At 45.8% G+C, this 64,390-nt stretch overlaps 3 protein-coding genes across 3 annotated transcripts; all 3 read right to left on the reverse strand.

The window, feature by feature from the left end:
• Positions 1 to 32,192: 32,192 nt before the first annotated feature.
• LOC109767570 (uncharacterized) lies at positions 32,193 to 33,978 on the reverse strand. The gene is made up of 4 exons (XM_073506893.1): positions 33,816 to 33,978; positions 33,658 to 33,721; positions 33,446 to 33,542; positions 32,193 to 33,357 (listed from the first exon to the last, which is right to left on the reverse strand). Exons 1-4 carry the CDS (start codon positions 33,976 to 33,978, stop codon positions 32,326 to 32,328), a joined length of 1,356 nt encoding a protein of 451 aa, XP_073362994.1. The 3' UTR covers positions 32,193 to 32,325.
• Positions 33,979 to 34,524: 546 nt separating this feature from the next.
• LOC109767564 (uncharacterized) lies at positions 34,525 to 39,120 on the reverse strand. Its single transcript, XM_020326313.4, has 7 exons — positions 38,805 to 39,120; positions 38,470 to 38,709; positions 38,317 to 38,386; positions 37,854 to 38,188; positions 36,307 to 36,448; positions 35,993 to 36,118; positions 34,525 to 35,209 (listed from the first exon to the last, which is right to left on the reverse strand). The coding sequence occupies exons 1-7, from the start codon at positions 38,881 to 38,883 to the stop codon at positions 34,828 to 34,830; spliced, it is 1,374 nt and encodes a 457-aa protein (XP_020181902.1). The 5' UTR covers positions 38,884 to 39,120; the 3' UTR covers positions 34,525 to 34,827.
• A 152-nt stretch (positions 39,121 to 39,272) lies between these two features.
• On the reverse strand, positions 39,273 to 44,282 carry LOC109767565 (uncharacterized). The gene is made up of 7 exons (XM_020326314.4): positions 43,536 to 44,282; positions 43,199 to 43,462; positions 43,034 to 43,109; positions 42,620 to 42,951; positions 41,037 to 41,178; positions 40,641 to 40,766; positions 39,273 to 39,919 (listed from the first exon to the last, which is right to left on the reverse strand). The coding sequence occupies exons 1-7, from the start codon at positions 43,612 to 43,614 to the stop codon at positions 39,538 to 39,540; spliced, it is 1,401 nt and encodes a 466-aa protein (XP_020181903.1). The 5' UTR covers positions 43,615 to 44,282; the 3' UTR covers positions 39,273 to 39,537.
• Between the last annotated feature and the right edge of the window lie 20,108 nt (positions 44,283 to 64,390).

Below are 64,390 nucleotides of genomic sequence, written 5' to 3' on the forward strand. Positions count from 1 at the left end.
ACTTATGATTATACTCTCCATGCAAGCCTCCGCAACTACAAGAGAAGTAACTAAGATAAATCTATCCATAGCATTAAGTAATTGGATCCAAAACAGACGCTTACGAAATAATTCATAAAATGGGATTTATGTTCTATCACTCCCTAACCCATCATCTACAAACTAATTCCATGATGCCTTCCCCCTAGGCCCAAACACTACTGCAGGATGCTGCTAACGCAACACTACGTTCAGAGACCCTTCGACGAAACTGTGTGCGATGCAATAATCATAAACGGTGATGTAAAAAACCATAAAAAAATATGCAAAACGTTTGTGATGAAGGATGCATCAAACACGGTTCAGAATTGAGTTGCGTGTGCGATGAGGGGCATACGTTCAGTTCAATGAGCTGTTTGCGATGAGGCAAGAGAACAGAAACGGGCAGCCAGATGAAGGTGTGTGCGATATACAACATACAGTTCACTTGGATGAACTGTTTGTGATTAGGCAACACAAAAGAAATGGTCAGCCAGATCAAGGTGTGTGCGATATACGGCATACATCCACTCGGATGAACTGTTTGCGTTGAGCCAAGAGAACAGAAACGGTTCAATTTAACAAGATGTGTGTGTTGTGCGTTGGGATTGCGTACAGAACAACAACATACATACATACATACATACATACATACATACATACATACATACATATAGACACACACACTTATAAGTACATGGTTGCATAACCAAATTAAACATCCAATTACATAGGTGGCTACTACAACCATGGCATTTGCACGCACCAAAGTAAACTATTACATGTATAATTACATAGGTGGCTACTACACACATGACATTTCCACACACCAAAGTAAACTATATATTACATGCATGATTAACTAGGATAAACGATCATCTGATCATCATCTACTTGTGACGCTTGCTCTGCTTGTGGCTCGATCCGGCCTCGTCGATTTGGGTAACGAGGCACTTCCTCATGTCAACGATCCGCCTGTGCATCTCGTAGCATGTGTACACGCTCTTGGCCGCGAACTTGTAGTCGGTGCTGTCGACAAACCTGACAAAACGGTCGGAAGGCTCTGTGGACATGCAGTAGTGGTAGACGAGGACATGATGGCGCACGCACAACTGGGCGACGGCAACCTTCTGATCTATGTCAGGACGACCGGCGGTGCACTGGAGGTCGATGCCGACCACCTTGTACTTGTCTCGAGCAAGCAACTGCTCAAAGGTGTTGATGTAGTCGTCCACCACTGTCGGGTCGATGGTGTACAGCACCGAGAGATCCTTCTCCCTCGCGTCGGTCTCCACTTTATGCTCGTCATACTCCATTGGAGCGCCTCTAGACATCCCCTCTCTATGTGTCGTCATGGGTGTGCTTGTTGTGTTGTGGAGAGCGGTCGAAAGATTGAAGAGACTAAGGTTAAATGGTCGCGGGAATTAAAGGGGAAGCCTGACGGCCTGGAATAACGGCACTCCCTGATGGCAGTTCTAATTTGCAGTGTGTAACTCCATCGTGCCGCACGTAATTGCATCGCGTGGCAACACGCCTGGCGCAACCGCATGCATATGGGGCCCCCGACGTGATCGTGCGCAGGCCCAACCGTTGGCAGAGCGCGCGCGAAGGGATGCGAGCAGAGCGCTCCGCGGTTGCCTCAATGACGAGCAACCATATATATGCATATAGCAGTTGAACACGCAAGGAAAAGCTGTCCATAAGTCGAGCATGCCGACGGACGCGAGCAGAGCGCGTCGCGGCGCCTAACGGCGAGCAGAGCTTGCCGAGGGACGTGGGCAGAGGCCGACACAGTGATACGTGGCAAATAAGACAAACTGTGGGCAAACGCTTGCTGGTATATAACCGTTTGCGATTGATGAATTCACCGCTGACGGGTTACCTAGTGCGGTCCTTGTGTGTTGTGATATGCTCTGTCTGCAGAACATCTATGCTCTGTGTATAGAAGAACAACATATATATACTTGTAACATGACATGATTGCAATACCAAATTAAACAACCAATTACGTTATATAACAAATACTATAAATATTGCAAGGTTCAAATTCAAAGATTACAATGCCCAAATTCAAACATTGCAAACCTCGTCATTTCTGCAAAGGGATCATCCGCTGACAAGTCATGTATGGGTTTGACACAATGACTTCAATTTGCTCTGTCATTTGCTCTTCCAATACGAAGTTTAGCTTTTTTGGAGCCTCTTCCATTCTGCAGTACCTGCCGTCTCTGATCAACATACCATCCATCTTTCCTAATTAAATGCGTGTTCAACCTCAGTACCCTCAGCACCCTTGCTCTGGCAAGAAAGAACCTGGCGAGTGTAATCTCCGGTAAGGTCCCTTGGTAGGAGTTCAAAAGTAATATTTGAGAGATGCAGATCCAGGCGATCGATGTGATTGTTGTTATAAACATTATCCACCTCCGGGCCTATTATTATCTGCAAAGGAAGAGAACGTGTTAGTGCCTACATGCAGTTTTGAACACTACTACACGCCTATTTGGTTTGCAGGATTTGTAAAATGCACCAACGTGCCATCTTCGATCTGACATGATTAACATGGGCATTTGATTATAATCTAGAAACATGTAGCCTTCTTCACAAGAGGTTGGATTGGATGAAAAATTCCCTAAGAAAACTAGTACAGATGAATCCAAAGGAGAAATTCTTATGGATTGTAACCATATGATCAAGCAACCAATATGGGTTGGGGGTGTGTGTCCTGAAATCCTCCAAAATTCCTTCAGAAATTGTAGTACATTGTCATTGTAAACATGGAAAAAGGTGCAAAAAATTGTACTCCCTTATGGTTTTTAACAGGAAAGGAACATCACCTCGATATACAGCTTCTTCAGGCACGGAAAGCATCTCAGACAACTGACAACTTGGTCCAGGTTGGGGCCGACAGATTCTAGCGCCAAGACCTTCACTGTGCTCAGAATCTGGGTGAAGCTTTGCTGGATAACAGACGAACATACATCTTCAAAACTAGTAATAATGTTGATATCAAGAAGGAGAGGTATAAGGCGACTGTTGTACCTGAAAGCAGTAGTATGTGACAGACGAGTAGCCCACCACTGTCAATTTCGGCGCAGAAATGACATTGATTCTTATTGGACCTTGTTGATCAACTACAAGTAATCTCTCAAGTGAAGGTATGTCCTCAGTGACCATATTGTGGTCCCGCTTTTGTGATCTCTTGTTGCAGCACCAGCAACACACATAAATAGTCCGGAGAGTCCTGGAGGTGATGTGGAAGGTATTCGACCAATTCATCGCCTGAAGACGAAGGAACTCGAGTGCGGTACATCCGCGGAGCAGGCGCTCCATGTCATCCTTTGGGATGCAGACGACGATGAGCTCGAGGTGCTTCAGTGATGGTAGAAGAAGAGAGGGCGCGTCATTAAGGGGGGGAATGGCAGTTCATGAACTTGGCGAGGCGCAGCGTGGGCATGAAGCGGAGCGTGGACGTTGGCAGCGAGCGCATATGCCCATCATTAAAACTGAGCTCCTCGAGCTGATCTATGGCGGGGGATCGAAACCACTCGTCAAGCTTGGCTCGGTCCTTGCCATTGGAACAGAACTTTCCCGTGATAATTAAGGCCTCTGATTGGGCCATGGTGACTGCCAAGGATCTGGGAGAACGCATCCAAGCTTTTGCGATAGCCATGGCAGAGCTCGGGGGCGTCGAGGAGGTCGACAGGGGTGAGGAGCCATAGGGGGCGCCACCGTCGGGAAAGGGCGGTTGTCCTCGCCCCATATTTGATTGAGAGGAGGGATATGATGACTCTCAACATATCATCTGGGACGTTGCTGATGAAGTCTAGGCCTGCTGGAGTCGCTTGCGGTTCTTTCTCGACCCACCTCCGCTTGTTGGTAGCCTCGTTCTCCACCTCGTTGGCGGCGACGGAAACCTCTATCTCCATATTCACGCCGTGCTCCGGTGCTTCAGCAGCCCCGGCGTTGCCACTCCCTCCGATGCGGTGCTTCGACGGCATCCTCATACACAGACGGCTTTGAGAACTGAGAGCGGCGTCGAGGATGCGGGCGGAGAGAGAAAATTGTGTGTGTGGCGAGGATGGGGGGTGCGGCCGCTTGGGCGCGCCATTAATACAGACCAGTGGGAGCGAGGCGGGCGGCGGTCGAAGGCTGTCTCGCTTCCCGGTGAGAATGACTGCTTAATCTATGAATGAAATCTATGCTTAATTATTGAATTTAGTTTGAAAAATTAGATAGTGCTAGTGATTTTTAGCTCCATATTTTAACAAATCGTAGTGTCTCTTGGATTAGCGCTGAAGTCTGGCTTTAATTTGCATACCGTACTCAATCTAAACTGTTTGCGTTGAAGAGATGCACAAATCCTGCGTTGAACAGCTCGCACGCTTCTCGATGAGCCTGCGCATTGAAGGATAGCTTGCACGTCTCTCGGTCAGCCTGCGCACCGGACTGCGCTCGCACGCCTCCCGTTCAGTCAAGTAGCTGTCTGCACGACACCCCCTATAGCCATTAAAACCAAGACACATGGCGTCACGTGAATGGTTAACAGAACGCACACGATTTGAATTATACAAACGTTTGAGATATTAAAGTGGCAGCTATTTTTTCAAAATGCCTTTGTTGGCTGTTATTCGAGTGCGCCTTCTATCAAAATGGACACGAAAAATACCACAGCATGTCGGGTGCCATTCCATGATAGCATGCCAAGTTTCATGAATTTCAGACGAGTTTTTGATTTACTAGAATTTAAAAACAAAGTATCTCAACGTTTTGCCGGCAATCAACAGTGCCCTGGTGTTTGAAATTCATTCTCATTTCTTGCATGAGACCTAAGCATGTGCCCAAGGACATAGATTTATATTTCAACCAATTTATATGCACTGGAGCATGTGCATGTAGTTCAAATTTGAATTATGCACATAAAATGCCTAGAAAACCCAGTTAATATATAAAAATGTCCAAACAAACCCTGAAAAATTCTAAAATTTAACACAACACTCCTGTTGTTCTATGTTGACACTAGAAATTTTTTGAAAGCAATAAGAGGCAACAGATATCATTTCGTCCCCAAAGGTGGCACGTTCCCCACCGAAACCATCAGGCTTGTTGTGAGAAGCTTATACCCAAACCTGCCCCAAATGGGACAAAAAATTTACCACGGCATGTTGATGGCGCTCCATGATAGCATGCCAAGTTTCATGAATTTCAGACGAGTTTTGGATTTACTAGAATTTAAAAACCAGGTATCTCAATGTTTGCGGCCAAGTGACGGTGGCAGGGTGTTTGACATTCATTCTCATTTCTTGCATGGGACCTAAGATGCAACCAAGGACACAGATTTGAATTTTCAACTAATTTATATGCATTAGAGCATGTGCATGTAGTTCAAATTTGAATTATGCACATAAATGCATAGAAACTCAGTTAATGTATAATAATGTCCAAACGAGCCCCATAAAATTCCTAAAATTAACACAACACTCATGTTGTTCTATGTTGACACTAGAAAGAAAATTGAAATCAAGAAGAGGCAACGGATATTGTTTCGTCCAGAAAGGTGAAACGTTCCCTACCGTAACCACGAGGATTGTTGTGAGAAGCTCTGGTTTGTGAGATGCTTATATACCCCAACCTGCCCCAAATGGGACAATATTTTTACCATTGCATGTTGATGCCGTTCCATGCTAGCATGTCAAGTTTCATAAATTTCATACGCGTTTTTGATTTACTAGAATTTAAAAACCATGTATCTCAATGTTAGCGGCCGAGCGACGGTAGTAAGGTGTTTGACATTCATTTTCATTTCTTGCATGGGACTTAAGCATGTAACCAAGGACACATATTCCAATTTTGAACCTATTTATATGCACTGGAGCATGTGCATGTAGTTCAAATTTGAATTATGCACATGAATGCATAGAAAACTCAGTTAATGTATAAAAATGTCCAAGCGAACCCCAAAAATCCCAAAAATTGACACAACATTCGTGTTGTTCTATGTTGACACGAGAAAAAATTTGAAAGTAAGAAAAGGCAACAGATATCATTTCGTCCCCCAAGGTGCACTGGTACGCGTCGGTGCTATACAAACGGATTTTAACCCCTTTCCGCGACGGCATTTGGAACCGTCGCCAAGTGAGTGTGGGCGATAGGGGGGTCATTTCCACACGACCCAGAAACCGTCGGGGACAGGCCCTCCTAGGACACAGGCTGGGGCAAAATGAGCTCGTGTGCGATCGGGCGAGGCATCGAAACCCAATCATTTCCGTTCGTATGTACATCCCACACGGCGAATCCCAGAAAAACATTTCCGTTCGTATGTATATCACACACAGTCAATCCAAGGATGACATCCCACACAGTCAATTCAGGGAAAATGTTTCCGTTCGTATGTACATCCACTCAGTCAATCCAGGGAAAACGTTTCCGTTCGAATTACATCCCACACAGTCAATCCAGGAAAACGTTTATGTTCGTATGTACATCCTACATAGTCAATCCAGGGAAAAAATTTCCGTTCGTATGTACATCCCACACAGGTTTATTTATAGGCTCGTGTGTGATAGGTGTAACTATCACACACGCTCTGCCTTGGTTAACCATTTGCTTTTATCAACTACATCACACACGATTTAATGAAGAAAATTGTGTGGCATTGCGCTATCCATCACAAGCGCTTTTACTGCTAGAACCGTTTGCAAAGTTTCATGACACATTTAGCAGGTTTATTAGTTTACAATTAATAATTCCAGTATTATGCAAATTCACATTTCATATCGAACAGCTGTTTGCCGATTTCACATCAGGCACATAAATATATTTTAACATCACAGTATGATAGCTACCTGAAAACAACACAGTACAACATATAGCTAGTTCAACTTCATAAGAACAATATTAGAATAATATATTCATTTCCCTAATCGAGATTATCGAGGCTCGTCTTATCAACCTCTGCTTTCAGTTTAGTAAGAACATGTTTTGTACTGGCCAACTGGGAAAGTGCCTCCTCTTTCGCCAACACCATCTTAGCAAAGTTTGATTTTAAAAAATCTGAGCTTATTCTCCACCTTCCTCTTTTTATCCCGTATCTTCAAATATTCTTCAGCGTTGACAACACTTTCTCTAAGCCTACCTCTGTTCTCTTCCTCATACATGCTCCAACGCTTTGCTAGGCACATCTTCAAAGACTGTGGCCACTCTTGATCAACCCCCTCCAAGTAAGAACACTTCCGTTCATTCTATAATATTTAAAACTAGATCAGTAACAATTGTAGGGGAAATGGGTTTATAGCAACATAGAAAATCACCAATGCTTATTTTTAAAAACTGAATAAACATGTTAATTATGACATATCTTCTCAAAAAGATCAATGTGCAAATAAACTAATTGCTACTGAGACAACAACCAAATTCTGAAATATCAGAAGCTATAATTTACTACAACAACGCTACAAGTTCTTACTCATGTGCAATAAATAACAAATTGAACATTTTATGAGGAAGGTAAATATAACTACAACAGCATAGCGACAGTGTTTGGATGACAGCAAATTGATACTAACAGGTGTGTACATGCACAAATTTAGTAACATAGAACTAATAGCACTAAGGCCGTCCACTATGTATGCCAAAACTGGTGAAAAGATAATTGTTGCTACATCTCGCACCGGTGCCCTGCACTGGCGAGCCGATGCAGCGGAAAAAAACAGGGACCCGGACTCCGGAGCACCTAGTTGCTCCGATGCCCAGTTCCTTCGTGCCATAAAGATTTAGTATTTTACTGCTTGGCTGCTCGGATGTGTGGACCAAAGTTGGCTGCACAAACTGCTGAAGCGGTGCCAAATAACTTTCTAATGGCACCGCTGATGAGATGGCAACAATTTTAGATACTAGGTACAAACTGTGACATTGTCTTAAGATGTGTTTGGCTGAAGGTGTGGTATGAATGGGTTGGGGCCGTGACAGTGTTTGAAACACATCTAACAAATGATTTGTAACAATGAAAGAGGGTCTAACCTTCTTTGCACATGCCAGAAACTTCCTACCACTGTCCATAGATTCAAACGCAACTACCTTCACGCATGGAGATTGATGGTGACAACAAGCAGATAAATCTTCAGCCACCCCGCTCCATTCGTTGCCACTGATGGTCCTAGGGAGCTACAAGAGGAAGAAATGACTCAAATCGACCCCCGGGTAAAAATCCTTGATAACCCACAAGTATAGGGGATCGCAATAGTTTTCGAGGGTAGAGTATTCAACCCAAATTTTAGATTCGACACAAGGGGAGCCAAAGAATATTTGAAGGTATTAGCGGCTGAGTTGTCAATTCTACCACACATGGAGATTAATTATATGCAACAAAGTATCTGTAGCAAAGTAGTTTGATAGTTTTGATAGTAGTGACAACAGCAACGGTAACAGTAACAGTAATAGCAGTAATTTGTAGCAAGTGTAACAGTGATGATACCAATAGTAACTTAGCAGAAACAATATAAGATAAATTCGTAGGCATTGGATCGGTGACTTGTTGGATGATATTCATCACGAGACAGTTATAACCTAGGGCAATACGGCACTAGCTCCAGTTCATCGATATAATGTAGGCATGTATTTCGTAAGTAGTCATACGTGCTTTATTAAAAGAACTTGCATGACATATTTTGTCCTACCCTCCCGTGGCAGCGGGGTCCATATTGGGAACCAAGGGATATTAAGTCCTCCTTTTAATAGAGAACTAGAACAAAGTATTAACACATAGTGAATACATGAACTCCTCAAACTACGGTCATCACAGAGAGTGGGCCCGGTTGTTGTCACTCTGGAGTTGTCGGATCATAACATGTAGTGGGTGACTATAACTTGCAAGATTGGATCTGAAACATGGATATAATGCTGAATTCATAAACGGTTCAGATCCGAGTTCATGGCACCCGGGCCCAAAGTGACAAGCATTAAGCATAGCAAAGTCATAGCAACATCAATCTAAGAACATAGTGGATACTAGGGATCAAGCCCTAACAAAACTAACTCGATTACATGACGAATCTCATCCAACTCCTCACCGACCAGCGAGCCTACGAAGGAATTACTCACTCCCGGTGGGGAGCATCATGGAATTGGCGATGGAGATGGGTTGGTGATGACGAAGAACAAATATCCCCCCTCCAGAGCCCCAAACGGACTCTAGATCTGCCTTCCCGAGGAAGAACGGGGCTTGGCGGAGGCTCCGTCTCGTGGAACGCGATAATTCTTTCTCCCTGGTTTTTGTTCTAGAAATATGTGATTTTATAGTATCAGGGAGGTCGTCTATGGGGCCACTAGGTGGGTACAACCCACCTGGGCGCCAGGAGAGGGGGGCGCGCCCGGGTGGGTTGTGCCCACCCAGGTGCCCCTCTCCGGCAGGTCCTGGCTCCAGAAATTCTTATTATTGATATAAAAATCCTCGCCAAGTTTCGTTCCATTCCGAGAACTTTTATTTCTGCACAAAAACAACACCATGGTAGTTCTGCATCAGTCCGGGGTTAGTTTCATTCAAATCATGCAAATTAGAGTCCAAAACAAGAGGGAAAGCGTGAGAAAAAGTAGATACATTGGAGACGTATCAACCCCCCCAAGCTTAAACCTTTGCTTGTCCTCAAGCAATTCAGTTGATAAGCTGAAAGTGAGAAAGAAGAACTTTTATGAACTCTTTTGCTCTTGTTTGCATAAATAGGCTTAAACGGCACCCAGGTTTTCAACCAGCATTATAACTAACCATGTCGACAATAACTCTTAAAGATTATAATGACTTATATCAATGACATAATCAACTAGCGAGCAATAATAAGATATCACAAACAGCAACACGTTGTCAAAACAACCATGATATAATATGACAATAGTGGTATCTCCCTAGCCCTTTCTGAGACCGCAAAACATAAATGCAGAGCACCTCCAAAGTTAAAGCAGCGACTAAACATTGTAATTCATGATAGAAAAGATCCAGTCATGATGCACCCAACATTAGCTACACACAATGCATAAATCATGACAGCTGTGCTCTCTCAGTTTTTGGCGCTTGTTTTAGAAGGTGATGACACAACATAAAAGTAAATAGAAAGTCCCTTCACGGAGGGAAGCAGTGATTTGCAGAGGTGCCAGAGCTCAATTTTTAAAACAGAGATAAATGATATTTTGAGACATGCACCCTTCTTATTCACTTCACGACCATCAGTTATCAACATCTTCCATGCTAAGCACGCTAGTGGTGGTTCCCAAGCGATAAAAGTAAAGGTTTTGACTCCATTGGGAGTTTTTGTTTTATTATTCAAGAGATGAGCTATTTTTCATGTTTGCAGTTTGGGACTGAGCATCCCTATTACCGCCCATTTTCTCGTGCGATGGCGAGTGCATAAACACTCGACCTGAGAATAACCCGCTTAGCATGGAAGATATCGACCACCTCCTGTCATTCCATGACCGATCCAGGCACACAAAATGGATAATTTTTAGAAGTTTTTAGAGGTGGCACATGCAAATTTACTTAGGACGGCAGGGTAATACCGCATATAGGTAGGTATGGCAAACTCATCTGGAGTAACTTTGGGTTCAAGGTTTTTGATGTACAAGCAGAGTTCCCACTTAGTACAGGCGAAGGCTAGCAATTTAGATTGAGAAGCGGCCAGCTAGAGAGCAACAACAATCATAACCATGCATTATGCGTAAGTAACATTGGACACTAGCATGAGTAGGATATGAAGACCATGAACATAAATATCATAGAGGCTATGTTGGTTTTGATTCAACTACATGCATGAACATGTGCCAACTCAAGCCACTTGAACATTCAGAGGAGGATACCATATCATCATACTACATCACAATCATTTTAACGCTATGTTGATATCCAAGATAAATCATTATCAACTCCCATCTACTTATGCATGGCATGAGAAACTATAATCTCTAATTGTCATTGCAAACATGTTTAATCATAACGGGCTGAAGCATGGATACTAGATTAAACATATTTACACAAACAGAACAAGTCGAGTTCATACCAGTTTCTCTTTGCCACGGCCAGTTCATCGAATGTCGTCATTATTGCCTTTCACTTGCACGACCGAATGATATGAAAATAATAAAAGTGCAAGAATGCCGTGGACTAAGCTGGAATCTGCAAACATTTTATTCAACAGGAGAAGACAAGGTAAAATGTGCTCTTATTAGTTCAACAGTTATTCATATAAGAGCCACTCAGCATTTTCATCGTGGTCTTCTCCTCGGTGCAACTCGAATAAAGAGAAAAGAAATTCAAAGAAACATACTGAAATATTTTTGGAGTTTTTAGTTTCCTTCAACAAGCAAATAAAAAGCAAAAACGAGAAAAATATTTACACGGGAAAGCTCCCAACAAGCAAAAGAAGAGCCAGGAAATCTTTTTGAATTTTCTTTTTAGTACTACTACTAAGCTTGCATAGAAAATAAACTACTATAGCTATTTTTTTTAGTTTTTCTAAAGTTTTTCAAACACACAAGAAGATAGCAAGAAAATAAATCTAAGCATGGATGATATAATGAAAAAGTGTGAGCACCGACAATTGGAATGATATAAGTGAACATGAATATAATGTCGGTGAGGAAAACATACTCCCCTAAGCTTAGGCTTTTAGCCTAGCTTGGTAATCGATCAGTAGCCTGGATGGTAATAGGGATCCTGAGGAGCAGGCATCCACTCATCCCACTGCTGAGGCTCCTCCTGTGCTGCCTCCACAGCAGCTTGAGCGTTTCGGTAGGCGATGATGTCTGCAGGCATAATCCGGTATCCGCCCCTGGCAGCAGAATCAAACAAAGCAGGTGCAGGCAATGGAATAACATCACGAGTTTTAACGCTAAAGACCAGGTTATAAGGAATGGCGATGTCAGGACGATCATGTGCAAGAAAGTGATGGTGTTCCATGGCTGCACGGTCTAGGTAAACCTTAATTAGAGGGTAATCATGAGGGTGTATCCTAACATTGAAGTGAGCCGCCAAACGAGTAGCAAAAATCCCACTGAGGGAGTCCTGGACTAAGGGGTCCTCGGGCGTCCGGCCTATTATCGATGGGCCGGACTGATGGGCTATGAAGACATGAAGGCCGAAGACTGTACCTGTGTCCGGATAGGACTCTCCTTGGCGTGGAAGGCAAGCTTGGCGATCAACTATGAAGATTCCTTCCTATGTAACCGACTCTATGTAACCCTAGATCCCCCCGGTGTCTATATAAACCGGAGGGTGTAGTCCGGAAAGGATAGACTCATTACCATAGTCATACAGGCTAGGCTTCTAGGGTTTAGCCATTACGATCTCGTGGTAGATCAACTCTTGTAGTACTCATATTCATCAAGATCAATCAAGCAGGAAGTAGGGTATTACCTCCATAGAGAGGGCCCGAACCTGGGTAAACATCATGTCCCCTGTCTCCTGCAACCATTGACCTTAGACGCACAGTTCGGGACCCCCTACCCGAGATCCGCCGATTTTGACACCGACATTGGTGCTTTCATTGAGAGTTCCACTGTGCCGTCGACGAAAGGTTCGATGGCCCCTTCGATCGTCTGTAGTGACGCTGTCCAAGGAGAAACCTTCCTCCCCGGACAGATTTTTGTATTCGGCGGCTTCGTACTGCGGGCCAACTCGCTTGGCCATCTGGAGCAGATCGATAGCTACGCCCCTGGCCACCAGGTCAGATTTGGAAGCTTGAACTACATTGCGGATATCCGTGGAGACTTGATCTTCAATGGATTTGAGACCGCAGCGATCGCTCCCCGTCGCTCCGATGAACATGACTTAAATCTGTCATCGGACCATGTTCAGGAGATGGTCCCTGTAACTGCTACGACCTTAGATCCGGAGCAGATTGCGCCATCCGAAGCCATAGAGTCCGTGGCGTTGGAGCCACACATAGACTCAACACCTGGGAATATCTGCGTCAACGGAATTCCGGACTCGTCTCCGGCTATAAGTTCCGAACCACGCACGCCTGCGGGCGCAGAGCTGGATCGGTTATCGATCTTCGATTTCAGCGCCGCAGATATCTTCCAACACTCGCCCTTGGGCGACGTTCTAAATTCATTACAAAACCTGTCCTTGGCGGGGGACTCACAGCCGAACTATGTCCTGTTCGAACTAGAAGCTGACGATGGGGAATTTCGCTTCCCACCCACCACCCACTTCATAGCCACTGTCAAGGACTTAACCGACGAGCTTGATTATGGCTCCGAAGACATCGACGGTATGGACGATGATGCCGACAAGGAGCAAGGACAAAACCTGCCATTCACTGGACGTTGGACGACCACCTCTTCGTACGATGTGTACATGGTTGACACACCTAAAAAATCTAGCGACGATGACAAAGAAGATCCAGTCGCGAATAAACCTTCTGAGACACAGTCCAAGCGTCGGCGCCCTAAACGCCGTTCTAAGCCACGTCGCTCAAAAGATGGCAACACTGGCACCGGAGAAAATAGTGCTCCAGACGACGCCGAAAACAATGAAGATCCTGCTGGAGTAGCATCCGAACAGGAGGAACAAGGCAACGGCAAGTTAACCCTGGTAAACAGGCCGTACCCAGTGACCCGGATGATGATAGTTATCGTCCACTCTCCGAGGACGAGGAGAGCCTCGGCAGCAAGGATTTCATCGTGCCTGAGGCACCCCTCGAGCAGGAGCGCTTCAAGCGCCAGCTGATAGCTACTGCAAGAAGCCTGAAGAAAAAGCAGCAGCAGCTTCAAGCCGATCAAGACCTACTCATTGACAGATGGACTGACGTCCTGGCAGCCGAAGAATACGGCCTCAAGCGCCCAGCCAAGAGTTACTCGAAGCGCAGACTACTACCTCAGTTTGATGAGGAAGCACCGGAGCCCATACCTCCCTCGCGCAATGCGGAACGACCACCACGTGGTCGGGATAGTGCGGCGGATCGACCACCACGCGGTCGGGATAAAACGGCAATTCAGGCCGAACAACAGCCCGCCCCACCGCCTCGTAAAAACAGAGACAGAACAGCTCGGGACCATACATACGATCTTCGGCAGGACCTGGACAGTAGAGCAGGACACACCAGATCAATCTACGGATCGCGAGGACGCTTCCCAACTCGGGATAACGGCTACCTATTCGGACGTGACAAACCTAGTCATGCCCGGGCCGATAACCGCAGACGGACTCCATCGGAGGTGCGCCGCGACGCGGCCCGATATAGAGGCGCCGCACACCCTCTCTGCTTTACAGATGAAGTACTGGATCACGAATTCCCCGAGGGATTCAAGCCCGTCAATATTGAATCATACGAGGGAACAATTGATCCTGCAGTGTGGATCGAAGATTTTATTCTCCACATCCATATGGCCCGAGGAGACGACCTCCACGCCATCAAATACCTCCCACTAAAATTAAAAGGGCCAGCTAGACACTGGCTAAATAGCCTGCCTGAAAATTCCATCGGCAGCTGGGAGGACTTGGAAGAAGCTTTTCTTGACAACTTCCAAGGTACTTATGTCTGGCCACCAGATGCCGATGACTTAAGTCATATAGTTCAACAAACTGAAGAATCAGCCAGAAATTTCTGGACTAGATTCCTAACCAAAAAGAACCAAATCGTTGACTGTCCGGATGCCGAAGCCCTAGCGGCCTTCAAACACAGCATCCATGACGAATGGCTCGCCCGCCACCTCGGCCAAGAAAAGCCGAAGTCTATGGCAGCCCTCACGGCACTCATGACCCGCTTTTGCGCGGGTGAAGATAGTTGGCTGACTCACAGTAAAAACACAGCCAACGAGGCAGGCCCCTCCGAGGCCAAAAATAGCACCGGCAAGACCCGGCGCAATAGACACAAACGCCGAAGTAATGGCGATAACACCGATGACACTGCAGTTCACGCCGGATTCAGTAGCTCCAAGCCTGGCCAGCGAAAGAAACCTTATAAAAGGAACAACGAGGGACCATCCAGCTTGGACCGTGATAACCCACAAGTATAGGGGATCGCAACAGTTTTCGAGGGTAGAGTATTCAACCCAAATTTATTGATTCGACACAAGGGTAGCCAAAGAATATTCTCAAGTATTAGCAGTTGAGTTGTCAATTCAACCACACCTGGATAATTTAGTATCTGCAGCAAAGTATTTAGTAGCAAAGTAATATGGAAGTAACGGTAGCGGTAGCAAAAGTAATATTTTTGGGTTTTGTAGTGATTGTAACAGTAGCAACGGAAAAGTAAATAAGCAAAGAACAATATGTGAAAAGCTCGTAGGCATTGGATCGGTGCTGGAGAATTATGCCGGATGCGGCTCATCATGTAACAGTCATAACATAGGGTGACACAGAACTAGCTCCAATTCATCAATGTAATGTAGGCATGTATTCCGAATATAGTCATGCGTGCTTATGGAAAAGAACTTGCATGACATCTTTTGTCCTACCCTCCCGTGGTAGCGGGGTCCTCATCGAAACTAAGGGATATTAAGGCCTCCTTTTAATAGAGTACCGGACCAAAGCATTAACACATAGTGAATACATGAACTCCTTAAACTATGGTCATCACCGGGAGTGGTCCCGATTATTGTCACTTCGGGGTTGCCGGGTCATAACACATAGTAGGTGACTATAGACTTGCAAGATAGGATCAAGAACTCACATATATTCATGAAAACATAATAGGTTCAGATCTGAAATCATGGCACTCGGGCCCTAGTGACAAGCATTAAGCATAGAAAAGTCATAGCAACATCAATCTCAGAACATAGTGGATACTAGGGATCAAACCCTAACAAAACTAACTCGATTACATGATAAATCTCATCTAACCCATCACCGTCCAGCAAGCCTACGATGGAATTACTCACGCACGGCGGTGAGCATCATGAAATTCGTGATGGAGGATGGTTGATGATGCCGATGGCGACGGATTCCCCTCTCCGGAGCCCCGAACGGACTTCAGATCAGCCCTCCCGAGAGGTTTTAGGGTTTGGCGGCGGCTTCGTATCGTAAAACGCGATGAATCCTTCTCTCTGATTTTTTCTCCCTGAACACGAATATATGGAGTTGGAGTTGAGGTCGGTGGAGCTCCAGGGGGCCCACGAGGCGGGGGGGGGGCGCCCCCACCCTCGTGGACAGGTGGTGGGGCCCCTGGCCTTGATTCTTTCGCCAATATTTTTAATATTTTCCAAAAATAAGTTCCGTGGAGTTTCAGGTCATTCCGAGAACTTTTGTTTTTGCACATAAATAACACCATGGCAATTCTGTTGAAAACAGCGTCAGTCCGGGTTAGTTCCATTCAAATCATGCAAGTTAGAGTCCAAAACAAGGGCAAAAGTGTCTGGAAAAGTAGATACGACGGAGACGTATCAACTCCCCCAAGGTTAAACCTTTGCTTGTCCTCAAGCAATTCAGTTGATAAACTGAAAGTGATAAAGAAAAACTTTTACAAACTCTGTTTGCTCTTGTTGTTGTAAATATGTAAAGCCAGCATTCAAGTTTTCAGCAAAGATTATAACTAACCATATTCACAATAACACTTAGGTCTCATGTTTACTCATATCAATGGCATAATCAACTAGCGAGCAATAATAATAAATCTCGGATGACAACACTTTCTCAAAACAATCATGATATGATATAACAAGATGGTATCTCGCTAGCCCTTTCTGAGACCGCAAAACATAAATGCAGAGCACCTCTAAAGGTCAAGGACTGACTAAACATTGTAATTCATGGTAAAAGAGATCCAGTCATAGTCATACCCAATATAAATTAATAGTAATGGATGCAAATGACAGCAGTGCTCTCCAGCTGGTGCTTTTTAATGAGAGGGTGATGACTCAACATGAAAGTAAATAGATAGGCCTTCGCAGAGGGAAGCAGGGATTTGTAGAGGTGCCAAAGCTCGATTTTAAAGTAGAGATAAATACTATTTTGAGCGGCATACTTTCATTGTCAACATAACAACCAAGAGATGGCGATATCTTCCATGCTACACACATTATAGGCAGTTCCCAAACAGAATGGTAAAGTTTATACTCCCCCTCCACCAACAAGCATCAATCCATGGCTTGCTCGAAACAACGAGTGCCTCCAAGTAACAACAGTCCGAGGGGAGTTTTGTTTGCAATTATTTTGATTTGATTTGCATAAAGCATGGGACTGGGCATCCCGGTGACCAGCCATTTTCTCATGAGTGAGGAGCGGAGTCCACCCCTCTTGAGAATAACCCGCCTAACATGGAAGATACGGACAACCCTAGTTGATACATGAGCTATTCGAGTATACAAAACAGAATTTCATTTGAAGGTTTAGAGTTTGGCACATACAAATTTACTTGGAACGGCAGGTAGATACCGCATATAGGAAGGTATTGGTGGACTCATACGGAATAACTTTGGGGTTTAAGGAATTGGATGCACAAGCAGTATTCCCGCTTAGTACAAGTGAAGGCTAGCAAAAGACTGGGAAGCGACCAACTAGAGAGCGACAACAGTCATGAACATGCATTAAAATTAATAAACATTGCGTACAAGCATGAGTAGGATATAATCCACCATGAACATAAATATCGTGAAGGCTATGTTGATTTGTTTCAACTACATGTGTGAACATGTGCCAAGTCAAGTCACTTGAATCATTCAAAGGAGGATACCACCCTATCATACCACATCACAACCATTTTAATAGCATGTTGGCACGCAAGGTAAACCATTATAAACTCCTAGCTAACTAAGCATGGCACGAGCAACTATAATCTCTAATTGTCATTGCAAACATGTTTATTCATAATAGGCTGAATCAAGAACGATGAACTAATCATATTTACAAAAACAAGAGAGGTCGAGTTCATACCAGCTTCTCTCATCTCAGTCAGTCCATCATATATCGTCATAATTGCCTTTCACTTGCACGACCGAACGATGTGAATAATAATAATAGTGCACATGCATTGGACTAAGCTGGAATCTGCAGGCATTCAATTCAAAGGAGAAGACAAGGTAATATGGGCTCTTGGTTAAATCAACAATAATGCATATAATAGCCACTTCAACAATTTAATCATGGTCTTCTCCTAGCGACCCCCAAAGAAAAGAAAAGATATACAACTATTTACACGGGAAAGCTCCCAACAAGCAAAAGAAGAACATGAAATCTTTTTGGGTTTTCTTTTTAATTATTACTACTACAGCAAGAAAGGTAAACTAGCTAAAAGCTACTACTAATTTTTTTTGGTTTTTCTTAAGGTTTTTCAAACACACAAGAAGAAAGCAGGAAAAAGAAAATAAACTAGCATGGATATTACAGTGAAAAAGTATGAGCACCGACATCTAGCAATGAGTGTGTAAACATGAATGTAATGTCGGTGAGAGATACGTACTCCCCCAAGCTTAGGCTTTTGGCCTATGTTGGTTTATTGCCACGGATGGCCTGGCGGATATCCATAGTTGTAGTTGGGGTTGTACTGCGATGAACAAGCACCTGATTGCCACTGGCTGGCAATCATCTCTGGATCCCACTGGTAATTAGACTGTCGTGGAGGATCAAATTGTGGTTCCGGCTCTGGCTCTATAGCTGATGTAGGGTTCCGGTAGGCGTGGATGGCCGCCAACGGAACGAGATACTAGGTTGTAGATAAATCAAACAAGGAAGGAGCAGGCAAGGTAATAGTCTCAGGGTGATGTTTATCAAAGAACAATTTGTATTTAAGCGCCCCTTCCCTATTCTTAACAATAAAATCATGCGCTACCATACTCTTATAATCTAAATAAACTGTGGGCAGCAATTTTTCTTCTTTTTCATAGTGCCTAATAGGTATGTTATAATATGCAGCAAGGCGTGAAGCATAGACACCTCCAAAGATGGGGCCCTTTGTACGGTTCAGACTTAACCGTTTGGCAATAATACCGCCCATACTAACAGAGTCATCATAGAATAAACCATGGAACAAAATAATAATATCAGGAACACTAAAGTTTTCACAGTTCCCGCGACCAATTAAGCAACGACTAGCAAATATTGCAAAGTAGCGTAAAACAGGAAAATGTATGCTAGTGATTCTTGCATCGGAAACCTTCCTAGTTTCCCCTACAGTAATAGTGTCAATAAACCCGTCCACATCTTTACGATGTGGTTCCTCTAAGCTACCCTCCAAAGGTATTTTGCAAAGCCTGCAAAATTCATATAGTGACATCTTCTTAACCACATCATATAAATGAAACTCTACTGAAGGAGGTGATTCCTTAGGATAATAGTAGAAGTTTTGCACAAAAGTATTGGTGAGTAAGAGATACTGTTCGCGTTGGTCACGGAGGAAGTCGGTGAGGCCTGCATTCTCAGCCAATTCATAAAAATCATCATAAATCCCGGCTGCTCTCAAGAAATCATTGGAAGGCCATTCACACAGCTGAACCTCCGCGGTGCGAGGCAGATTATATTTGGGCCTCTCTGCTTCTTCACCTTGCTTTTCCTTCGAGCTTCGGCTCGATGAGCCCTAAAAGTAGATACGTTGGAGACGTATCAATCCCCCCCCAAGCTGAAACATTTGCTTGTCCTCAAGCAATTCAGTTGATAAACTGAAAGTGAGAAAGAAGAACTTTTATGAACTCTTTTGCTCTTGTTTGCATAAATAGGCTTAAACAGCACCCAGGTTTTCAACCAGCATTATAACTAACCATGTCGACAATAACTCTTAAAGATTATAATGACTCATATCAATGACATAATCAGCTAGCGAGCAATAATAAGATATCACAAACAGCAACACGTTGTCAAAACAACCATGATATAATATGACCATAGTGGTATCTCGCTAGCCCTTCCTGAGACCGCAAAACATAAATGCAGAGCACCTCCAAAGTTAAAGCAGCGACTAAACATTGTAATTCATGATAGAAAAGATCCAGTCATGATGCACCCAACATTAGCTACACACAATGCATAAATCATGACAGTTGTGCTCTCTCAGTTTCTGGCGCTTGTTTTAGAAGGTGATGACACAACATAAAAGTAAATAGAAAGTCCCTTCACGGAGGGAAGCAGTGATTTGCAGAGGTGCTAGAGCTCAATTTTTTAAAACAGAGATAAATGATATTTTGAGACATGCACCCTTCTTATTCACTTCACGACCATCAGTTATCAACATCTTCCATGCTAAGCACGCTAGTGGTGGTTCCCAAGCGATAAAAGTAAAGGTTTTGACTCCATTGGGAGTTTTTGTTTGATTATTCAAGAGATGAACTCTTTTTCATGTTTGCAGTTTGGGACTGGGCATCCCTATTACCGCCCATTTTCTCGTGCGATGGCGAGTGAATAAACACTCGACCTGAGAATAACCCGCTTAGCATGGAAGATATCGACCACCTCCTGTCATTCCATGACCGATCCAGGCACACAAAATGGATAATTTTTAGAAGTTTTTAGAGGTGGCACATGCAAATTTACTTAGGACGGCAGGGTAATACCGCATATAGGTAGGTATGGCAAACTCATCTGGAATAACTTTGGGTTCAAGGTTTTTGATGTACAAGCAGAGTTCCCACTTAGTACAGGCGAAGGCTAGCAATTTAGATTGAGAAGCGGCCAGCTAGAGAGCAACAACAATCATAACCATGCATTATGCGTAAGTAACATTGGACACTAGCATGAGTAGGATATGAAGACCATGAACATAAATATCATAGAGGCTATGTTGGTTTTGATTCAACTACATGCATGAACATGTGCCAACTCAAGCCACTTGAACATTCAGAGGAGGATACCATATCATCATACTACATCACAATCATTTTAACGCTATGTTGATATCCAAGATAAATCATTATCAACTCCCAGCTACTTATGCATGGCATGAGAAACTATAATCTCTAATTGTCATTGCAAACATGTTTAATCATAACGGGCTGAAGCATGGATACTAGATTAAACATATTTACACAAACAGAACAAGTCGAGTTCATACCAGTTTCTCTTTGCCACGGCCAGTTCATCGAATGTCGTCATTATTGCCTTTCACTTGCACGACTGAATGATATGAAAATAATAAAAGTGCAAGAATGCTATGGACTAAGCTGGAATCTGCAAACATTTTATTCAACAGGAGAAGACAAGGTAAAATGTGCTCTTATTAGTTCACCAGTTATTCATATAAGAGCCACTCAGCATTTTATCATGGTCTTCTCCTCGGTGCAACTCGAATAAAGAGAAAAGAAATTCAAAGAAACATACTGAAATATTTTTGGAGTTTTTACTTTTCTTCAACAAGCAAATAAAAAGCAAAAACGAGAAAAATATTTACACGGGAAAGCTCCCAACAAGCAAAAGAAGAGCCAGGAAATCTTTTTGAATTTTCTTTTTAGTACTACTACTAAGCTTGCATAGAAAATATTCTAAAGTTTTTCAAACACACAAGAAGATAGCAAGAAAATAAATCTAAGCATGGATGATACAATGAAAAAGTGTGAGCACCGACAATTGGAATGATATAAGTGAACATGAATATAATGTCGGTGAGGAAAACGTACTCCCCTAAGCTTAGGCTTTTGGCATAGCTTGGTAATCGATCAGTAGCCTGGATGGTAATAGGGATCCTGAGGAGTAGGCATCCACTCATCCCACTGCTGAGGCTCCTCCTGTGCTGCCTCCGCAGCAGCTTGAGCGTTCTGGTAGGCGATGATGTCTGCAGGCATAATCCGGTATCCGCCCCTGGCAGCAGAATCAAACAAAGCAGGTGCAGGCAATGGAATAACATCACGAGTTTTAACGCTAAAGACCAGGTTATAAGGAATGGCGATGTCAGGACGATCATGTGCAAGAAAGTGATGGTGTTCCATGGCTGCACGGTCTAGGTAAACCTTAATTAGAGGGTAATCATGAGGGTGTATCCCAACATTGAAGTGAGCCGCCAAACGAGTGGCAAAAATCCCACTGATGGAGTCCTGGACTAAGGGGTCCTCGGGCGTCCGGCCTATTATCGATGGGCTGGACTGATGGGTTGTGAAGACATGAAGGCCGAAGACTGTACCCGTGTCTGGATAGGACTCTCCTTGGCGTGGAAGGCAAGCTTGGCGATCAACTATGAAGATTCCTTCCTATGTAACCGACTCTATGTAACCCTAGATCCCCCCGATGTCTATATAAACCGGAGGGTGTAGTCCGGAAAGGATAGACTCATTACCATAGTCATACAGGCTAGGCTTCTAGGGTTTAGCCATTACGATCTCGTGGTAGATCAACTCTTGTAATACTCATATTCATCAAGATCAATCAAGCAGGAAGTAGGGTATTACCTCCATAGAGAGGGCCCAAACCTGGGTAAACATCGTGTCCCCTGTCTCCTGCAACCATCGACCTTAGACGCACAGTTCGGGACCCCCTACCCGAGATCCGCCGGTTTTGACACCGACACCCACCATGTATTTCCCCTGGGATTTATTAAGATGCAGGCGACGAGCCACAATAGCTCCCAAGCTATAAGTGTTGTCACCCTCCAGTGCCCTGCGTAAAACAGTAAACTCTAATGCGCTGAGCGCACTAGTTTCTTTCTAGCAGCAGACACTTAGCAACAAATAAAGCAAAATAATGTATAGCAGGGAAGTGTATGCTAACAGCCGTGGTGGCTGACACCCCTCTCTCATCCCCCACAGTCAAAGTGCGATAAAAGTCCTCAAACCCAGTCGGCCTTGGCTCAGCTAAGCTCCCATCAGAAGGGATCATGCATATGTCACAAAATTTAGTAAGTGGTATCTGATGGTTTTCAGCATATAAGTCAAAGCTCACTTCAGGAGGATTATTTCTAGGCAAGAAATAAAGCTTTGAACAAAGATGTTTGTGAGGATTTGGTGCTGGTCACACTCATCTGCGATGAAGTCGATGAGGCCGGCATTAGCAATATATTGCATGAACTCCGGAAGAATTCCAGCATCTTGCAGGAACGGGGTGTGCGGCCATTCGCACGGCCGTACCTCCGCCAACCTCCGAGGGTGAAGATCACTGTCAGAAGACTCCCTAATAACACCCTTGGATTTCTTCTTAGAGCCAAACTTCCTAAAGATATTCATGTCCCCGTACAGTTTTCCTATGAACAAAAATCTGAATTTTTAGTCCACAAAATTTTCTCAACAAAACTTCACAAAATTGATAGCAACTACTCATAGGGACACATAGAGGCCATAGCAAGCATTCAAACTACTTAGAACACTAAGAATTCAACATCCAAGCCCATCTACAGCAGCACCAAGAGTAACTAATTATTCAAAGTATAAACCACTAAAACAAAAACTAATTGGACAAACGGTGGAGTCACATACCATGCAACAATCCCCCGAAACAGTTTCGGAAACGGAGCTTCGAGCAAAGAGATCGAAATCCGTGGGTTTGAGCTCAAGAACACGGGAGAGAGAGCAATGGAGATTTTTTTCTGGAGGTAAGTGATGATGTGGGCTAAAGAGATAAGTGAGGGGGCCCACGTGGGGACCACAATCCACCAGGGCGCGCCTGGGGGTCATGGCGCGCCCAGGTGGGTTGTGCCCACCTGGTGCACCTCCCTCTGGTATTATTTGCACCAAAAATTCAGAAATATTCAGAAAAAATCGTATAAAATTTTCAGGGCATTCCGAGCACTTTTATTTTTGGGTCATTTTTATTGCATGGGAAATTCAGAAAATAGACAAAACATGGCATTTTATTTTATTTGACTAGTAAAACAAAAAACAAAAAGTAAGGAGAGAAGGTAGTGCTTACTAAATTCATGAACTTCATACCGCTCAAAAATTATTTATTAATAAGGTTGATCAGGTCTTATTAACAACCACTTTCGATTAGCATGAAACGGAAGAACTTTCGTAAATCACTAAGTTACCTCAATGGGGATATGAATGTCCCCAACAATAAGCATTTCATATTTCTTTTTGACAGTAGGTAGAGGTATTTGAAAACTTCCAATAGTGATTGTCGGAGATTTTTCAATAACATTAATACCATTCACTTGGAATTGTTTCTTCGGAAAGTGCACTGTATGCTCATTACCATTAATATGAAAAGTGACCTTGCTTTTATTGCAATCAATAACAGCCCCTGCAGTATTCAAGAAGGGTCTAAAAAGGATAATCGACATGTTGTCGTCCTCGGGCATCTCAAGTACAACAAAGTCAGTCAAAATAGTAACATTAGCAACAACAACGGGCACATCCTCACAGATACCGATAGGTATGGCAGTTGACTTGTCAGCCATTTGCAAAGATATTTCAGTAGGTGTGAGTTTATTTAAGTCAAGTCTTTTATATAAAGAGAAAGGCATAACACTAACACCAGCTCCTAAATCACACAAAGCAGTTTTCACATAATTCTTTTTGATAGAGCAAGGTATAGTTGGTATTCCCGGATCTCCAAGTTTTTTAGGTACTCCATCTTTGAAAGTATAATTAACAAGCATAGTGGAGATTTCAGCTTTCGGTATTTTTCTCTTATTACTGATGATGTCTTTCATATACTTGGCATAAGGAGGCATTTTCAGTCAAGCGAGTACGTAAAAAGACTGGCCTCAGCATTTCAGCAAAGCGTTCAAATTCTTCATCATCATTCTTTTTAGTTGGCTTGAGTGGAAAAGGCATAGATTTTTGAACCCATGGTTCTCTTTCTTTACCGTGTTTTCTAGCAATGAAGTCTCTTGTATCATACCTTTTATTCTTAGGTTGTGGGTTATCAAGATCACCAGGTGGTTCTATTTCAACATCATTTTCTAGTTCCTTTTCATTGTTTGGTTGAGTATATTCATGAACATCGGCATTATCTTTTTCATTATCACTAAGTGGATGTTCATTACCAGATTGAGTTTCAGCATCAGAGATAGAAGTTTCATTTTCATTATCAGGAGGTTTTTCTACTTCAGGTTCACTAGAAGTGTGCAAAGTCCTATCATTTTTCTTATTTTCTTTTCTAGAAGGACTAGGTGCACTAGTGTTATTTCTTTGTGAGTCTTGTTCAATTCTTTTTGGGTGTCCCTCAGGATAAAGTGGTTCCTGATTCATTTTACCTCCTCTAGGTGCAACTCTAACAGCAAAGTCATGCATATTATTATTCATTTCATCAAGTAATTCTCTTTGTGATTTAGCAACTTGTTCTAACTGGGTTTGTACCATAGAAGCATGTTTTCCAACACCTCTAACATCATTTGAAATTCCAAATAACAAGTCACTCAAGCGAGCAATCATATCAAAATTATATTTCAACTGTTTCATAACATTTGCATTGAAGTGATCTTGTTTTCTAATATAGTTTTCAAACTCATAAAGGCATTGACTAGGATGCATATTGTGAGGATTATCATTATCATTAAACTTAATTAGAGAATTTACCTCGACCACCTTAGGTAGTGGTGGTGTATTAAGCCCATGTATTTCTTCAATAGGAGGTAAATTTTTAACATCCTCGGCTATAATACCTTTTTGTTTCATAGATTTCTTTGCCACTTGCATATCTTCAGGACTGAGATATAATATACCCCTCTTCTTCGGAGTGGGTTTAGCCGGTGGTTCGGGAAGAGTCCAATCATCATAATTTTTCAATATGTTATTCAATAATTCTTCAGTTTGAGCAATAGTTCGTTCCCTGAAAACACAACCAGCACAACTATCTAGGAAGTCCCTAGAAGCACCGGTTAGTCCATTATAGAAGATATCAAGTATTTCATTTTTCTTAAGAGGATGATCAGGCAAAGCATTAACTAGCTGGCAAAGCCTCCCCCAAGCTTGTGGGAGACTCTCTTCTTTAGTTTGCACAAAGTTAAATATTTCCTGTAAGGCAACTTGTTTCTTATGAGCAGGAAAATATTTTTCAGAGAAATAATAAATCATATCCTGGGGACTACGCACACAACCAGGAGCAAGAGTATTGTACCAAGCTTTAGCATCACCCTTTAATGAGAAAGTAAATAATTTGAGAATAAAGTAATAGCGAGTTTTCTCATCATGAGTAAAAAGGGTAGCTATATCATTCAACTTAGTAAGATGTGCCACAATAGTTTTAGTTTCATAACCATGGAAAGGATCATATTCAACCAAAGTAATCAACTTTGGGTCGACAGAGAATTCATAATCCTTATCATCAATAAAGATAGGTGAAGTAGCAAACTTAGGATCACATTTCATTCTAGAATTCAGAGATTTTTCTTTAGACTTGCATAGTAATTTCTCTAGATCATCTCTATCCTTACAAGCAAGAATATCTCTAGTTGTCTCCTCATTCATAACATAACCTTCCGGTACCTTAGGCAATTCATATCTAGGAAGGCTAGTTCTAGCAGGTGTTTCAGGAGTTTCAGTTTCAAGCTCATCATCAGATTCAACAACATCATGTTGTATTACTCTAGCAATTTGTTCATCAAGAAATTCACCAAGTGGCACATCATCATTATCAAGCAAGGTACTAGCATCATCATAAGAATCATTCATAGTATAAGTAGCATCATCAATAACTTGCAACATATTAGAATTGATAGCATGTGGTGGTGTTGCAAGTTTACTCAAAATAGAAGGTGAATCTAAAGCAGAACTGGATGGCAGTTCCTTACCTCCCCTCGTCTTTGAGGGAAATATCTTAGTCTTTGGATCCTTCAGATTCTTCATAGTGATAATATGATAATAATCCCAAGTGACTCAATAAATATAGCTATGCTCCCCGGCAACGGCGCCAGAAAAAGGTCTGGATAAACCACAAGTATAGGGGATCGCAATAGTTTTCGAGGGTAGAGTATTCAACCCAAATTTATAGATTCGACACAAGGGGAGCCAAAGAATATTTGAAGGTATTATTGGCTGAGTTGTCAATTCAACCACACCTGAAGATTAATTATTTGCAGCAAAGTGATCAGTAGCAAAGTAGTTTGATAGTTTTGATAGTAGTGACAGCAGCAACGATAACAGTAATAGTGATAGAAGTAATTTGTAGCAAGTGTAACAGTGATGATACCAGTAGTAACTTAGCAGAAACAATATAAGATAAATTCGTAGGAATTGGATCGGTGACTTGTTGGATCATATTCATCATGAGACAGTTATAACCTAGGGCGATACGGCACTAGCTCCAGTTCATCGATATAATGTAGGCATGTATTCCGTAAGTAGTCAAACGTGCTTTATTAAAAGAACTTGCATGACATCTTTTGTCCTACCCTCCTGTGGCAGCGGGGTCCATATTGGAAACTAAGGGATATTATGGCCTCCTTTTAATAGAGAACTGGAACAAAGCATTAACACATAGTGAATACATGAACTCCTCAAACTACGGTCATCACCGAGAGTGGGCCCGGTTGTTGTCACTCCGGGGTTGTCGGATCATAACACGTAGTAGGTTACTATATCTTGCAAGATCGGATCTAAAAGATGGATATAATGATGAATTCATAAATGGTTAAGATCTGAGTTCATGGCACCCGGGCCCAAAGTGACAAACATTAAGCATAGCAAAGTCATAGCAACATCAATCTAAGAACATAGTGGATACTAGGGATCAAGCCCTAACAAAACTAACTCGATTACATGATGAATCTCATCCAACTCCTCACCGACCAGCGAGCCTACGAAGGAATTACTCACCGGTGGGGAGCATCATGGAATTGGCGATGGAGATGGGTTGGTGATGACGAAGAACGAAGATCCCCTCTCCGGAGCCCCAAACGGACTCCAGATGGGTTGGAGCGACTGTGTGGGATGTATATACGAACGGAAAAGTTTAGCGGGGACTGAGTGTGGGATGTACTTACGACTGTTAACGATTTCGCCTGTATAATTGTATTTTTAGCACTACTGTACGTATATTTGATCCCTCACCGGTCGCACACGACTTCATTTTGCCGAGCATGTGTGCCAGGAGGGCATATCCCCGACGGTTTCTGGGTCGTGTGGGAAGGACCCTCCTATCATAGTCACTCACTAGGTGACGGTTCAGAACGCCGTCGCAGAAAGGGGTTAAAAACCGTTTGTATAGCACCCCGATGTACCAGTGAAACATGGTGAAGTGTCAGGTAGTCGACGTTCACATAACACCAACGGGCATCAACTTCACCTGATTACTAGCAACAAGGCTTCTCTCATGTCCACAAGAACAAATAGAACTAATTGCAACTCATCATATTGATCATGATCAATGGGTATAAATAAATTATTAACAAACTGAACATAATTATCTTCCATCAATTGAACCAACAAGCATCAACTACAAGATGTAATCAACACTACTAGCACCCCCAAGTATCAATCTGAGGTTTGATACAAAAGATTGAACACAACGGATGAACTAGGGTTTGAAGATGAGATGGTGCTGATGAAGATGATGATCCCCACGATGAAAGGAGTGTTGGTGATGATGTAGGCTTCGATTTTCCCCACCCGGAGGGAGGTTTCCCAGATAGAAGCGCACCGCCAGAGAGCAAAAAATGCTCCTCCTCTATTCCACCTCGCAGACGGCGGCAGAAAGTCCCAAAACTTTTTTTGTGATTTTTTCTAGGGAAAATGGGATTTTATTGCCAAAGGGCATCGAGCGAGTCACCAGGGCCCCACATGGACACATGGCGCGGCTAGGGGGTAGGTGGCGCTACGTGTCTATGTGGCTAGCTGGTGTGTCCCCCCTCGCATATCTTTCCTCCATAATTCTTCATATATTCCCAAATAATTCTCTAAAAATCCTCACTTCGTTTTGAGCTCCGGAGAATTTGCTTTCTCTTCTATTGATCTTTTAGGTTCAGAATTCTAGCTGCGGCAATCCCCCTCTCTTGGTATAACTTGCATTTTGAGAGAGAGAAAGCATTAGAATTGCACCATAATGTGAAATATATCATTGAAATAAGATAATTTACAGTAGGAAATAATGATGCAACATGGATGTATCAGCGTGATGTCTTGTGCGGGGGTGGCGGCGGTGCTCAGGTCTCACAGGGAGCGGATCATGGCGGCTGGCGGTGCGATGGCTCGCTGCCCTGGTCATGCTGTGGTGACCACTCTCTTCCTTCGCCTTCAATGTTCATTCCAAGGTGGTTGTCGGGCGGCGGTGAGGTTGGCGTGGCGGTATGACATCGGGCGACTGCAGCCTCACCGTCGTCCATATAGTTGACCCGACGTTGTTGACCTTATTAAGATCTGAATGGTTTGGTGGTGGTGATCCATATCCGGTCAGCCCGGGTGGTGGTGGCTATAGATTGTGCTGCAGCGACCTCCTGCGGCTCCACGATGGCGATGGTCATCGACAGGTCTTTAGAAGGATTCATCTCGATCAGATCCCATGGTGGGCTCCAATGGTGAGATGTAAACTATGGACGAAGGCTTGATGTGGAGGGGTGGTTTTGCAGCGGCCGCATGTAGTTGCTGAGATCATGGGAAAGTGGTGGCAACAATACATGAGTGACTACAATGGTACGACGTGCACCCTGTCTCGAGCTTCAGGGTGAAAGCCTTGGTCTAGCCCGAGTTGGTTATGCCTGGCAATGGCGACATTTTTTGCGTCATTGCCTTGTTAAAGGCATTGCTCGGTATGCTCGAGCTGATTCTTTAGGGTGGAAAACCTTGGTGGTTGGATCCAGTGACGATGGCGTTTGAGAGTTTGTTTCGTCCTTAAAGCCGTTGCTATTGAAGAATTTCGTCGTCTGTGTGGCGTCATAAAATGGTTGTTGCAGATATGATCATTGTCATAGTTTGCCGATATTAGATATGATCGCTTTGAGACCTTTTTCTTTTTCTCTCGCCTACACAACTTTGGTCTTGTATGACTTGCTAGTTGCTGACATAGTTGTATGTGTGTGTTGGTGTTGGTTGTGTGCATTCTATTTATGCAGAGGTCGGGTGTATGTTGATGGTGTTTGTATTCTCTTGATGCTACATTTTGAGAGAATAAAATCCAGGCTTTATGGGAAAAAAATCTAATATTGTATATCTTAACACATTTTTCTATAAAGATGATCAAACTTAAGAAAGTTTAACTTAGGACAAGTATAAAATTTTAATTATTTTGAAACCGAGGGGGTAGTACTAGTAGGGGTGTGATGCAAATACAGAGGACTAATTTCATCCAAACAGCTGCAAAAAAAAGAGGTCTGCCATAGAAAAGCAAATATAGTGAACAAGTTATCTGCCACACACATTGTCAAGGGGATGGCCCCCGGGTGGGCAACGGAACCCGGATCCTTTTTGAAAACATCGGGCCCAGCAACGCCCCTCAATCTGGCTTGCCCCTCAATCCGACTCGCCCCTGACCGGCTCCCCACCGCGACCCGGTCGGTCGGTTGGCGCATGGCGGCCGGTCCCAAGAAGTCAAACCCCAGCGACAAGTAAGCATGGCTATAGTGCTCCCTCCTTTGCACCGGCCCTGGGCGGCGCGGCAGTCGTGCCGACCAAGTCACCGCCTGGGGCGGGCGCGTCTCGGAGGCGCAACTGCAGCAAGACAGCGCTACTGTCCCATGACGTCCGGCAAGGCATGCCCACAGTACCCAGCAGCCGGCCGTACCCGCGCCCGGCGGCCCCGGTACATATGTGGATACATAAATCATGATAAAGGTTTATTATTCATGCTAGAATTGTATTGACCGAAAACTTAAATACATGTGTGGATACATAAACAAATACCGTGTCCCTAGTAAGCCTCTACTAGACTAGCTCGTTGATCAAAGAACGTTAAGGTTTCCTAACCAGACATGTGTTGTCACTTGATAACGGGATCACATCATTAGGAGAATGATGGACAAGACCCGTCTGTTAGCTTAGCATATGATCGTTCAGTTTATTGATATTGCTTTCTTAATGTCAAATACATATTCCTTAGACTATGAGATCATGCAACTCCCGGATACCGGAGGAATACCTTGTGTGCTATCAAACGTCACAACGTAACTGGGTAATCATAAAGATGCTCTACAGGTATCTCCGAAGGTGTCTATTGAGTTGGCATGGATCGAGATTAGGATTTGTCACTCCGTGTATCGGAGAGATATCTCTGGGCCCTCTCGGTAATACACATCACAAGAAGCTTGCAAGCAAAGTGACTAAGGAGTTAGTTACGAGATGATGTATTACGGAACGAGTAAAGAGACTTGTCGGTAACGAGATTGAACTAGGTATGAAGATACCGATGATTGAATCTCGGGAAAGTAACATACCGACAGACAAAGAGAATTACGTATGTTGTCATAAAGGTTCGACCGATAAAGATCTTCGTAGAATATGTAGGAACCAATATGAGCATCCAAGTTCCGCTATTGGTTATTGACCGGAGAGGTGTCTCGGTCATGTCTACATAGTTCTCGAACCCATAGGGTCCGCACGCTTAACGTTCGTCGACGATATAGTGTTATATGAGTTATGTGATTTGATGACCAGATATTGTTCGGAGTACCGGATGAGATCACGGTCATGACGAGGAGCTCCGGAATGGTCTGGAGGTAAAGATTGATATATAGAACCATGATGTTTGGACACCGGAAGAGTTTCGAGAGGTACCGGGTAGAGTCATCGGATCACTAGAAGGGGTTCCGGGAAGCCCCGGGAGATATATGAGCCATATGGGCCAAGTAAGAGGAGCACACCAGCCCACAAGGGATTGGCGCGCCCCTCCTATGGCAGCCGTCCAAGGGGAGAAAAGGAAGGAGGGGGATTCGGCCTCTCCCTGCCTTCCTCTCCTCCCCCTTCCTTTCCTTCCTCAGGCAAATATGGTACGGGGGAGGGGGGGTTGGCTAGGGCAGGAGCCCAAAGAGGATTCGGCCTCCCTTGGGGGCACCTCCTGGCTGCCTCCCCTCCCCCCTATATATATGAGGGAGGGGCCGCCAAGACCACAACAATCTCTTAGCCGTGTGAGGCGTCCCTCTCCACAGTTTAGTCCCTCGGTCATATTTTCGGAGTGCTTAGGCGAAGCCCTATGAAGATAACAACAATACCACCATCACCACGCCGTTGTGCTGCCGAAACTGATCTACTACTTCGTCCGTCTTGCTGGATCAAGAAGGCGAGGACGTCACCGAGCTGAACATGTGCTGAACGCGGAGGTGTCTTATCTTCGGTACTTGATCAGTTGGATCGAGAAAAAGTTCGACTACATCAACCGTGTTAATAAACGCTTCCGCTTACGGTCTACGAGGATGCATAGACACATTCTCTCCTCTCGTTGCTATGCATCTCAATGGATAAATCTTGCGTGTGCGTAGAAAAAAATGTTTTACATGCAATGTTCCCCAACGGATGGCCTAGAAAAAAAATTGCTGGCAGAACAGAGTCATGTACACCAGCCAAGTTGGCGCCAGTTTCAGTATCCCGCCCCTGTGCCGCTCGTCACACGTGAAACGGCTCCAGCGAGCCGTCGACCAAGCCTGCGCCGCAGCTCCCATCTTCACCGTCGTCGTCCTCCCCGCATCCGTTCAGCCACGTGAGGTTCTTGGGGTCCTCCCGCAGCAGCATGGCGTCGTACCGCGTGCTCGGGAACGCGTCCGGCGCGGCGACCACGACCGCGACCTTGTCTTTCCCAGCCGTGGACCGCCGGCGGCCCCTGGCGTCCGAGACCGTGGCCGCGGACCCTAAGCGGCCTCCGGACGGTACGGATCGGGTACTCCGCTGCTCGCCGCCCTCGTTCACCGTGAGCTTCCGAGAGTCGCGCTTCGTGAGACAACGGCGCGTGCTCGCGACGGATGAGCCGAACCCCACGGTTGGACGGGGTGCGGCCTTCTCGTCGTCGTGGGTCTTTCGGCCGTCGCCACCGGTCCTTGACAATCTTTTACTGGCTAGCAAGTCCCCTCTCGGCGCGCTCCGGGAGGCAGCGGTCGCCGGGGATGTGGCCGTGCCGTTGCCGTGGCTCCTCTGCTTCACGGTCGCCGGCACGGGTCGCGTCTTGACCATACTGGGAGGCACGGCATTTTCCGCGGCCTGAGCCGTTGACATTGCATCACGACTCAGCTGGCCCGCGAACCTCGAACGTGCCACGGCGTTGGCGCCACGTCTGGTCAGCGCCGGTTGCTCTGACGCCGCTCTGGTAGTTGACTTGGGGCTGGAGGCACCGGTCGTGGGAGCGCGTGGCCGCGCGGTACTCGACGACGACGGTCCCTTGGGTTGGCTGGCGGCACCGGAGCCGGAGGACAGCCGTCGTCCGTGTGTTTTATCCTGGGGAGGGGGCCGACAGGCGGCAGCAGCGGCTGGCGGTCGGGGGCTCGTCGCCGGCGTCGATCTCCCCGACGCGCTGCTCGTGGCTTTGACTGAAGACGAAGACGCCGACGACAGAGTCCTCCTGACGTGCGGCAGGCGACCCGAGGACGTGAGCACCGTCGTGTTGAGTGATGAGCTGCTCCCCTTCTCCTGGCGTGCCCGGGAGAGCTGCACCATGAATGACCAGACCACTAAGCTTTTAGTCTGATCTTTACGTCAAGAAAAACTGTAAACGCGGACGGACGGACATACGTACCGGCGAATTGCTCTTGGCGTTCGACGCCGATGTGGCCCTCGTCAGCCGGCTCAGCGCCGGGGAGCACGAGAGAGGCGTCGCCGGAGGAGTCAGAAGCCTACGAACATCGATGAATCGCAACAATGTGATAAATAAGTACTGGTAGTAGGATGTTTCGCCATTTGCAGCTGATCTGAATGGCCATTTACCATCATGAGAGCGTTTTCTCTTACCAGTCATAGTCATGCTTCCCGATCTCAGCCCTGAGCTTCGTCTTTCCCCTCCGATCGGCGGCCTCTGCATTGCATTGCAGAAGCACTCCTTACATCAGTTGATCAGCATCAGAAGCGGCAAAGAAGACGCCGGAGATAATTCAGGAACAGGTACTTACTCTCGTCGGTTTGGCCGGAGAGGGCGGAGAAGAATTCGATGCTCTCGTCCTTGGCGGCGGCCCTCCCGCCGCGGTGGCGCAGCAGGAGCTGCACCGCCGCGGCGGATGCCGACGCCTTCTTCGTCGTCCTCGGATGCGGATCACAGGGGAGCCTGCTGCTCATTTTTTTGCTTGCTTTCTTCTGTTCTCTCTGCGGTGTTTGTTGCAACGGACGATTCTTGGCCGTGTTCCCGCGATGAGCACAATTGACTGATATGAAAGGGAAGGGGGAGCTCGTGATGCAGCTGTTCTACTAGTTATTTCTGCTGCACTGCCCAAGTCACAAACTGTTTTCCGATTTTAAATAAATAAAATTCCACTGCAGAGGTCAACCCGTTATGAATCCATCCTGCTGGAATTTGCATTTCTCTTCCCATTTCAGAGTGCATTATATGTCCTGGAAATGCCCTTCATACTCAAGCTCACCAAACGTGCAAAGCACCCAAGATTCCCAAAAATAAATAAATAATACTAGTATATAGTACCATAGAGAGACACGCCGATCAAAATGAGAAGAGAATTTCGAATAACCAAGCACATATGCAAACATGTTCTAGAAAAAAGCACATATGCAAACACAGTTGACACATTTATCTTATGAAATTGAAGAACATTTATTTATTTTGAGAATCAACACATTTATTACCAGTTCAGGGGAACAAATTATGGATACTTGATTCAGTAATGAACCCCTCTCCCCCTAAAAGAGAGCACATCTCATTATTATCTTTGATAACCATATGTGAATCATTTTCTACACACTGAACAATCAGTACAGCCGCGCTGGACATGACCCATAAGTCCGAAATGTGCATACAGTATCTGTACTGTAACAACAGACAACGTACCACATCTTTACTGTAACACACCAGAAACCACACTGCCTCTCTACAGTTGTACAGTACACACAAGTTTTGATACTGTGAACATTGGACACCAAAAGAAGGCGGCACACACATGGCATAAAATGCAACTAATTCCCCAACCATTCGAAGCAACGACAGAGGCCCCAGCAAAACCTCGAAGGGTAGTTCCGCACGAAAACATCCCTGCCGTAGCCAACGACGTAGAAGATAAAAGATCGCTTACGGTGCGACATTGTGACACGGGTTACAGGCACGACCGAGATGATGTGTCTCTCCGAAATGACTATTGCGGATGGTGGAACTGGCAGCCGGCTAGCAACAACCTCCGAGGACAACTGGTTGAGTGGGTATGAATCGGCAAAGAAAGCAGGAGTGCATTGGTATGCCTGTATGTTGCATAGTTGCACCCCTTGCGCTCTGTGGAAAACTTCATCAGGGACCGTAGCAGTTTCTGCTGTTGCACTAACTTTTCTCGCTGTAAGCGTCTCCCTGGAAACAAAAGAAATTGCAAGTCAGACCAAGACAGAACGGGGCACTCAAACAACTATGCAATGTAGTCCTTTCTTCTTCAGTTACCAAAGCAGTGCCAACATAGCTTGTCAATTATGGTGTCAATATTATCACAAACCATAAACCCTTGCTTACTGAGGAAAACAATTGTACAAGGCTACTCGGTATATCTCATGATTTTCTGGTACATACTGCCCTACTGGTTTGCTGATAAACAAATAAAATGGTATAATAAAAAAACTAAAAGGTACGAGTTAGTTTTGCAATTACGACTCACTGGAGGTTTTTATCTATAGACGCTTTACTAGATACGAGTGCATTCAGCGAAGAATAAAATATTACAAAACTACTACTAAAGAAAACATATAACCTGTCAAGAAAGTACTCCCTCCGTTCCATAATTCTTGTCATGGTTTTAGTTTAAATTTGAACTAAAACAATGACAAGAATTATGAAATGGAGGGAGTATATTTTATTTACAACAGTTTGCAGTAGAATAGGACTGAACTGAACGCAAAAATAAAGCATTGATTAATATCTCAAACGTTCATGAAAGCTTTTAAAACCAAACAGACTACTGAACTGCTATAACAGTTTTCCGTGATAGTTAACATTGTAGCAACATGATAGGTTCCACAAAGGCACTTACTAGTAACACGTCTGTTTAAGTACATACATTAAATCTTTTGGTCCTCTATTCTGTGGTCACTTGTCTAAATAAAAACTGATGGACTATCTTCAGAAAAATATGAATTAAATTACCATCGAACGCGAGCAATGCTTTGTGTAAGAAGGGAACCGCAGCCATTACATGTCCGGCATGTTACTAGGCCACGGGATCCACATTCTGTGCAGGGCAACACTCCTTGACCATTGCACATCCAACATCTGTGACAAAGGATGACATACAAGCCTATCAATATCTGAAACAGAAACAGAAGTGGTATATGTGTTACCCTAGTTATGTACTTACTATGTTATGACAACAAAAGAGCTTCACTTATGGCACACTTGTATTCTGAGTTGAGGTGAATTACATATTGAAATACTCAATAAAGAGAAGCAGTGGAACTAACACTTTATCAGATTCATCTTGCTGAGCAAGTGAACCCCTGCCATCACATACACTGCACTGAGTCATTTGATTTGCCATGTAAAACCCGTACTGCCGACCAGGATTGCAAGTAGGACATGGTACCTTCCCACGACCCTCGCAATCTGTCAGAAACATCAGATCAGGGAAACTGAAATATTTTCAAAATCAGAAAGGCAGTGACGGATAAACTACGATATTTACCTTGCCAAAATTACAAAAGCAGATTAATGAGAAAAAAGAACACTGACTAAACGTGCCCTATGTCCTAACTCCTAACAACTTTAAAGTAAGCCAAGACTAGTTAGGGTTCCAGAATAAGCAGAAAATAAACATTTAATTAGAAGGAAGTTCACCCTGTTTATTTCTTCTAGTTAGAACTGAGAAGACACCATCTTGACTCCACAGCTATTGCAGTCAACAAGGATTAGTGGGAAAAGCTTATAGGCGGCAATATGATTAAGAAGCTTATATACTTTTTGACTTATATATCGCACATCACTCAACAAATCTATATGAATGCTTTAAAAAAAACAAGTCTATATGGATCATGTCCATTTCTTTTCAACACATATAGATGAGCAAGGCGTCGCACTACTGGTCCATGAGATGAATGTTCCCATTAAAAGTATGAGTTAGGATAGTTGTCAGTTCCTATGTCATGTCTAGCGAAAAGTGTATTTATGGGTTTCTTTCTTCTAAAGGTTTTCTCTAAGATTGTGAACTTCCCATCATGAGGCAGCTTAAGATTCCAAACTGTATTTAAGTTGAATTAGCACTTATCGTACATGCTAAAAATAGTACAAGTGGACATTTTGAACTCTTATGTTATGATCTATGATCCCTAGATCATAACAGGGTAACTATGGCTGGGAAGATAGCCAAGACTGCCGCTTGGCTTGATTGGGGTGAGGTTAACCATAAATGGGGGAAAGGAACTCCAGGGGGAAGTTAGATAATTTGCACGGTACCTAACTTCATACATAGCTGCCTGTCGGCTGGTACTCATAAAGTTGGAACTAGACAACACTGAACACTCTTACCTCTACTTATCTCAAACTGAAATCTAATCTCTAGTTAATCGACGATTTCCACTGCCACCTAGGCACATCTGGCCGGTTGTAGGGCCCAAGGCCACATCCCTGACTTCTACTTAACATAACACATAAGAGGGGGAAAAGGTAAAATCGTGATATAGGGCCTCGGAAAACAATTTGAAAATTTTGGTCGATGCATATATTTAGATTGCAATGCCTAAAAGGATCTCTGAACAATGTAAAACGCAAAGGCAAAACACAAGATGCACCATAGTTGGAGACTACAAAACAGAAGTTATTTTGTTACAAGAACAAAAGAAAGATATTATGGGCAAAGCTCTATGCTAAACTTATGCTTAAGTAAACTAAAGAAGGTACATAAAAAGGTATCCTCACCAAGTAAAAAAGTCAAAACGAATGTTGTATTATGGCTAAAACAATTGAAAGCAAATTACGTGTGACTACATGATGTTCTGCTAAATGAATGTCATACCTGAGCACTTCTCAGTGAATTCTGAATGAGGAATCTTGAACCTTACTTCTTTCTCCGGTACAAAGAGTGGAGGAAACTCGGACCTCAAATCTAGTTCCCACACACCAAGGACAGGACCCTTGTCTCTTCCATCTACTTCCCCACCATGATAGGGTTCCCTTTCAAATATGGTGTCTCTTTGCTCGATGAAGGTTTCCAAGGTACCAACGTATACGTCACAGCAGTCCTTGATGGATGTAATTTTCCATGTCCGAGCAGGCCGGCTGCCCCAACAACATCGATGCCCAACATGTTCGATTAGCATCTGCCGGACCTCCACCTCATCCAGTACATCCCTATCAGAAAATTCCAACAGTCAGAAAAAATGTGGAAGTTTAACATTCATGGCTGAGGGACTGTGCCTGCGCGCTAATTATCACTCGGCAACACAACCATTTAGACAATTTTGACAAGGAGCACTCACCTCCGGACGCCCTGAGAAGGCTGGTAATCACCGCCGTACGGGTACGGCCCTTGAGGAACAATCGCCAAACCTTTGTGGTGTAGATGAACGCTGTGACAATTACAACGGGGCAAAATGGTACAGTGGAAATGAGGAAGTAGCACCGAGGATTACCATGCGTATGCGGAGGAGTGGCAGCAGTTGACGGGGATTGGGAGAGGACGGCGTTGTGGATGGACGGCGGGTAGACGGCGTCGTGGTGAGGACTGGGCGCCGGGGGGTAGTAGTTGGGGGAGAAGGAGGCGGCGGACTTGACCTCGGTGGCGCTGACCTCCGCCCACCCTCCTCCGCCATCGCGCAGCGTCGACGAGCTGCTCCGCCCCAGGTGCCGGTACTGCTGCTGGTGCTCCGCCGCTGAAACGAAATCCACACCGTAATAAGGGATGAGATCGCAGAGCGGGGGGTCAGATGTATGGGTCAGTTGGTTCGATGGCGAATGGAGAAGAAACCTGGCGACGAAGGTGGGAGAAGAGGGCGCCGCGGCTCGTCCTCCTCCTCGCCGGCCCCGCGCTCCGCCTCCATGGTCATCGGTGCCGCCGATTCGGCTGGATCCGCGCAGTGGGATTGGCCGCGAGCGGGAGGAAATGGCTGGGATAGTCATAGCCGCCAAGGAAGCAGGTCAAATCCTCCCTCCTTCCGCGAACCGCCTCCTCTTCTTCCCTGTCACATCAATTCGGTGCCCCAATGCGACGACGACGACGACAGAGATGATGAACTGATGAAGCTTCCTTCGCGACATACATGAGCAGTGCTAGGGGCTACCACGTGACACATGTGAAAAGCAATTCAAATAATTCAAAAAATAAAAGCAAGCTAGGGGATTTCTCGGGGGATTGAAGAAGACTTATTTATTTTGAGAAACAGCACATTTAGTTCAGGGCAACCAATTATGGGCAGTTGATATCGGACATCAGAGAGGATATCGGATATCTCATTATTATTACTCATAACAAAATGTGAATTATTTAATTATTTTCTACACATCAAACAATCGGTACAGTACCGCTGTACATGATCCACAAGCCCAAAATGTACACACAGAAGCTTCTGTACTGTAACACTACAGTCTACAGATAACGTTGCACATCTTTACTGTTACACACCAGGAATCACACTGCCTCTCCGCAGTTACAAGTTTTGATAGTATGGACATTGGACACCAAAAGGTGGCACACACATGAACTAGTTCCCCAACCATTCGAAGCAACGGCAAAGGCCCCAGCAGAACTTCGAAGGATAGTCCCGTATGAAAACATCCCTGCCATAGCCGACGACATAGAAGCTAAAAGACCGCTTACGGTGAGACATTGTGACACGGGTCACGGGCACGACCGAGATGATGTGTCTCTCCGAAATTACTCTTGCGGATGGTGGAACTGGCAGCCGGCTAGCGACAATCTCCGACGAGAACTGGTTGAGTGGGTATGAATCGGCAAAGAAAGCTGGAGTGCATTGGTATGCCTGTATGTTGCATAGTTGCACCCCTTGCGCTCTGTGGAAAACTTCGTCAGGGACCGAAGCAGCTCCTGTTGTTGCACTAACTTTTCTCGCTGTAAGCGTCTTCCTGGAAATAGAAAGAAATTACAAGTCAGACCAAAAGAAAAGGGCACCACTCAAACAAATAGGCAAAGTAGCCCCTTGAAAGTTCAAACCACTAAAACGAGCATTAAAGATTAATACTTCTTCAGTAATCAAAGCAGTATCAACATAGTCATAGCTTGTCAATTATGGTGTGAATATTATCACAAACCATAACTCCATAAGCTCTAGATTAACGAGGGAAACAATTGTACAAGGTTACTCAGTATATCTCATGATTTTCTCGTACATACTGCTCTACTGATTTGCAGATAAATAAAAAATGTGGCATAAATAAAAAAACTAAAAAGTGAAGACTCGCTTAGTTTTGCAATTATGACTCCCTGGAGTTTTTTATCTATTGAAGCTTTACTAGATACAAGTGCATTCAGCAAAGGGAAGAGTAAAATATTATTACTAGTAGACTAAAGAAAGCATATAAACTGTCAAACATATTTTATGTACAACATATTTTAAAATCTCGAATGTTTAGCAAAGCTTTTAAAACCATAACAGAGTACTGAACTGTTATAACAGTTTTCCGTGATAGTTAGCATTGTAGCAACATGATAGGTTCCATGTACGCATTTACTAGCAACACCTCTGTTTTAAGTATATACAGTCAAATCTTTTGGTTCTCTATTTTCTGGTTAACTATCTCAATACAAACTGATGGACCATCTTTGGAAAAATATTAATTAAATTACCATCGAACATGAGCAGTGCTTTGTGCAAGAAGGGAACCGCAGCCATTACATGTCTGGCATGTCACTAGGCCCCGGGATGCACATGCTATGCAGGGCAACATTCCTTGACCATTGCACATCCCACATCTGTGACAAAAGGAAACATACAAGCAAATCAATATCTGAAACAGAAACAAAAGTGGTATATGTGTTAGCCTAGTTATGTACTCCCTCTGTAAACTAATATAAGAGCGTTTAGATCACTAAAGTAGTGTTCTAAACGCTCTTATATTAGTTTACGGAGGGAGTACTTGTGTATGTTATGACAATAAACGAGTTTCTTATGGCACACTTGTATTCTGAGTTGAGGTGAATTACGTATTGAAGAACTAAAAAAAAAGAAGCGGTGTAACTAACACTGAATCAGATCCATCTTGGTGAGCGAGCAAACCCCTGCCATGACATACACTGCACCGAGTCATTTGATTTGCCTTGTAAAACCCGTGCTGCTGACCAGCATTGCAAGTAGGACATGGCGCCTCTCCACGACCCTCACAATCTGTCAGAAACATCAGATCAGAGAAATTGAGAACTTCTCAAAATCAGAAAGGCAATGACGGACACACTATAATATTACCTTGCTAAAATATAAATACTAGTATGAAAGAAGATTAATGAGAAAAAAAAGAAGACTTGCTAAAGGTGTCCTAAATCCTAATTCCTAACAACTTGAAAATGAGCCAAGACTGTTAAGGTTGCAGTAATAAGCAGATTATACATATTTAATTAGAAGGAAGTTCCCCTGTTTATTTCTTCTAGTTAGATTTGAGAACACAACATCTTGACTCTACAGCTATTGCAGCCAATAAGGATTAGTGGGCATAGATTATAGGCTGCAACATGATTAAGCAGTTTATATATTTTTTAGACCTATATTGTACATCACTCAACAAGTCTATATGGATCGTGTCCATTTCTTTTCAACACAATAGATGAGCAAAGATAATACGTCACACTAGTGGTGCAAGAGATGTATGTTCCCATTGGAAGTATGAGTTGGGATAGTTGTCAGTTCCTATGTCATGTCTACCCAAAAGTGTATTTATGGGTTACTCTCTTCTGAAGGTTTTCTTTCAGATTGTGAAACTTCCCATCGTGAGGTAGCTTAAGATTCCTAACTGTATTTGAGTTGAATTGGCACTTATAGTACATGCTAAAAATAGTAAAATAGATACTTGTGACAGCCACACAAGTAGGCGTTTTCAACTCTTATGTTATGATGATCATCATAACAGGGTAACTACAGCTGGGAAGATAGCCAAGACTGCCGCTCGGCTTGACTGGGCTGAGGTTAACCATACACGGGGAAAAGGAACTCCAGGGAGAAGTTAGACAATTCACATTACTTGCATAGTTTGCACACAGTACCTAACTTTATATATATATAGCTGGCTGGCGGTCGGGACTCATAAACTTGGAACTAGTGAACACTCTTATCTCTATCTATCTCCAAGAAACTGAAATCTACTCTATCTCTAGCTAATTGACGATTTCCACTGCCACCTAGGCACATCTGGCCAACGGTAGGGCTCAAGGCCACACCCCTGACTTCTACTTGACATAACACATAACAGGAAAAAAAGGGTAAAATCATGATATAGGACCTGGGAAAACAATTTGAAAATTTTGGTTGATGCGAACATTTAGACTGCAATGCCTAGAAGGATCTCTGAACAATGTAAAATGCAAAGGCAACATAAAGGAAACACAAGATACACCATAGTTAGAGAAATTACTACAGAATAGAAGTTATTTTCTTACATGGAACAAAATAAGATATTAGGGGAAAGTTCTATACTAAACTTATACTTACTAAAATAGGTACATAAAAATGTTATCCTCACCAAGTAAAAAGTCAAAAAAAATGCTGTATTACGGCTACAACCTATGAAAGCAAATTATGTGCGACTACATGATGTTCAGCTAAATGAATGTCATACCTAAGCATTTTTCAGTAATTTCTGAATGAGGAATCTTGACCATTACTTCTTTCTCCGGTACAAAGAGCATTGGAAACTCGGACCTCAAATCTAGTTCCCACACACCAAGAACAGGACCCTTGTCTCTTCCATCTATTTTCCCACCATCGTATGGTTCCTTCTTTAATATTGTGTCTCTTTCCTCGATAAAGGTTTCCAAGGTTCCAACATATACATTGCAGTCCTCGATGGATGTAATTTTCCATGTGCGAGCAGGCCGGCTTCCCCAACAACATCGATGTCCAACATGTTCAATTAGCAGATGCCGGATCTCCACCTCATCCAGTACATCCCTGTCGGAAAATTCCAATCATTCAGTTGAGTGATCTTATATAAAAATTCAGTGGGGTGATAGACAATTTTGACAAGCACTACCTCCTAACGCCCTGAGACTGAGAAGGCTGGTAATCACCACCGTACGGCCCTTGAGGAACAATCGCCAAACCTTGTGCTGTTGCAACCCCGTTGTTTGTTAGCTACAATTAGTCAATTACAATGGAGCAAAACCGGTAGAAATGGAGAAGTACAACTGGGGATTACCATGCGCATGCTGAGGAGTGGCAGCAGACGACGGGGACGGGGAGAGGACGGCGCTGTGGATGGACGGGGGGTAGACGACGGCGTCGTGGTGGGGACTGGGCGCCGAGGGATAGTAGTTGGAGGAGGAGGAGGAGAAGGAGGCGGCGGACCTGACCTCAGCCGCGCTGACCTCCGCGCCCCCGCCGCCCCACCCTCCTCCGCCCCCGCGCAGCGCCGACGAGCTGCTCCGCCCCAGGTGCTGGTACTGCTGCTGGTGCTCCGCCGCTGAAACGAAATCCACACCGTGAGGGACGAGACCAGATGTGCGGGTCAGTGGGTTCGGTGGCAGAGGGAGAACCTGGCGACGGAGAGGATGGGAGAAGTGGGCGCCGCGACTCCTCCTCCTCGCCGGCCTCGCGCTCCGCCCCCATGGTCATCGGCGGCGATCCGGTTGGATCCGCGGGCTGGGATTGAGCTCAGCCGGGCGGGGGGAAATGGCTGAGATTATAACGAGTGGGATTGAGCACAGCAGCCTTAGTCGCGAAGGAAACACGTCTAGTCCTCCCTCCGGGAACTGACTCCTCCCTGTCTGTCACGTCAAATCGCTGCCCCCGACGCGTCGACGGCGATGGGGACGACGCTCGGGCGGAGCGTCCTTCCTAGCTGGCACATCCGACTTTTTTTTTTTGAGAATTGGCACATCCGACATTTTCAGACAGAAGAAACATACGTGTGCTGAGAAAACAAAAGAAGCCCACGGGCCGTGTGGCGAACCCAGCCCGCAGCCGTGCCAGCCCATTCGCTGCCGCCGCCGCCACGTGATGACGCACCGGAGATCGCCATCGCCGGCCGTACCAAGCACGGCATCGGAGCCACCGCCTTGCTCGCGTGGTGCTCGCCGTCGCTGCACTGCTCCTGCCACCGGCTTGTGGGGGAGGAGTCGTCCTTGGCCTCCGTGGGCTGCGCCGCCACCCGCGTCATCGAGCTCCGCCACCGGATTGCTGTTGGCCAGGGGGCGGTGAGGTCGACCGGTGGCGCAGGAGGAAGAGCTGGATGAGCATGCTTTATGATTTCAAGTTGAGTGGCCAGCCATTAACTGTCGTGCAGCTTCTGCTGCTCCTAAAAGATGGAGATGTAATGCCATTGCCATACCACTCCTTGACCTTGACCCCTGCTTTGCTTTTGCGAAACCGTCAGATAGCTATTCTTTCTACCTTTGACATAGTACTTCTGTCATCGGGCAATCGCCGAATAGTTTATAGTGAGGATTCTCGATTCAACTGCATCATGTACATCATATGGCCAGTTATTTTGCCTTATTATTCCTGGATTAGAAGCACTTGGCTTTGTGTCTGCACTCAGTGAAGCCTATCCACGTTTTTTTCTCTCACTACTATCTTTCTTCAGAGCCTGCTCGGAATATTCAGAGATGACATTAGATATTCATGCATCGATGGACGGAATCTAATTAAGGCATCTAGTTCTATCCCCTCCGCCTCACCCACTCCAACATCTGCCGATGAAATGGCATCGACACAGAAATAGCGGTGTCGTGCAAATGTAAAAACTCATTTGATCTAAACAGCTGCATATGTCTGACCACAGAAAAGCAAATAGTAGTTATCTGGGTGCTTACACAGATTTTGCATTAGACCTGCCTTCAACATATCCATGCCTGTCAGCGAGAAGCACACTTATTACTTTAGGGCGATTAGGTGATTTGCCACACTTTATCAGGGGTTTGATGTTTTGCCCATGGATTGTGTCAATGGCCAGTGGACCCGGCCCCACCCGTCAATCTCGGGGGCAAATGATCAAAGTGAATGTGGGTTAAGATCTAAATTCTCTATTACTTTATCAGTAGGAAGAAGTCCTGTGGTATTTGTGATGTCACATGACGTCATCTTCTCTTCAACTGTGATGCCCTGTTTATTTGTTTTTAGAATATGACCCTTGTATTGGGTGCAAGCGCTTGTTTTGTATCGCTACCGACCTTATGAGCAACATTATTTCACAAACATTTGAAGACAAATGAATAGGCATTTAAACTATTAGTGGTGGCAAGGCACAGACAAATAAATTGCAGATAAAACGATATGATCATCCTTTATTCTCAGTCTGAAACCTCAGAAGCTAATCAAGGGCTCCCCCGCGACCCCCGCTAGGGTTTCCCACCCGCCGCCGCCGCCGGTGGCCTAGCCCTCCCGCCGCCGCCGGCCGTCGGGCGCTCCTCCCGGCCCGCCCCGCTCCCCTCCTCCCCCCTCCTCCTCCCCTCACCTTCCGCGGCGCGCCCGCGCGCGCCGGGAAGGATCTCCTGCTGCCGCGCTCCTCGCCCCGCCTCCCTCCCCTCCCCCCCGCCGCCGCCGACGAGCTCCGCCAGGCAAAGCCCAGTGGACATGGCGGCGGCGGGGCCACTCTTCCCACTCCGCTTGTAGGCGCCGACGCGGGGCGGCCCCTTCGAGTGGCGGCACTGGTTGTCCGCGGGATCCAGCGGCGTGGCGGCGGTCTCGCAGGGCGGCGGGGTGGCCTGCTGTGGCAGCGCTCTGGCTCCCTTCGTTCCGCGCGCGGCGGGGCGGCCGCGTTGCTCCCGTCTCGGGAGGTGGCGCGCGGCCGGTCTCTTGCCGGATCCGGCCGGATCTGGCGTTGGGGGCCGACCGGCGGCGCGTGGCTCCGGTGGTGCGTGCCCGGCGGCTCCGGTGCTTGGAGGTCGTCGGGCGACGCGAGTAGGGCAGCGGCCGGGCGTGACCGCTGCTCCTGTCGTGGGCGGCGGCGTGGGGAGGTCTCGGTGGTGACCTCCTGGTGTCGTGGCGGCTTCACGATGGCTCGACGGATCTGTCCGCAGCAGCGGCCGCTTCTCCGGCGTTGGCTTGTCTGCAGTCGGGCCGTCTCGACCTTCACCCCATCTCCTCGGCGCTCGGGCGCTACTCCCATCAATGGGCTGGTCCTCTCCCAGCTGCGGTCCACCGCTCGTCTCGTGTCCCGGTGCTGCAGGACCGAGCTCATCCCGCGCCCGATGCGGCCAGACCGAGCTCGTCTCGCGCATGGTGCAGCAGGACTGACCTCGTCCCCCTCTCGATGCTGCAGGACTGAGCTCGTCTCGCGCTCGGGACAGCAGGACGGGTCGGTGGATGCCAGTTTTGGCCGACCTATCGGGTCTCGACGCTGGGGGCGCCCAGGGGTGCGAAAGGTGGGACCTTTCCGCTTGTCTCTTTCGTTGGGGTGCGACGGATCTCGGGTAAGGTGGTGTCGAGGTCTTGGATGCTGGGGCGGCGGCCCTGGTGGTGGTAGCGCGGTGCTCGTGGGCAGAGCCCGTGCCTTGGTGCTGCCCGGTCACCATGGCCGTGTGGGCGGCGTGGTTGCCGGGGTGTGGCGTTCGGTGGCGATGAGTGTTGGCCGAGGTGAAAACTTGCTCTATCTCCGGACGGACCGGCGGCGGCGAGGATCGTTCCCTTCTTGAAGGCGTCGTCGCGGCTCTCATTGCCCGTCATGCGGCTCCGGGGGAAACTCTGATCTTTGGATCGGGCGGTGGCGGCGCTCCGACGTCGTTCCCTTCCTGAAGGCGCCGCCTTGGAGCGCATGGTTCGTCATATGTAGCTTCATCTCTACGTGGTCGTGGTGCTAGGGGTGGTGTTGCTACGCTCAGCGCCTATGTATCCTGCCATGGGTGTGTGCGTGTGTTGCGGTGGTGTGGCGTGTGTTTGTATTGGATGCCTTTTTCTGAGGAAGAGGTCAAAGATGCCATCTTTGGATCATACTCTGATGGAGCTCCTGGCCCAGATGGACTCTCTTTCTTATTCCTTCAGAACTTTTGGGAAATCATTAAACATGACATAATGGCAATGTTTGATGATTTCCACAAAGGGAATCTAGATATATATATATATAGATTGAACTTTGCTATGCTGACCCTCATCCCTAAAGAGAAAGATGCAACTAGTATGAAGAAGTTCAGATCTATTAGTCTCATAAATTGTATCTTCAAAGTCTTTACTAAAGTCCTTACCAATAGATTAGCTCAATTGATGGGTACTCTCACTTCTAGTAACCAAACTGCATTCATCAAAGGCAGGTATATCCTAGAAAGTGTGGTGACTGCTCATGAGGTGCTGCACTCTACATACAAATCAGGCAATCCAGGTCTAGTTTTAAAACTAGACTATAAGAAAGCTTTTGACAATGTAAACCTAGATTTCCTTTTAGAAATTTTGGTCCTTTATGGATCTCCTGGATTAAGCAGATTACTCACATGGGTTCAGTTGGGGTAAAAATTAATGGTGTAGAGGGACACTCATTCATCACAGAAAAAGGGCTGAGGCAGGGGGACCCTATATCCCCCCTCCTTTTCAATTTAGTGGTAGATGTGCTTAGTAAAATGCTTTATAAAGCAGCCTCTCAGGATATGATTAGGGGTTTGTGTTCTGACCTTATACTTAATGGTGTCATCTGCCTGCAATATGCAGATGACACCATACTCTTTGTGGATAGTGATGAGCATAAAGCCTCTAACCTAAAAATGATCTTAACCTGCTTTGAAAAAGTCTCAGGCATGAAAATCAACTATGCTAAAAGTGAGATAATTCCCATAGATATATCTCCTGAGGAAACTAGGATCATTGCTGATATCATGGGATGCAAAGTTGGGATTTTCCCATAAAGTACCTTGGGATCCCCTTGCACTATGATAAGCTGAGAAGGGAGGACTTACAACCTCTAATAGATAAGATCCTCAAGAGAATTGCTGGATGGAGAGGCAAACTCCTATCCTATGCTGCTAGGCTGATACTCATTAAAACTTGCCTTGCTAGTATTCCTGTTTATGTCCTTTCTTTCTTTAAATTCCCCGAATGGGCACTAGATATGATAAATAGCCAAATGGAAAATTGCCTATGGAATGATTTTGAGGGAAACAGGAAGATTCACCTAGCTAACTGGCACTTGGTTTGCATGAGTAAGCAACATGGAGGTCTGGGAGTCCCTAACATCAGAGATGTGAACCTCTGCCTACTAGGGGGCTGGGTAAAGAGATACATCAAAGATGAGGGGAAACTATGGAAAGATATTATAGATAGAAAATACTTAAAATGATGCTCCAAATATCTTTGCTTGCAACCCACAAAACCCCTCTAGGTTCTGGCAGGGGGTCATGTGGGCAGCCAAGGCATTGAAATTTGGATACAGATGGGTGGTGGGAGATGGCAAGAAGATACGATTTTGGGAAGATATCTGGTTTGGAACCTCCCCACTATCAGTTCAATTCTGGCCACTATACTCCATCTGTCATCAACATTGTGTCTCACTAGCTGAGGTGTGGGACAACAATGAAATCAAGCTGATTTTTAGGAGGATCTTCACTACACACATGATGGAGCAATGGTACTGCCTAGAGCAGATTGTTGAAAACACTCAATACCAGGGGTGTGATGATTCCCTAGTGTGGCAATATGAGGCTAAAGGTGAATACACCACAGGATCCCTGTATAGTATAATTAATTTTAGAGGGGTGCAACCAGTTTATATTCCTGCAGTTTGGTCCATCAAAGTTCCCCCTAGAGTGCAGGTCTTTCTCTGGTTGCTTTCTCATAATAAACTGATGACTAAGGATAATTTAGCCAAAAGAGGTATTGAGAAACCCCCTGAATGTGTCTACTGTACTGAAAAAGAAACCATTGACCATCTTTTTTTGGATGTGTAGTAGCCAAGGGTATTTGGAAACAGGTCTCAGACATTTTTGCTCTAGACCTGGCTTCAGACTACCTCTCTGTGGCCAGGTTTTGGCCTGCCAACAAAAACACACAGTGTTAAATTCAGTAGGTGCATGCATTCTTTGGTCTTTGTGGAAAAATAGAAATGCTCATGTGTTTAATAACGCTGTGTTGATGGACTTGAAACAGATCTGGAGGAAAGTGTTGGGATCATTGAGGAGATGGTCGATCTTGCTCAAAGAGGAAATGGAGCCTCTTTGGGACAAGATATCACACCAGATTTCCTTGATCTTGGAATCACCGTTCCAAATTCTGGTGGGGTGATTCCACTGGGAACATCGTCTGCTGGAGAAGTTGATCAATCCCTTCTCAAGCTGAAGCTGGACGATTACAAGATGCCTGGCGAAAAGAACCCATACTCATCACCTCCAAGGAGTCCTCCTGGTGGCATCAAGCACTGCCTGCTTAGCCCAGTCACCCCTCTGGACCTGCTGGGCTCTCCGACCCAGCCATGGAAGAAGCTCAGAGGAGTGGCGGCAGAGCTGGGGATCGACAAGACTGGTGGCCATGGGGGGGACATGTCGAGCATCATGCTTGCATCTTAGTCTTATTTTCAAGAGTCTGATAGGCCTCACTATATGATGTATGCTGTAAGAAGTTCTTATTTCCTTTTGTAATCTGACCTCTGAACATGCTTAGCATGCTCACGGGTCCTGAGATATGTGCACTGGATCTTTTCTGGTTTCATTTATAAAAAATGGGGCCGGGGGGTTTAACCCCCTTTCATCTAAAAATATGATCATCCTCAGGCGCATCTCCCACATGATTTTCAGAACAGCACAAAAACATGGAGCTAGAATCAGTCCATTCCAGCCAAGAGGCCTAAAAGCTCCTTTGGTATTAAAGAACACTTGATAATCTAGTCTGTTGTTGCGGCTGAACATCCTGAAATGTATACGGTATCATTAGATGAAAAGGACATAATACAAATCACAAACCCAGGGGATAATTAAAGGGGCGTTGGTCTTTGGGTTTGCAGCTAACTTTTAGACCTTATTATTAGTGTTAGGAATGAGCAACTGCATTCACAGGAGGGCCAAAGGCCAGTACATATACATGTGTACAATGGGGATAAACCTATACACATCTAACACTCCCCCTCAAACTCATGGTGGATCAACAACACTGAGTTTGGAGAGAAGAAAGCTATGCTGCGCTCGAGTCTGTGCCTTCGTGAAGAAGTCCACCAACTGTAACTCAGAGGGCACATAGTGAAGAGCGAGAGTCTGATCCTGCACAGCAGCACGCACAAAGTGGGCATCCACACCGATGTGCTTGGTGAGCTCATGCTTCACCGGGTCACGCGCAATACTGATAGCACCAGTACTGTCTGACAATAAGGGAGTCGAGGTAGTAGCAGACACACCAAAGTCCTCAAGTAACCACCGTAACCAGATCACCTCAGTCGTCAGCATAGCCATGGCTCGCAACTCAGCCTCTGTACTCAAGTGAAAAACTGCAGTCTGTTTCTTTGTCTTCCAGGCAATAAGAGAGCCACCAAGAAAGACACAGTAAGCAGACAGCAAGCGTCGATCAGAGGGATCGCTAGCCTAGGTAGCATCAGAGTAGGCCTGGAGCTCAAGAGAGCTGGAGCAGGGAAAGAAAAGGCGCTGAGAGAGCGTTCCATGAAGATATCATAGAACACGGAGGAGATGACTATAGTGGACAGAGGTGGGGGCTGAAACGAACTGACTCAAGATATGGACAGGATAGGAGATATCAGGACGCGTAACAGCAAGATAGACAAGACTGCCAACAAGGTGACGATACCGAGTGGGGTTAGGGAGAGGATCACCATCAGAGGCACGAAGCTGAACATTGAGCTCCATAGGAGTCACAACTGTGCGCTCATCACCGAGAGCAGCGCGAGCAAGAAGATCCTGAATATATTTTTCTTGGGAGATGTAGAAGCCATCTGAGGTCTAGGAGATCTCAATCCCAAGAAAATAGCGAAGTGGACCAAGATCAGTCATGAGGAACTGGTCGCGAAGGCGAGCCTTAACAAAGGTATGTAGTCAGAGTCGTCACCAGTGATGATCATGTCATCAACATAGAGAAGGAGAAGAGTCCGACCACAAGGAGACGTGTGAACAAACAATGCGGGATCATGATCACTGGGCAAGAAACCAGCGGCAGTCACCATAGAGGCGAAGCGCTCAAACCAGGCGCGAGGGGCCTGTTTAAGACCATAGAGGGAGCGGCGAAGTCTACGGACCATACCATCAGGAGCATAGTACCCCGGTGGTGGGTGCATATAAACCTCAAGTTGAGAGGTAGACCAATGACGAACAGAAGCCACAACAAGAAGAGTGCGAAGAGTGGTCATGTGGGCCACAGGAGCGAATGTCTCATCATAATCGCGTCCCTGTTCCTGCTGAAAACCACGGGCCACAAGGCGCGCTTTGTAGCGCTCAAGAGAACCATCGGAGCGAGTCTTAATCTTGTAGACCCACTTGCAGGTGATGGGACGGACACCGGAAGGAAGGGAAACCAGATCCCATGTGCCAGAGCGCTCAAGGGCAACAAGCTCTTCGGCCATCGCAAGCTGCCATTCAGGCTGAGTCATGGCAGTCCGATAGGAAGTGGGCTCAGCAATAATAGAGAGGCCGTACCGATCAGGAGAGTAGCGATCAGGCGGGGGGCGAGGCCGAGCACGGAGGTTATGAACCGGGGGAGGCGTGAAAGGAGGTGCACCAGAGGTGGAAGGCGCGTCAGGGGAAACATCCTCAGAACGAGGGCGACGAGTATAGTGAAGAGGAAATGATGAGAGAGGGCGACGGACTGGAGATGATGGTGGAGAGGTGGAGGAGGAGGATGGGGAAGATGGTGTCGGTGGTGAAGGAGAAGGAAGGAGAGGTGCAGGAGGAAGAGGGGAAGCATGAGGAGGCACATAGCAGGGTGTATCAGGGAGAAGAAGAAAAGAAATATCGTCCACAGAGAAGCTCGAGGTAGAAGGGCGCGGGTAGTAAGAGCGAGACTCGTCAAAGGTCACATCACGCGAGATGTGCAAACGATGACCAACAGGATCCCAGCAGCGATAGCCCTTATGCTTATCACTGTAGCCAAGGAAAACACACTCAACCGACTGAGCAGTCAGTTTGGTGTGTTCTCGCGGGGCAAGAAGGACATAGCACACACATCCAAACATACAAAGAGCTGAGTAGTCAGGAGAGCGGCCAGTGAGACACTCCATAGGAATACCACCCTGCAGGGCAGTCGATGGCTGAATGTTGATGAGATAGGTGGATGCAGAAACAGCCTCAGCCCAAAAATGGGGTGGGAGGGAAGCGGCAATCATCAGTGCACGAGCCGTCTCAAGTAGATGACGATGCTTACGTTCGGCAACGCCATTTTGAGCATGCGCACCAGGACATGAGAACTGGGCAAGAGTACCCTGTTCCGCAAGAAAACCACACAACAGCTGGGAGATAAAACTCACCAGCGGAGTCAACACGAAAAGTACGAATGGGCGTGGAAAACTGAGTGTGAACCATGGCAGCAAAGCGTTTGTATATAGAGAGAACCTCGCTACGAGATTTCATGAAGTAGAGCCAAGTGTAGCGAGAGAAATCATCAATAAACAAGATATAGTAGCGGTGACCACCTTTCGAATCAAAGGGGGCAGGACTGTTGGGTAACGTAGAAGAAATTCAAAATTTTCTACGCATCACCAAGATCAATCTATGGAGTAATCTAGCAACGAGGGGAAGGGGAGTGCATCTACATACCATTGTAGATCGCGATGCGGAAGCGTTGCAAGAACGCGGATGAAGGAGTCGTACTCGTAGCGATTCAGATCGCGGTTGATTCCGATCTAAGCACCGAAGAACGGTGCCTCCGCGTTCAACACACGTGCAGCCCGGTGACGTCTCCCACGCCTTGATCCAGCAAGGTGAGAGGGAGAGGTTGGGGAAGACTCCATCCAGCAGCACCACGACGGCGTGGTGGTGATGGAGGAGCGTGGCAATCCCGCAGGGCTTCGCCAAGCACCGCGGGAGAGGAGGAGGAGGGAGAGGGGTAGGGCTGCGCCGGAAGAGAGACGTTCTCATGTCTTGGGCAGCCCCAAAACCCAAATATATATAGGGGAGGGGGAGGGCTCCGCCCCCATCTAGGGTTTCCCCCCCCCCCAAGGGGTGCGGCCAGCCCTAGATGGGGCTTGGGGGCGGCCAAAGGGGGGAGAGAGGGGGCGCCCCACTAGATGGGCCTTAGGCCCATCTGAGCCTAGGGTTTCCCCTTTCCCCCCTTTCCTGCGCCCTGGGCCTCTTGTGGGGGGGCGCACCAGCCCACCTGGGGCTGGTCCCCTCCCACACTTGGCCCATGCAGCCCTCTGGGGCCGGTGGCCCCACTTGGTGGACCCCCGGGACCCTCCCGGTGGTCCCGGTACATTACCGATATCACCCGAAACTTTTCCGGTGACCAAAACAGGACTTCCCATATATAAATCTTTACCTCCGGACCATTCCGGAACTCCTCGTGACGTCCGGGATCTCATCCGGGACTCCGAACAACATTCAGTAACCACGTACAAACTTTCCCTATAACCCTAGCGTCATCGAACCTTAAGTGTGTAGACCCTACGGGTTCGGGAACCATGCAGACATGACCGAGACGTTCTCCGGCCAATAACCAACAACGGGATCTGGATACCCATGTTGGCTCCCACATGTTCCATGATGATCTCATCGGATGAACCACGATGTCGGGGATTCAATCAATCCCGTATGCAATTCCCTTTGTCTATCGATATGTTACTTGCCCGAGATTCGATCGTCGGTATCCCTATACCTTGTTCAATCTCGTTACCGGCAAGTCTCTTTACTCGTTCCGTAACTCACATCATCCCGTGATCAACTCCTTGGTCACATTGTGCACATTATGATGATGTCCTACCGAGTGGGCCCAGAGATACCTCTCCGTTTACACGGAGTGACAAATCCCAGTCTCGATTCGTGCCAACCCAACAGATACTTTCGGAGATACCTGTAGTGCACCTTTATAGCCACCCAGTTACGTTGTGACGTTTGGTACACCCAAAGCATTCCTACGGTATCCGGGAGTTGCACAATCTCATGGTCTAAGGAACTGATACTTGACATTAGAAAAGCTCTGAGCAAACGAACTACACGATCTTGTGCTAGGCTTAGGATTGGGTCTTGTCCATCACATCATTCTCCTAATGATGTGATCCCGTTATCAACGACATCCAATGTCCATGGTCAGGAAACCGTAACCATCTATTGATCAACGAGCTAGTCAACTAGAGGCTTACTAGGGACATGGTGTTGTCTATGTATCCACACATGTATCTGAGTTTCCTATCAATACAATTCTAGCATGGATAATAAACGATTATCATGAACAAGGAAATATAATAACCAATTTATTATTGCCTCTAGGGCATATTTCCAACAAGGACCCCATACATCAAAATGAACTAAGTCAAAAGGACGCTGAGATACCGACTCACTAGTAGGATAAGGTAACTGGGTCTATTTGCCAAGTCTGCAGCCATTACAATGTAAAGAAACATCTCCAGATACAGACCCTAAGAGGCCCTGACGAACTAAAGAGGACAAGCGAGAGCCACATGTGTGACCAAGGCGATGATGCCACTGCTGGAAGGACGCAGACGAAGAGGCAGCAAGAGCATGGGAGCTGGCAGAAGTGGTGGCAGCGGAAGGAACACAAAGCCAGTCAACCTCCCAAAGACCCTCTGACTCACGGCGCCGGGGGCCAGCACCAACCAAAGCCTTGGTGCGATGATCCTGAATAGAGCAAGAGTCGGTATCAAGAATGACACGACAACCAGAATCAGTAAGTTGGGCAGTGGAAAAAAGAATCATGGTGAGGCGAGGAACATGTGAAACACTAGGAACAGAAAAAGATGGAGTGGAAAGAAGACCACGAATAGCAACAGGAAGAGGTGTGCCATCAGTGGTAAGAACATTAACAGGCAAATCAAGAGGTCGGAGAGAAGACAACACAGAAGAATCAGAAGACATATGAAAGGAGGCTCCAGAATCCAGAACCCACGAAGATGTACCTGACTGTGTAGATCCCTGCGGTGGTGGAGAAGTGGCTGCAGTCACAGCAGCAGCAGAACCGGTCGACGAAGAGCCTGAAGAAGCCAAGAGACGCTTGAGCCTCATAATGTCCTGGTCAGTCAGTGACGGGGTCGAGGAGGATCCAGGAGTCCCACTGGAAGAGGAGCGCCTCTGGTCTCGCTTCTTCTCACGGCAATCAGACTCTGAATGACCTGGCCGAGAGCAGTAGCCACAGAAGGTGCCACGGCGCGACCGGCCCCTCTCAGCATAAGAGGGACGACCCACCCCCCTGAAGGAGTAGGCAGGAGCGGTGGAGCGGTGAGGCGAGCAGGTGGCATAGGAGCTCGGGCGGCCAACACTGATGGAACCACAAGTAACCCAGCAGAGCGAAGGCGGGTCTCTTCGGCACGAAGCTCAGCAAGTACCTCCGAGATAGGAACATGGCCACGAGCAAGCAGGTGAGCACGGCGAGGCTCGAACTCAGAGCGGAGACGAGATAAGAACTCGTGAACCCGCTGAAACTCCAAATCGGACCGTGTAGTCTAACAGCAACGGCAAGTTCCACAAACGACGGTCCGAAGAGAGTCAAGCTGACGCCAGATGGCAGAGCACTGTGAATAGAACTCATCAACAGAGGAATCACCTTGCTGGAGTGCATGCTCCTGACGCACCACAGATAGGTAGAGAGCATCACCAGAGGGCTGATAGCGCTGACAGAAATAAGACCACATCGCTGCAACTGTGCCAAGTCCCATGAACTCCGAGGCGAACTGAGGAAGGACACTCGCAGTAAGAACAGCAGCAGCACGAGCATCATCATTGCACCACTGAGTGTAAGCAGACAGATCATCACGATAGGCAGAAAGGGCATCCGAGTAAGCTGACATCTGCTGATCATAAGCATCAACTGCAGCATCATCGAGAGCCTTGGCGGCATCTCGATCGGCCTGAGAAGCGTCAGCAGCAAGAACCGGCGGTGCTGGCGGGGTAGGAGCCACACGAGTAACAGGGCAAGGCGGACAGGAGACCTCGCCAGAGAGAACACCCCACAGAAGGAGACTGCGCATATGGATACGCATGAACCCCGCAAACTCGGCATAGTTGCTGCCATCGAAGATTACCGAGCACCGAGGAACGGCGACATAGCCCGAAGAAGACATGAGGAGCTTTCTGTTTTTTGGGTCAACTGCTACAGTAGACCCCGATCCAGATCGGGATCGGGCTCACGCTGGCTCGATCCAGCCCCGATGGAGGAATCGGGGTGGGGAAGGGCAAGCGTAGTCTCGCGTAGAAGGGCCGGCCCTAGGCAGCACCGGCTGCAGCAGGTGGCTAGGGGCGGCAGGGCGCGGGGAGACGGTGGCCGGCCGCGGCCGAGCACGGGAAGGCGCAGGGCGGCGCGGGGAGGCGCGAGGCGGCGACAGCAGGCCGTGGCCGCGCTCGGGGCGGCAGGACAGCGACGGGGGGAGGGGGTGGGGCGCGGCCGAGCACAGGCCGGGGCGACGCGGCGGGGAAGGAGAGGGCCGGGGGCGAGGGAGGAGGTGGCCAGCGCCGGCGATGAGGTAGAGGGAGGCCGGCGACGGGGGAGCGAGGCCGGCGACGGGGGAGCAAGGCACGGAGCTGCGAGCGTGCGGGAGCGGGAGAGGAACCTAAGCATCTGATACCATATTATGAATGAACAACTGCATTCACGGGAAGGCCAAAGGCCAGTACATATACATGTGTACAATGGGGATAAACCTATACACATCTAACAATTAAAACTGCAGACAAGCTTGTGAAAGACCCAAGTTACCAAAAAAAATTATGGAGTGATAGATGATCCTTTTTGAGTGAAAAAAGGACAAATTTATGGAGAAGAGGGAGTGTACATGCATTTAAAAGAAGATCACAAGGCCAGTAGCTCCCCTTTTAATACTATAACGTGACCTCAAAATTTGGGTCTAACTTTGACTGTCGTTTCAACCAAAAAAAATGTGTTATATGCCAAAAAAAAAATGGATCATGCAGAAGGACTGCGTGTATTATATTAAAATGAGGGAGAAATACACGACCAACAATCATCAAAGTACCCTAAAGAAAACATCAGAGCTAGGATAACCTGAACTTCTGAAAACAAAAAGACCCAAAGCCCTGACCACCAAACTGTCTACAAAACCGCAATACATCACCGTACAATCTTACATGTGCAAAGCACACACTACTACTATTATTAAGAGGCCCCGAGTTTAGTGTTTGCCCCGGCACTCCCAAAATTTCAGGACCGGCCCTGGTGGTGTTTGGGTATGGTTGGATGTGGTATATAGTGAGAGAATAGTGCGTGAGCTGCTCGTCGACGACCACACTGAATGACTGAACCAGCTAGCCGGCCCGGTTACAACCACACTATTCGCCGACGAAGATATGCTTCCGTGAGTCATCCCCATTCCCGGCTGATCTGAATGAATTCGTTCATTTTGTACCAACATGCTGAGGGACTAATTGTGACATGCTGATATATAACATGATCTGAATGAATTTCCCATATATCAGTGATAACTTTTTAGGTACTCCCTCCGTTCCAAAATAAATGCCGTTGTTTTAGTTCAAATTTGAAAATAAGTGTCATGGTTTTAGTTCAAACTTGAACTAAATTTAAACTAAAAACACGACACTTATTTTGGATCGGAGGGAGTAATTTTTTTCCCATGGTTAATTGTGTGCTTCAAGGATGGCAACTTCCATTTTTGTACTGTGCCCCCTGTTTTGTCGGGGTTGAGAACGGCAGTTTGTTCAATATCAGGCTGGCATGTTTTCTGTTTCAGCTAGCAAATATGGTAGTATCTATTCATTTTGTTTCATGGTTAATTGTTTCCCCTAGTATGGTTCATGGAAACTAATATATGTTCCCATGGCAACTCAAATTTTGTTCGCATGACAAATTTCTGATTTGTTTTTTCATATTATGGTGCTGGAGGTGAGAATACATGCCCAACAAATCCTTTTGTTCTTGTAAATTTGATGGTCATGGCAGCGGACCATGGCATTTTCTTTGTCGTTGTAGGTTTTCCTTTTATAGTGGATCAAATTTCTGTAGGTTACAACGTAGGATAGCATGGCATTATCATTCAAACCATGGCAATTGTATAACGAGAACATGGTAGTTTTATGGTGGATAGCATGGCATTTTCATTTATTCATTTTAGACCATGGCATTTTCAGTAATTAGAACATGGAAAATTTAATTAGTTAGACCATGACAGTTTTTAGTTTAAAGCATGGCATTATATATTTATTTAACTAGTAATGTGTATATGCAATGCACGTTGATATTAGGTAATATATTAATCACACATAAATATTAGATAGGATATTATTTGCGTATTAAGTATGTGATTAGCATTGGCATTAATATTTGGTATGATATTAACTGCACACTACACGTGTTGAGCGCTCACCATTGGAGCAGCCTGAGTCGTTGAATTGACCCGATTTCACAGCCGGGATTCGTTGGATCTGCTCCTTTGGATTTTTTTATATTGGTATAGATGATTAAACCATGGTAGTTTATTCATAGGCACTCCATCCGTCCTTGAAAGGATGTACTTTCAACTTTGCTGGAGGGTCAAACTATCTCAAAAGTTTGACCGAGTTTGTGCAAAAATATATCAATAATTGTGAAACCAAATAGGTATATGATGAAACCATGTGACACATGTGGTAAGCAATCCAAACAATTCAAAAAAATGGTATATGATGAAAATATATTTTATCATGAATCTAATGCTACTAATTTGATGGCATAAATGTTGGTGTATTATTGTATAAATACGGTCAAACATGAAAAGTTTGACTTTTCAATAAACTTGGAAGTACACTCTTTTAAGGATAGATGGAGTAGCTGATATGTCTCAGAGGTAACAATAGTTTTACTATTACGTGCAATTATAAAATCACTTTTGGATACTTTTTATAACAATTTTTATTATTTTTTGACTAACTTATTAATTCAGTGCACAAAACCAATTGTTGTTTTTTGCTTCTTCTTTACTTTTCATAAAATCAACATTTACGGAGCTCAAAATACCAAGGGGATTTTGACATTTATTAGAGGACAAAGATTCCAGAAAGCACCGGAAGGGGCCAGGGGCGATCCCAGGCCCCCATGCTGCCATGCAGTCAGGTACTGCTGCCAGGGTGCCACCCGTGTGCGCCCCCTGGCCACTGCCTTACGTCGATTCTTTCTCCTATAGATTCTTAAAATTTCGAAACCCTCCGTGTCATTTTTTCTGATTTTTTTGTTACCGAAGTTATTGTTCTCTGGAGATTCAATCTAGAGGCCTGTTCTGGCACCCTGTCGGAGGGGGTATCCATCACCCGAGCCATCTTCACCCTTACACTTGAGGGGTAGCATGGCATTTTGATTATTTCAGATCATCGTAGTTTCATTTTTCTAGGTAGTATGGTACTTTTTATTAATTAGAACATGGTATCTTTTAACAATTATACCATCGTAGTTTTATTACAGGTAGCAAGGCACTTTTTTGTGTGTTAGACATATATGCCATGATTTTTTCAGAATATGTGTTGTCCATAGTATTTTCAATAATTGTTCTCATGGAAATTTTTCACTGTTTTTTACCATGTCAATTTTATTGCTTTGACTAGTACTTTACTTATGGTTGCTATGAAAAATTTATCTAAAATATCATGGCAATTGTGTTGACCATGGCATTTTACTTCTGGTTACCATGGCGAATCTATTTAGAACACCATGGCAATTATGTTTTACTGGCATTTTACTTATGGTTAGCGTGACAATTTTATTCAAAACACCATGGCAATTGTGTTGTACATAACCATGAATTTTTAACCAAACTTACCATGTCATTTAAAAAAATTATCATGGCAATAAACTTCTTAATTGGCACCCTCTTGTATATAGATCTTGGCAGTTTTTATCTCCACCGTGGTAATTTTATTTTTATTGACATGACTTTTTCTGATCATGACAATTTTCAATCTATGATTGTCAAAAATAGATCATGTTATTTTTGGATACTTTAATGCCATGACATTTTAAGATTATGGCATTTTTTATTTTAATACCATGACAATTTAAGATTATGGCATTTTTTATTTTAAGATTATGGCATTTTTTTATTTTTTAATGCCATGACATTTATAAGACCATGGCAGTTTTCTATATTATGGTAAAAAATATTATTTTTCTCATGGAAATTTCAATTTTTTGGATCATTGCCAATTCATTTTTTGTTTGCGTTTTTTTTATGACAAAAAAATATAGAAGCATGGAAATTTTAATATTTTGTATCTTGGCCTTTTTCTATAGTATGGTAAATTTATTATTTTCATTTGTGGCATGGCAATTTCAATTTTTTTTATCATTGGCAATTCACTTTTTTGTTTTTTTACGAGAAAGAAAATATTGAAGCATGGCAATTTTAATTTTTTGGATCATGGCATGTTTATTATCTTGATCATGGCATGTTTATTATTTACCCAGTGTCAATTTTATTGATTGGACCATGACATTTTTACTTTGCCATGGCTACTTGTTTTGATTAATTGGCATGTCACTTTTTGTTGTTTTGCCAATAGCACAGCCATGATCTTGGTAGGAAAAAAAAAAGACAAATAACAGATCAGGAAAACAAATAGACTCGTTTAAAAAAACCCGGCCAGGAAGATACACAAGCCGATTTCTGTCCAAGGAGAGGGTACGCTGGCCGGGCTCAATCGTCACGACATAAACATTCGCCGGGTGCTGCTTCTGGTAGCGAACGAAAACGTTCGATGGGAAAGAAGGACGCGGGCGAACGAATCGATGGCTATGACCACCTCCCTGGCGATCAATCGCCAGATATTGGCGCCCCTGAAAAATCGACCGCACAAAAGAACTTCGATTTGGCTTTGAAAACTAAGAAACCGGAGAATCCTAGTGTGACCCAAAATCCTAAAAAACCTTGATTATCAAGATTCTTAGCAACCCTCTAAAAAAAATGTTTCGAACAGGATAAATCCTCAAAAGTCTAGTATCTCCGCGCAAAATAGCTATCGATGACATTCATGCAAGATGGGCGTAAGAGTAAAATTTGTAGGCTGCAGACTCATGTCAGAATACTAATTTGCAACCAGCTCATATGCTATACATACCTTGCGGCCTCTAAGAAAATTATGATCGTCGCGAAGATAAAATCATCCCCGAGTGGAGGTCACTGGCGTAGCCGCCGAGCAGGACGACGGTGGCCCACGTGAAAGCCAGCGTGCCAAGCGCGTTGCCCACTCTCTCGATCAACACGACTGCACGGACGAAGCGATTCAGCCACTTCTCCGGCGCGGCCACCTTGCCTGGTCCGGAGCCGCCAGCCATCATCTGAACGACATGCTCTCCTTCGCCGCCGCCGTCGGCCATCGATTGCTTTGGGCGTGTTTGGTTGTCGTTGTCAATAGTTCCTACATCGCATGAACTTCTCAACCCAGCCTGGTTGAGCAAAAACAGGCCCTAATACATCATATGCAACTTGATTGGTTGCCTGCATCCCTAGTCCCTGCATTAGGTAATATACGCAAGTGCACTTTGTTGTCTGCATTGGCCCTAGCGGCATATGAACATGGCGTTTGGTTGCATACGGCGTACATGTTGTGCTTACCTTGTACCCTAGTTGATGAGCTTACCCACAATGATCACACCTAGCACACCAACGCCAGAACACAACAATGGTGACGAACTGGGCGAAGATGATGAAGTTCTTCAGCTTCAGGCCGAACTAACGATCCACCTTAGCAGCTTCCACTTTGACAGCTCCAACCTTGACATTGTCGACACTGCTGCCTCCGTGCTTTCGCACCCAGGCGGAGTAAGCTTGTTCTGCTGCCTGCTTAGTCTTGAACCCTCTATAGTTGCTGTTGCTATACGATGCCACTTGTGCATTGGCTTCTTCCCATGAACTATAAACCCTTGGAACCTCACCAATGAACACGGCATACCACTTGCCCTAGCAATGCACAAGAGCAACAGTTGAAGCAGCAAATCAATGGAGCACAAGTAGCAAGCAAAGTAGCACACAAACAACAATGGAGCATAAGAGAAGTAAAGCATGCATGATCATACGGCATAGCAAGTTCTTCCTAGCACTACCTTGGTGTTAACCTACCATCACATCCAAAAGAGAGTGTCGTCCTACCACCGCAAGTTCACCATCACCGTGAGGGGTTAGTATATACCACCTCACCAAAATATACAGACCATCAAATAGTTTTTGAGCCCTAGCTACACAAAATGTACGTCGTCATCGTCGTCATCGTCGCCACCACCATCACCGTCGGGGATCATGCACGCTCACAGGCAGCACTACTCTAGTAGTAGTGCTTGCCCAGCCAGCTCCTGAGCCACAACACCCTGTGAGCGTCGGCCATGGCAACGAACCCAACACCCTGGGCCTTGTTGTCAAGCAGGTGGCTAAGAGCTGCCATGAGAGCCTCGTCACTGAAGCCACCCTGGGTCATGACAGCGCCATACAGGTCAGGGTGGACGTCGAGGGGCTTGCACTCCCTGATGGCTGTTGCCACCTCCTTCACCGCCTCAGTCATGCTGCAGAAGACATTGATCTCCTCCTCCATCAGGCCTCCTCTCTTCCTCTTCCTATCAACGGGGTCAAATGGCTTGTCGAAGGGCTTCACAGCGGGCTTGTCAGGGCCATCAAGGATCTCGACGTCCGGGGTCCCAGGGAAGTCAGGCATAGGAGAACCAAGAGGCTCCCCTGAGCCCATGGCATGCTTCCCGGTTGCCAGCCCGGAGGAGAAGATGTGCTGCATCTGGTTGTAGTTCTGGATGGGTGTGTTGAGGAACTCAGCGTCCCTTGGGTGGTCCTAAGAATGAAACACAAGTGTTGTTAGTTGCGATTAGGAGTAGGCAATGGTGGACAGTATGAAAAGGAAGAGGGCTATGAGCTAACCGCGACATGGCCGGTGTAGTGCTCTGCCTCAAGAACTATGGAGCAAGTGTTCTCATCCCATGAGGCGCCGCTAAGGTCTCTCAGCTTGGACACTTGGATCCATCGACTTCTCCACTTCCTCAGGTGGTTGTACACCTGGGTGGCAGACACCTCTTGCCCACAGAACTCGAACACCTGCTTCGCAACGGTGTTCAAGTGCACCTCCTTGAAGCCCTTGTCAGTCCTAACTCCACTAGAGATGAGCTCACACATCTTGTTCAGCACGAACGTGGACATGAACGGCTGCCACTTCATGTTGTTCGACCTACTATCCTTCTTTGCCTTTGCTGCTGCTAGCTTGAGTGCAGCGGCAGCAGCAGTAGTTGGCTCAACGAGCACTACTGGCACATAGAGGGAATCAAACTCGAACACCTCTGAATTAGGTGCCATTTCGGACATAGGCTGCGAGTCCTCGACAAACGATGGAGCAAACTGGCTGTCGGACACGACAAGGGCCTGACTAAGATCTTGCGTCTGCGTGGTCATGTCCTACAATCGTAGCACGCATTGACAGTGAGCATAGCACACAACATACCAGACAATCTATGAAAGCAGGAGCATACATGTACATGGTTCATCACTATCATAGCAAGCACATGCTTCATCACTATCATACTAAGCATACATGTACATGGTTCATCACTATCATAGCAAGCACATGACCACCAATAGCTACAAATCACAGATCTGAGCATGATTCAACACAAGCACAAGGTTCAACTTCAAACTCTACTACTAATCTAGCCTACCACATGCTTGAACATCTAGCCCCTACCACAAATTGTAACCGCAGCATAGCAACCAACCATATCAGCTCACAAATCAGACCACTAATCAACCATGCATCAAGATCAAACCCTAGCTGCAGCTCAGATCTAGCTAGAAGGAACAGTGAGAAAGGGGAATTGAACTCACAGAGGCCATGGCTGCAGCTTGAGGACGAGGGTGTTGGGGATCGTTGCAGAAATTAAAATTTTCTACGCATCACCAAGAACAATCTATGGAGTCTTCTAGCAATGAGAGGGAAAAGAGTGCATCTACATACCCTTGTAGATCACGAGCGGAAGCGTTCAAGTGAACGGGGTTGATGGAGTCGTACTCGTCGTGATCCAAATCACCGATGACCGAGCGCCGAACGGACGGCACCTCCGCGTTCAACACACGTACGGTTGGGAAGACGTCTCCTCCTTCTTGATCCAGCAAGGGGGAGGGAGAGGTTGATGGAGATCCAGCAGCACAACGGCGTGGTGGTGGAAGCAGCGGGGATCTCGGCAGGGCTTCGCTAAGCTCAGCGAGAGGGAGAGGTGTCACGGGAGGGAGAGAGAGGCGCCAGAGGCTTGGGTGCGGCTGCCCTCCCTCCCCCCTCTTTATATAGGGGTCCAGGGGGGGCGCCGGCCCCCAGAGATCCCATCT

The sequence above is a fragment of the Aegilops tauschii genome, chromosome 2 (assembly GCF_002575655.3).
Source record: "Aegilops tauschii subsp. strangulata cultivar AL8/78 chromosome 2, Aet v6.0, whole genome shotgun sequence".
Classification (NCBI taxonomy): domain Eukaryota; kingdom Viridiplantae; phylum Streptophyta; class Magnoliopsida; order Poales; family Poaceae; genus Aegilops; species Aegilops tauschii.

Coding starts and splice junctions, on each gene's coding strand:
- LOC109767570 (XM_073506893.1), bottom strand. CDS start 33,978: ATGAGCAGCAGGCTCCCCTGTGATCCGCATCCGAGGACGACGAAGAAG. Junction 33,722..33,815: donor CTCCGGCCAAACCGACGAGA/GTAAGTACCTGT, acceptor AATGCAATGCAG/AGGCCGCCGATCGGAGGGGA. Junction 33,358..33,445: donor ACGCCAAGAGCAATTCGCCG/GTACGTATGTCC, acceptor TTCATGGTGCAG/CTCTCCCGGGCACGCCAGGA.
- LOC109767564 (XM_020326313.4), bottom strand. CDS start 38,883: ATGACCATGGAGGCGGAGCGCGGGGCCGGCGAGGAGGAGGACGAGCCG. Junction 38,387..38,469: donor CACTCCTCCGCATACGCATG/GTAATCCTCGGT, acceptor TACACCACAAAG/GTTTGGCGATTGTTCCTCAA. Junction 36,119..36,306: donor CAAGATGAATCTGATAAAGT/GTTAGTTCCACT, acceptor CCTTTGTCACAG/ATGTTGGATGTGCAATGGTC.
- LOC109767565 (XM_020326314.4), bottom strand. CDS start 43,614: ATGACCATGGGGGCGGAGCGCGAGGCCGGCGAGGAGGAGGAGTCGCGG. Junction 43,463..43,535: donor CCCATCCTCTCCGTCGCCAG/GTTCTCCCTCTG, acceptor ATTTCGTTTCAG/CGGCGGAGCACCAGCAGCAG. Junction 39,920..40,640: donor AGCACTGCTCATGTTCGATG/GTAATTTAATTA, acceptor TTCTATTTCCAG/GAAGACGCTTACAGCGAGAA.